At 38.2% G+C, this 72,089-nt stretch overlaps 2 protein-coding genes across 3 annotated transcripts; one reads left to right on the top strand and one right to left on the bottom strand.

Annotated features, from left to right (window-relative positions):
• Positions 1–15,306: 15,306 nt before the first annotated feature.
• LOC128782283 (translation initiation factor IF-2-like) lies at positions 15,307–16,107 on the bottom strand. The gene has a single exon (XM_053932540.1). The coding sequence runs from the start codon at positions 16,105–16,107 to the stop codon at positions 15,307–15,309; it is 801 nt and encodes a 266-aa protein (XP_053788515.1).
• On the top strand, positions 15,855–69,651 carry SLC12A2 (solute carrier family 12 member 2). Of its 2 annotated transcripts, XM_053931926.1 has the most exons (27): positions 15,855–16,606; positions 32,108–32,227; positions 33,247–33,322; positions 33,845–33,940; positions 35,537–35,676; positions 36,437–36,547; positions 39,448–39,556; positions 39,963–40,090; positions 40,179–40,263; positions 44,247–44,407; positions 49,029–49,136; positions 49,757–49,880; positions 50,863–50,964; positions 52,074–52,229; positions 52,979–53,078; positions 53,885–53,996; positions 56,222–56,362; positions 56,566–56,672; positions 58,457–58,536; positions 59,794–59,931; positions 60,638–60,685; positions 62,161–62,283; positions 62,446–62,557; positions 63,029–63,115; positions 64,942–65,077; positions 65,640–65,707; positions 66,456–69,651. In XM_053931926.1, exons 1-27 carry the CDS (start codon positions 16,106–16,108, stop codon positions 66,589–66,591), a joined length of 3,405 nt encoding a protein of 1,134 aa, XP_053787901.1. In that variant the 5' UTR covers positions 15,855–16,105; the 3' UTR covers positions 66,592–69,651. The 2 variants fall into 2 exon arrangements, with proteins under 2 accessions (XP_053787901.1, XP_053787902.1); XM_053931927.1 differs by lacking the exon at positions 60,638–60,685.
• Positions 69,652–72,089: the final 2,438 nt, after the last annotated feature.

Here is a 72,089-nt window from a genome sequence, read left to right as displayed (position 1 = left end):
GTCAATTTTGACAGAGTTTAGATTTGTATAAAAATTGTAAGTTTAAGTGTGTGGCACAAACTGGCTGTCCTTCTGACAAAGAATTTTATGTCACATGAATGTAAATAACACAAATTAAACTGAAGCTGACATCTTTCACTTTTATCCTTACTCATGCAGTACTTAGTTTAAGGTTATTCTACTGAAATTAAGTTTTGTTATCATGAGGGTTGGATTTAAAATTTGACTTTAAGAAAATCCCAACCAACAACATATTTCAATCCACAGGGAATGGCAGTTTTGTCTAATGCATATTTCTAGCCTTTAACAATATAGAGGATACTGTTTAAATCTAAATTCCACCAAAACTTAGTAAGCAGCAAACTGCAAACAAAGGAAAATGTTGTATTCCTCAAAGTGCAAGTTGTCAAAGTACTTCATAGTTCTAATAATAGCTTTCTGGCATTAACAACCTAGAACACAAATGACATCCGCTGAATATTTGTTAATTGTGTTTTTGAATTGCTTATGGCTACACCAGAGGATATATTCCAGACTCTGATTTCTATTAATAGATGCCTGCTTTGGAAAGCACAAACCTCTGCATGGCTAAAGACAGCAAGTCCCCATCCTTTCGACCACGTACTGTCAATAAAATACAATAATCTGCTGCTTTCCCATAATATACAGGGAATATCCACGTGGATGCACAAGGTGCAGTTCTGTTGGTTCTGTGAAACCCTTTGTGAGCCCTTAAATGCAGAAGTTTAATTAATCTGAGCCAGCAGCTGTATTTAATGCTTTCACAGACTCCAGCATTCTGTAATCCTTCAGGAATAGGTGAGGTTCAGTTCAAAGGGATGTTTATCACAGTTATCTAATTGTATTGAGATTAGACTCCACTGTAAATAGAATAAAGTGAACTTTCTTACTAGGCATCTATTAATTTCTCTTTTGATCACTCGGAAACAATTCAAGTGCAATCAGAGCCTGAGCCAAATCCTGGAACTGTGGAGCTATGAAGTTTACACAATGTTTTGATAACAACTGTTGAATTTCAGAAAATTCTGACAAAAACTCGTGTCTGCATTTTAGCTCTTCAGCTTTATTGAACTGACTGAATCTAAAGAAGGGCCAAAGGTATGTAACTTTTCTCCCCAGTTTTGGGACCCTACAAATCTAACTGCTAGTCCATATTACAGGAGCACATCATTATCCCACCATCACTGTTAAGTCCCCCTCTGTTTCTACACCCATGAGGCAGAAGACACATAGTAAATTACCTGCTTCCACAGGAGTGCTTCATATAGAAAAGACAAGATTTATTTTTAAAAGTCAGAAGTTGTAAAGAGGGCAACATGATTTAATCCTGAAAATGCCATGGAATGACCTCAGGAGATATAATATTGCAGCAAAACCAGACATTCTAAAACTTTCAGTATTTATTAATAAAATATTATAATTATGGTGGCAGTAACTTAAATTTCTTTCTCTTTTTGTTTAACAAGGAGATAGTCTTTTAATAAATACTACCCTGTTTTTCCAAAAATGTCCCTGAAAAGTACATATTCACTACAGACACAAACATTTACATGTTGCAGCTTGTGGTACAGATAAAAAAAAAAAAATCCATGAAAACATATTACGTAGGTATTGACAAGTTGGATAAGAATGCAAAGACTGATCCAGGAACATGTATCTGCTACTTTTGGCATGGAATGAGCCTGACATTACACCTGCCCTGGCTAGGTGAAAGATTGCCTAGATATGAAAAGGCAGAACAAACACCAACAATGACGTCTTCATGTGAGAGGCTGGAGAACGTTGTGGTGGGAGGGTAGGGCAGATAGAAATGTCTGCTCAAAAGCTCTCCAAGGGCAGAGAATCAAAGCTACTCAAACACCAGATGAGAGAGAGGCATTGGGAAATCTACCGTTGCAGGTTTTATTGGACAAACATACATTCTGAATGTCATTGGGGCAGTCAATTTGTCTTATCCCAAAGCTACAGTTACACACCTGAAAAATCTGGTTTCCTTCCTCCTCACCCTGCCCATTATTGCTCTCTCATGATCTGAGTCCATTGCACATTCTTCTTGGTCAAATCTGCCTCTCTACATCACCTAGGGCTGTAATAACCCTACTGCTTTTCAAGAGAGGGGAAAAAAATCAAGGAGAATCATGCACACACTGGATGCAGAAACAAAGGTTTTACTGTCCAGTGGCAGAATCCTGTGTGAAACAGCTCCCTCCTCACAGAACAGGTGACAAAATCCTGCCCTCTCCTCTCTTCTCCTTGCCTGGCAGCGTCAGCAATCCTGAGTTTTGACGCAAGCACTGACTAAACCTTTTGGGTTGCATGCCAGCTGCCTAATTTTGCAAAGTTTAAGAACTTAGCTAGCCAATCTGCTCTGCACAGACAGCAGAAGGCATTAGGACCCTCTGGAGGAAGGGCTGGAACAGCCAAGTAGGCTGACTGCCTTCTAGAAGTTCTTCCCCACACCAGTTCCAGGCTGACTCTGGGAAGACGAAGTACCTCAGCTGAACAGAATAGTTCATTTCATATGAACTGAGGCTTCTGTGCAGTAAAATAAATTATTTTCCTCAGAGAATAGGATTGCAAAACTGAACGGCTCTCAGAGTTAACCTTTAACTGGAATGGCTAACCCAGTGCTTTGTCTGCTGAGGGCAGACAAGTTCCTAGTGTTCCCATCAGAAGAGGAGGACAAGGTGCTTTGGCACAGCCAGTTTGAAGAATGCTGGCACTAGGAGACAATTCTTGTGGTAGCTTTGGGCGAGGGTGTTCTATTGCTATATTTGGGCAATTCCCATCCAGGCCAGTCCTGCAAAAGAGAAATGAAGAATAAAAGCAGCAAATTTATTCACAGAGAGTGGATTTTTGCTGGCTAAAAGCCATGTTTATGGTGGTGGCTCTGTAAGGTGGGAAGCAAAAGAAGGACCTGGCTCTAAGTGACCATGGGGGGAGAGAGAGTGAAGGCAGAGGAAGAAAAAGAACAGCTTCATCCTGACAGGAAAAGAATGGTGAGAAGGAGAGGAAAGAATTTTCCCTGGATACTATCACAAGTAGGAACACCAGTGAGGAAGCATCTGATTTAGTTATCTGAAGTTTGTTTGCATCCTCAAATCTTTGGCAATAATTTGACATACAAAGTAGTTACTCCTATATTTACCAGCCAAGAAAAAAACAAAGTATAGGATTTCTTTTGCAAAATTAAGAAGACAACAAATGATTGAGACCAAATTAGTCACATGGCTTATAACATTTTTGGCAAATGTCTATGTGCACATATGGATTTTTTTTTAATATTATACTACCTAAATCAGACTTTCATCATTAATTTACATGTAATTAAAGAAGCCCTGTTTTCCTGTATAATAAATAAATAAATAAATAAGGGTTTGAGTTTTCATTTCCAATGAAGTTTTAATGCAAGGGGGGCAATGTTTAATCTTCCCTATGTATTAATACTTCCTGTGAATTACTGGGGTGCATTTCAGCTGGTGCATTGTGATGATGAACATGTAAAGCTTTTTCTGAAAATTCACTATTTTGAAGAAATACCACTTTACATTTAAAAAATAAGTGTTAGGAAAACACAACTGGCAGAAAGATATCAACTTACAGACCCATTGAAACTCAGAACAAGATAAAGGGGTATCCATTACCAAACCTGAAAAGAATTTGTATAAAGGTTACAATATTTCACAGACAGATAGCACTAAAACAGGTTGATAATGTATTTTGATCTGAGGGTTGCTTGGGGTTTTTTTTAATAATAAGAGTAAATTAGCAAGGCATTTAATCTAATTTACTCAATTGTTATCAATTAGATTTTAAAAAAGCAGCACAACATAAATGTAAGTTAAAGAAAATCTCACTGCAGAACAATGGAAAATTTATCCAGAAGAACCTAAGTTTTTTCTTAGTACTGTGTTTGGCCCTGATATCTGCAGAATAACTTGACTGGGAAAAAACAGGTCTTGAATTTGACCCATGTCCAAGTCAGAATGAAGGTGAAGAAACCAAGAGTGACTACAACTGTGTGTATGAAATGTTTAGTGTTCAATCTGACATTAGTCAGATTATAAACAAGAATTTTGGTACATCTGGATAGTACAGAAAGAGGGATGGCAACAGCTGCACAAATTTAAAACATACTATGTATCATAACTTTTTGACCTGGATTTCTAAACTTTCTGCCTTTAGCCCTGACCTTTCCTTCCTGTGCATAGTGGATAAACAGAAAACAAAATTTTTACTGTGGACTCTCAGGGAATCATATTTGACTTTATGAGTCAGTTATCTTAAAGGAATAGTCATTCTTCCACTAAAATATTATGCATGCCAGCTGCCTAATTTTGCAAAGCTTAAATATTATTTAAATTTAAATATTATTTATCAAACGAGTAATTCTTTTCCAGAACTGTAAGGACTGCATCATGTGAAGTACTCATAGCTAACATAGCAGTTTTAATGTAATTTTATTTTTAAATTTCATTGTTCTAGGTGGTAAAATGATTACATTACATCACATCATGGTTCCTTTGAGGAAAGTAATTCCTTCTCTTTGGGAACAAATTGGTTTATTGTAGTTTTTTAATTGAAAAAAATGTTACTGAAATATTATCAGAAATCTGACTGAAGAGAAGATGCAAAGACATGCAAAATTATTAGATTATGAAGTCAAAGTTGCAGTTTTCACAGAGCACTGGTATGTATAACGTTTCAGGTAATCTTATTACGGAAGGCCTTTCTGGTGTCTTAAATTATATTTAATAATGTCTATGCTTTAGTATGAAGATAAAATAGTAATATTTTGCAAATCAACAAGGCAATTTATTTGTATCTAGTTGCCAAATGCTTGAGATGTCAACACTTCATCATCCTGTTGACAGAGAATTAAGGAATGAGTGGAGTGACAAGACTTCCAAAATGCCCATTTCGGCATTTACCTATTTTACTAGTTAAAAAAGAGAACACCTGCTCTCCTGTTGGAACATGAAAGTACATATGTCACTATTCTACCTAGACAGACATAATTGTCATCTTAGCAAAGTAAAGGTGGCATCCATATTATAACAAAAGTAGGAACGTAGAAAAAATACCCACATTTTTCTGTCTACTATTACATTTCTGAAGTGTATACTTTGCTTCCCATTAAATATGCTTTGTGTTACTTCCTGCAAAAGTTTCCCCAACCAGTATGCAGAATTCTTGCTTATGTTTAACACAAGACCATGTTACAATGCTATGGATGGATGACAGTGTGTGCTCACCCAAGAAGCAGGTGTTGTAGGATCAAGTAGAAAAACACAATATGAACCATAAGAGAATCTTTTGTGGAGGTGACTGTCTGTGCCTCTCAACTGAGCTCAGTTGCTAGAAAACTAAATCCAGGTAAATTCAATGTAAGTATCATTACTCAGTTTTATTTCAAAATTTTATTAAGTATACTTCCTTAAAAAAAGAGAAAGAAAAAAAAGCAACCAAATAAATAACTTCAGTGACAATATTTAAATATATCTGATGAGAGGGGAAGTGTTCAATCTAGAACTCAAATCTTCTTGTGTCTATATTTTTTTACCTCTTTCCCCCCCCCCTATGCTCCAAACTGCAAAATGAAGGATTTCTTTCAGCAATCCTCCTTGGTTTGGCATGTCACTCAAACAAATGGTTGACCTTAGTGAGCTTCAGTAAGTTTAATGCTAAATTCATTCTTCACTGCTTTCCTGAATAGTACAGGAGACAAACACATGCTTACATAATTTGCTAAGTTGGGTGTCTAGCTGTGTACTGTGTATATAAACCAGCTACTCAACTGAATATTTGTTTCAATACAGCACAGGTCATTAAGAATTTTTTAAAATTCCGTGGCCTAGAGTACTGAAAACTTTAATTTGGGATCAGATACCTTTAAACCTGATAAAGCTCAAGATCTATTGCTGAAAAAGGCCAAGAGGAAAGACAGAACAGAGCAAGAAAAGGAATATAAAACAGAATATTAGCAATAGCTTTAGGAGAAACAAGAAGGTAGGGATTCAAAATTGCTCACATAAATGAGACAAGACAGTGGCAGAATGGAGGCAAATCCTTGTCTAAGGTGAATCTCTGCTGTGGAAGGTAGCTGGTCACACAAAGAGCAGGGTTTGTCTTCACAGGGCAAATAGAAGCACAAATGGAATGAAGAATCAGTTATCATTTCCATTACAAAACAGAACAAAAATATTCTTTGAAGGGATCATACCATAAAGGGACAGGAGGAAAAACTGCTGCTTGCTGACAGAGTAAAGAGATAAGAAAAAGCACTGCCAAAAGACAAAATTAGTTATTTTTGCATTTTGATGTTCTAGTTGAGGATAGAACAGATTTCAAAAGTAGAGGATTTTCAGAAGTAGTGGATGTGCAGAGACAGCTGCAGGACAGTATTCCTACTGCATTTTCTTCCAGTCCATTATGAAGATTAAGGAGTGCCTAGGATATTAATTCCCTTTGACATAAATAGGTGATGACAATAGAATGTGATGTGTGGGGGTGATGTTTGCCATATGTTTTTTGACACTGTTGAAGGAGTTATTTTTGAAACTGGATAAAACAGATTTTACAATATGACATGTGGGACAGGAATGAGCTATAGTTACAGCAGAAGTTCTCCCTCTTGGTCTGAATGAGCTGCCTACAGGACGTTTCGAAAATATAAACCAGTAAATGGATCAAAGCAGCAGCGAGTCAGCGTCTGTTTCAATGGTGCTTTAGGTACCTTTCATCAAGGGAAAAGCAAATGATAAAAGATGATTCTCTTTTGAACATTTCTACCAGGATTTGCATCATATTTTGTGTTGCCAGTTCAGTTTCCCAGGATCTATAAAGGTACCTGATGTCCACTTTCTCCACCAGAGGCCTCTGAATAGGGGTGTTTTCCTAGGAGCAGGAGCACTACATGAGGTAAGTTAATGCAAACATCATATGCAAATCCAGTCTCCGAAGACCAGTGCCAGATGCAAGCATGAAGAAATTCAGATAGCAACTTACAAACTGATTTTGAGGACGAATTCTGTCTAATCCTTGCTAAGAGTTCACATATATTTTGACAGAAAAAGGTTAAGAGCTCTAATATTTTCCTCTGCCTGAAAACTGCTGATGTTCTATTGGTCATTTGAATGGCTAGTCCCTTCTTCCCACCTAACTAAGTCTGGCATCTGCAAGCTTATTATGCTGCATGTCATAATTTTTTAACTTAATTGACAGTTCTATTTTCCCTCTTCCAGTGCCTTACAGCATTTTGCACACATGTATTAAGCTCCTTCCTATTTGACCCCTCATAAGAACCACAGCCTTTTTCAGTCTCTCATTTTTCCACTTCTAAGCACTTTTATTTCTATTTTCTGGAAAACTGGAAATTTTTGTCTATTGCATTTTTTTTTTTAATGCAGACTAATCAAACTGTATGATTTCAAATGGAGATGAGTGGCTGACTGAATAGTATTATAACAACTTAATAGAATCATAAAATAATATAATCATAAAATGGCTTCAGTTGAAAGGGACCTTTAGGATCACCTCATTCCAACACCCTGGCATGGACAGGGACAACTTCCACTATCCCAGGTTGCTCCAAGCTCTGTCCAACCTGGCCTTCCAGGGATGGGGCAGCCACAGCTTCTCTGGGCACCCTGCTCCAGGGCCTCACCACCCTCATACATTTCATCCCTTTTTCACTTTTTTGCACCATGATGGACTTTTCATATATATTTTTTTCCCCTTTGAAATAATCATGTTTACTTGGAAAAGCCATATACATGTTAGCTACATGCTATCTTTTTCAGTGAATTTTCACAAGCATTAAATTTCCTTAGCACACCCAGGGACCATTCATTCAGGTCACCCTGAACTTATCCTAGGGAAAGAGTTCAAAAACATTTTTAATTATAAGAAGAAAGACGTTTGGATTCTAGCCCTATATAAAGACATAGGGCTATTTTTTTTCTTCTTTCTCTTTTTTTAAAAATAAAACCTTGGTGTAATGATTTTCAGAGATTAGTGATAAACTCTTTGAAAGGATGCAGGTGAGTCACTATCTGAGCATTTAAAGACTTCAATGGCACATACAAAAATACCCCAAGAAAAAAGAACACTTGACCAAAATACTTAGTATTGTTCAGGAATACAATATACAGCAACTTATCCTGCCAACATATCTTTAAAAGTTACACAAAGGACCTACAACTAGTATCTGTAATGCAATCTGTACTTCTTAGCCTGAAAGCAAGGGAAAAGCAAGTGCATTGCTACAAAACTGCATTTTCAGCTTCCACTGCTTATAAGATTAAAATGGATTTGACTGCCTTCAGTATTAGCAATTTCCCCAATGAATCTGTGGGTGGAACAAAAATGTGGAAATGAAAACTGAGAGGGTATTGTGTGTTCAAAATAATCCACCTCCACTCTAACACAGTAGATTCAATTCGGGCTGTCATCTTTCTCTGCCTCAGTTTTCCCATCTGTGAAATGGTTCAAGTCAGAATATGTTCTTTTACCACTGTATCTTCTCACACCTTCGTTCCTTTGTGCTCCCACACTAATTTCCTGTTCTGGAGATGAAAGGAGAGAATAGGAGAGAATATTAAAACTGGTTATGAACAAGCTTCCTTGATTTGCTCTCAGTGGCTGCACTCCAGAGGCTGGACACATGCTGGGACACAAGTGCCCTGAGCAGACATCCTCAGGGATGTGGTAAAGGTTCATCTTCCCTGCTTGGTCTCCAAGATTCCCATCCTCTGACACCAAATATGTACCATACACATCATAATCATATACCATACTTTCTCAAAGATCTGAATAAGAATTAAAGTTAAGGAGTAAGAGATTACATTGGTGACGCACAATGGAAGTAGTACAATCCTCGTTTCCCATAATCTTAACTTCTTGAATGTGTAAACTCTACAAATTCATACATAAATGTGAAAAAAATTTATAATGACTGGATTAACAACACTTGGTGCTGATGGCATATAGGACACATTTTGTTCATCATATCAGAGGGGGATATCAAGATTTCCATTCAAACAATTGGACATTTCCCTCCACCCTGAACCACTATGTTTTAAGCTGTTATAAGGCAGGACAAAAACTAGAGTTTTCTAAAAGTGTTTAGAGCTGTCTAAACACTGAATTAACTAGGCAAAGTAAAAAAAACAATAACAAAGTGAGGGCTGTAGCATATATTATTGGTAACTTCCACTCAATTTTGATAATGAGTGTTAATAGAGTTGAAAAAATGTTAATGGGACTGACTGTCATAGTACGAGAAAAATTTTTTAAAAAGGACTGAAAATTAATTGTATGAGTAAAATGTGGTTGGCTGGCTTGAGCTTCTGGAAATATAGATATCTGTGGACACTGGTGGGCTGCTGGCCAACCTGCCTCCTTTGGCTTCTTTACAAAACGGGTATTTGCTCCAAAGGACATGCATTTCAGCAGATAATGAATGGAATACAAAGACCTAGAAGCTATTTTATCTTCTGGAAACATAAGTAACTAAACAAACAAACAAAAAACCACCAAAAACACAAACAACAAAACAAAACAAACCAACCAACCAAATAAACAAACAAAAAAAAAAACAAAAAACAAAAAAAAAAAAACAAAAAAAAAAAAACCAAAAAAACACCACCACAACAAAAACCCCAGCAACAGCTAAAAACTTTTAAAAGGAAAAATGAGAAACAGAAATCTTTTAGCTACACCCCTGAAGGGTAATGCATTTCCTTATCCCTGTGTTTTGGCTATTTCATGACTATAGGCTACAATCTCCGGAAGTTTTATGTCTGAGACAACTTCTTGCCTGTAGTTCTAGAGAGCAGACATGAACTGATGAAGGAACTGCAACATGCAAAATGGACTTTGTTCACACAGAGGTGTCAGAAAGAAACAATCAGAACAGGTTCCTAGATCACAGAGAAATGAAATAATAGGATCTCTGGTGAGATTGACTATCTGAGCAGCTGAGCAGCTCAGCTGCTTGGTTTGGAATCAAAATTAGTCCTCTGTAGTCTGGACTGAAGTTAACTAAGTATTCAGGCTGCCCACTTTACATTTCAGCAGCACCTCAGTGATAGCCTGCAGCTTAATCTTTGATAAAATTCCTTAGAGACTGAGACATAGAAAATACTAAAACTTTACAACACAAGAAACATAACAAAAACCCCAAAATCACAAAAGAGCATAATTTTGTTTTGAAAATACATTATACTGCACAAAAGGCCTGTTTGTTGTCTCATTTCCAGAATCATTGCAATAAGTTTATCTATATTCTCAAATCATTCTTGATGTATCTGCCTATAGCCACAGCACTTTAAAATAATTCCATCTCCCTTTTTTCTTCTTCCTAACGCATGTACATACACACTGCAATTTTCAAGTACTGGGCAAAAAGATGAGTGAGTCAGACAATAAGTGCTCTGAATGATATGTGGTAATTGAAGTTCATAATTATAAGGTCTGTCTTTGCATTTAATCTCCCTGTGTCACATGCACACCTTAGCAGTGGTTTCTAGAGCCTGTGGGCTTTGCTGGTTTCAACCAGACTGTTATGGGCATGGGATGAAAGGCAGTTTCTTGGGTACCAAGACAATCAGAACTTTAAAGATAAACCAGTACCCTAAAACTAGACATGGGAGCTCAAACTCAGGGCAGGGAGCAGGTGCTGAATATCCTTCCTCCAGCTACCAAAACCACACAGCATCTTGCAAAAACGTACATTTCTGGATGGCCATGAGATGTACCCTGCACCTCTCTCCTAAGCAATTCATTGGTGACAGAGTATTGAAGAAGCTATCTAAAATGTATCTTGCATGTCAGTCTTCAGAGAATGTTAGAAACACTAAAATTTTAGGACAAGTGTAATTATAGCGGTGGTCTCACTACCACCAGGTGCATAAAAACAAGGGCAGGGAAATAGTGAAGACACACAGGGACACCTCTAAGGCATGAAAAGAACAAGAGAGGCCCCCTGGAAGAGATTTTCTAGCACCACATCCGGCTGCCAGCAAACGGATTTCATTTCTAAGTGTCTTAATCATAGGATTTATCTGGCAGCCTTTCAAAAGTGTTGCTGCAATTACCTTTTTTTTCTTGTAAGCTAGGATTAGTGTAATACAAATACAGGTAAGTTACCACACGACATTACCATATTTGTTAAGACTTCATCCAGATTTCTTGGAAAATAAATTATTACTTAAACTTGATTTGGATAACACCTGTAATAATTAAAAAGGACACAATAAACAGCGCAGTAGGAGAATACAAATGTTAACTCTGCCCATTTTTTTTCTAAGGAGCAGGAAGAAAAAAATAGAAAGAAAGAAATAATATAAAAGGAAGTGAAGAAAGAAAAAAGCAGATCAAAGAATCAGGCTGTGTATGAGCTGAGGAAATGGGGGACAAGACGCACAAACAACATTTTTAGATCCTAATGATGACTGCATTAAGGAACAACTAGCTAGATGACAACCCAAGAGGGCAAATACTCTCATTATGGTTCAAGTCACACATGCAGAGACTGCTCTAAAATTTTAGCACTGAGGAACGGCATAGAAATAGTGACTTGAGCTTACTCTAGAGGAGCAAAAATCACACAAAATCACAAAATCCACCTATGCTCACCAAAAAAAAACCCAAAAAAACAAACCAAAAAAACCAAAACCAAAACCAAAAAAAACCAAAAAAAAACCAAAAAAAAAAAACCACACCAAAAAACCAACAAAATGAGGAAACTGATATAAGACAAAGCTTGTAAGAAGACTAAAAGGAGTTGAATATTCTTAGAGGTGCCAATTGCTGAAAAAAAATTACAGAGAGATGACAAATTTGTATCACCAATCAAGAATGTCTTGAGAAAGGCTGAGAGGAAGTTGGCAAAAACAAAGAGCAGGAATAAGGCAAGTTACTAGAGAAAATATTTTCCGTGCAAAAGCTGAAATGTATTAAAACCAAATCAAAACAGATCATGAGCATGCCTCAATACAGAAAAATATACCGAAAAAATTAAATTAGCACACAGATCTGGAACAGCAAGCCCATAAAGAGCCTAAGGCCAGTGGATGATGATGATGATGATATAAAGAGCCCTCACAGAAGAAAAGGCCCTATCTGATACGCAAAATGAGTTGTTGTCATCAGCTCGCACTTTGGAAGAGAAAGACTTAAAATTCCAGTTCTTCTGCTTGGCAAAGAGGCACACAGGAGGGAGATCTAGTCTAAATGACCAGAACAATCATAATGGCATAAAGTGTTTGCATTTTCCAGTGTTTCACATTTGTTATCAAATGAGCCCTATGAAGTATCTGGTGAGGCTGGCAAATGGCAAGTTCAAAGTAGAAAAAGTTTGTCAAAGGATTCTGAAAACCTCCACAGCTCCTGCCTCCTCCCTTTCTAAAGAAAAAAAACCCAATTACTAATGTTCTGTGGTAAACAATCTTGGCCAGAATAGGAGTAATTTATTACTGACTTTTATTTAATGTGTTATGCTATTTTCTTTACCACTAACACCCAAACTCTACTGCAGTGCTATTTTAAGCAGTGGCATCTAAGAAACCATTTAATTATGAGCTTAAAGTGAATATTCTTTTGGTTTTCCCCTCAAAATGTATTTCTTACTACTGATGACATTTTAATTGGCAGTTAATGGGAATGTGTGTGCCCTTTTTTCTCCCTTACAGCTACAGAATCGCTCACCCTTCTCAGGGTGAGAGAACTTCAGGGTTACATGAAGTCCCAGAACCCTGTTGAAATCTTGGTTCAATTTCCTCTTGCTGTTGTTGCCAGCTTCTCATACAGTGGCAATTCCTCATCTTTTTGATCCTTTTAATTCTGAGAGGCTTGTATTTTCCTCATCAATCTTTTTCTCCTGCCCTTCATTCCCTTGTCTTTCTTGAGGGCTGTGGTAGCATCCTCAACTTTTTGTTTTCTTCAAAGCCAGTATTTAGCGTTATCTCACATTCATACAACCATGGAATCACAGAATGTTAAGAACTGACACCAGGCAGGCCATGCAGTTGTAGCCAACACACATCCACTCATCCATGAAGACTCTCCTTTAAAATATCTAAATATTGCAATATTGTCCCATCATCATCAACTGTATAAAATCCATGGGATTTCACATGCTATTTCTCTCCTCTGCTTTCACTTATTTATACAGGGAACTGACAGAAATTGCCATTTCCAAGTCTAAACTGTTTCCAAACCTCTTATCATATGACATTTATGCAGATGTTGATCAAGAACTATTTATGTCTGCTTATGAAAAATGTAAGGTGGGTTTTCTTTGCATATCATCTGTTGTTTAGGTGCTGTTTACTTTCAGTTCTGAACAGAAATCATTTATTTTGACACATTCCCTTCATCATCTGCTGTTTTACAGGTCTTTGCACCCTGACAAAAGTAAAAATTTCACCATGGCCTAATTTTTTATTTTCCAGTTTGCACACAGATTTTATTTTCTTTACACTCTGAAAATCTGCCAAATGTTTCAAATATTTTCTCTTTTTTTTCTTTTTAAATTTATGAGTCTATCAAAGAATGTCTCAAACTATTTTGAAGCATATGATTTGTTCTGTTTTTCTAGAACAGTGTTTAAGCAAGGAAGGATCAGTGTATCCATCTTTTTAACCTACTGAGGCATCCTCAGCTCTTTTAGGCATGTACACATCCCTAGAATTGAAATACTTCTTCCTCTAATTGTTATGGAAAAGCAAGCTTTGTTTTATAGTTCCAGCCATTTTCTGTTGGATGACATCACCAGGTTTGTTGTTAATTGAAATAAAACAGTAGAGATGTGTTGAGCTAGAAAATGGATGTTGGCACTCAAGAGTTTGCTAGGCAGAGGAGGAAAATATACAGAACTTCACATCAGGGGAAAAAAAAATATTTGGAACTCAGAAGTACCATCGAAAATGTCACTGACATAAAGAAGTGGCATTGTTCAAGAGGCCTGACTGAAGTGAATGTTTGCTTGATTACTTTTAGCACCCTAAATAAGATAAAACTGTTTTGGAGATATAGCCCACCTCCCATGATATTCTGTGAGCTGCTACTTTCAAGTATAAAGACAACAAAAATGCACAATGAAAAATCATTGGTGAGTCTCTGTTTAAATTCGGACTATGGAAGCTGAAGTATTTTACTCCCATCTGAGGTTTCTTTTCACAAAGAGCCAGCTTCACATGCTTTAATGGATTATCCAGGCACTTATGTTCCAGTGCGAGCAAGGAGGCAGAACGACTTCACTTTTCAAATTAAAGAACTATGTATGCTTCTGGAGAAAAAATAAACTTGAAGAGAACAGGGACAAAAAGCTGCAGCAGAGGAGACTGAAAAAGGCATTACTGACATTAGATCTATTATGCAAGTGGTTTTTACAGGGCAATTGGCAGAGATCCAGAGGCTGGAAGGTAAAAAAGGGGGCATGTGGGGTGTAAAGGAGTCCAGGGGAGTGAGGGGTTGAGGAGTGTCTGAGGAACCAGGGGGTATGTGAAGGGGCCCAGGAGTGCGAGAGTGCAGGGGGTGTGTGAAGAACTGCGGAATATGTGAGCAGGTCTAGGGGCAATGAGCATGATGGGGCCACTGGTGCATCTCTCACGAGGACAGGTGAGGGAGTTTTGACCTGTTCAGCCTCGAGCAGAGGCAGCTGAGAAAAAACGTCATCCTTGTTTATAAATATCAAGAGGGGGGGTGCCAGGGAGATGGAGCAGGCTCAGTTTGGTGATGGTCAATCACCAGGGCGAGAGAAATGGCAGGAACTGATGCACAGGAACATTACACCTGAGCATGAAGAACTTCCCTGTGCAGTGACCGAGCACGGGAACAGATTGTCCAGGGAGGGTGTGGAGTCTGTCTCTGGAGTCATTCCAGAGTTGTCTGGTCACAACCTGGTGCCATGTGCTTTGGGATGACCCTACCAGAACGGGGAGATCAGACCAGATGATTCCCTGTGGTCCCTTCCAGCCTGACCCACTCTTGTGATTCTGTGGGGTGGCTGAGGAACTGGGGGGTGTGAAGGGGTTCGTGTGGTGTGTGAAGAACCGGCGGTTCTTCAAGAAGGGGATCTGGGGGTGTGTGTGAGCCTCACTGTGTGTGAGCAACAGGAGGGATGTGAGGGGATCTAGGGGTGTGCGAGGGGTCCGAGGGGCTGTGTGAGGCACCAAAGCATGCGAGAGCTCTGGGTGTGTTTGTCAGGGGAACTGGGGGTATCTATAAGGGGCCCAGGGGGTGTGTGAGAGGTCCGGGTATGGGGGTGTGTGTGATGGATCAGGGGGTGTCTGAAGAGATCTGGGGGTGCGTATGAGTCTGGTGGTGTGTGTGAGGGACTGTGAGGGGAACTGAGAGGATCTGGGGGCGTGTATGAGAGGTCCGTGGTGCATGAACGCTCCGGGGGTGTCTGAGGGGATCTAGGGGTGTGTATGGGAGGTCAAGGGTGCGTGAGGGCTCCGGGGGTGTGTGACGAGATCTGGGGTGTGTATGGAAGGTCCGGGGCTGTGTGTGAAGGCTCCGGGGGTGTGTGAGGGACCGGTGGGTGCCTGAGGGCTCTCGGGGGCTCCCGACGGGTCCGGGCTCTATGAAGCACCGCGCGGTTCCGAGCGCCCCAACGCTCCTCTCGCGAGAGGTGGCGGCGGCCGGCGGGGCCGTGCCGGGCGGGATCGCAGCGCGGCCCCCCCGCCCCTCCCAGCGCCGCCGCGGGGCGGATGCGGCGGGGCCGCCATAGTGCGGGCGGGAGGAGCCGCCGCCGCCCGGCCGGGGACGCGCTCCTGCCGCCCCCTCCGCCGCAGCCGGGAGCGGGCGGAGCCTGCGCGGCGCCGCCGGTTTTTTCCCCCCCGCATCCCTCCCGCCGCGCCAGCCGAGGAAGCGACCGCGCTCCTGCCCGGGCAGAGCGGGATCGGGCGGAGGCACCAGAGGCACCAGAGGCACCGTCACCTGGCGCTGCGGCGGGGGCGGGGCGCGGCGCTGTGTCTGCGGCAGCTCCGGGGCGCTGCTCGGCCGCTTAAAGCAGAGGAGCCGCCAGCCGGGAGGGGCGTTCGGAGCAGTGGCGGCCGCAGAGCGAGGGGAAGGCATGGAGGGCAAGGAGCTGGCGGCCGGGTCCGCGGGGGATGAGGGCTCCAAGGATGCGCTGGGCAAGCCGCTGGGTCCCACGCCGAGCCAGAGCCGCTTCCAGGTGGATCTGGTGGCCGAGGGGCCCCGCAAGTCGTGCGGGGACATCGGCGCGGTGGGTAAGGGAGGCGAGGAAGCCAAGGGCAGGTTTCGGGTGAACTTCGTGGACCCGTCGGCTGGCGGCGAGAGCCCCGGCGAGCCCGGGGGAGGCAGCTCGGAGGGCGGCAACGTGAGCGGCGTCCAGAACGGCGGCGACACGGTGATGAGCGAAGGGAGCCTGCACTCGGGCGGGCACCACCACTACTACTATGATACCCATACCAACACCTACTACCTACGCACCTTCGGCCACAACACCATGGACGCCGTGCCCCGCATCGACCACTACCGGCACACGGCTGCCGACCTGGGCGAGAAGCTGCTCCGGCCCAGCCTGGCCGAGCTGCACGATGAGCTGGACAAGGTGAGAGCGGCCCCCGGGCTCCCCCGGCGCCCGGGGTGCGGCGGCTCCTCGGAGCGTGTCGGCAGAAAAGCTTAAAAAAAAAAAAAACAAAAAGCGAAAGCTCGCCGAGCCCCCAGTAGGCGCAAATATCGCGCGTGCATAGCTTGCGTCTCAGTTCTGTTATATTTTTTTTTGTCTTTTCCTGACGCAGTGGTATCCATCCCCCCACACACACGTGCTTTTGGGAGGTGGTCCCCCAGTGCGAGAGGTATTTAGAGCCGTAGGTGTGTAGTCCTCGTCACCGAGCGGCGATCTCTTACAGGTTTTCCACTTCCAAATCGCCTCGAGCAGATAGGGTATTGATTCGGGGGCTCGCCTTGGGAATTAGTGTGGGAAGGGGAGTGAAAACATTTGGTAGAGACGCTAAAAAAAAAGAAGTAGATAAATAAGGATGCGCTTGCTTTGTAGCGGCTGGAGGTTTGTCTCTGCGTCTCCGAGGCAGAGCCCGCTGGATCCGATGGGATCTGGATCGGATGCTGCTGGATCCGCACAGGCACAGATCCTGAGCGAGGCTTCCCAAGGCTGCTCGGTGGCTCCTGTGCCGCGGTCAAGGCTTGAAAAATTTCGGAGCTGTGCGTCTCAGGCTTTTTCTATTTTGGACTAGGAGTCCAAAATGTGTTATTTGAGACGAGTTGACAGTGAGAGCCATCTTTGCATTGCAGGCTGGCTTGGCTAGAAGACCAGCTTTAGCTGAACGTAAAATTAATTTTCTAGACTTTTTTTTCTTTAACTATTGTCACTAAACTAACTCTAGATAAAGATTAAGCTCTTGCAGTGCTGTTTTCTCACAGTTTGAAAATCGGTGTATGGCTGTGCTCAGGAGCCAGTGTTTTAAGTGAGGTCTTTCTCCTGGGTTTAGGGAAATAAAGAAATGCATGAGCCACATTCCAAGGAAGTGAATATTTTGTTTCCAGAACTTTTTTTTTCATCCCACTTTTCACTCCTTTTAGGTGGAGTTCCATGAGGAAATGTGTGTTCTTTCCAGATTTACCTGTTTCACACCATTATTAGGCTGCTCAGTGCATCAGCACTGATGTGTGGGGTTTGGGGATTTTTTGGGGAGTGGTGGTGATTGTTTAAGTGTATTTTTGACACTGAGTGTGGAACTGTTCCAATAGAAATAACTGGTTGGTGTATTACAAAGATAGCTATTTGTGACATCTGAGATTAGATGTCAGATTTTAATTACTAACCATAGCTGCAAGTTACTCCTGCCTTCCAGGTTCCCTTTTGATGGACCTAAATGATGATATGTGGTCTGATTCTAAGTTACTATGAAATCAGAATTGGCAATTACTGCCATGTGTTTGGACTTGGGTAAACTATAAATAAAACACATATATGTGTGCTCATAGTACATGTGAAACCACAGTGGTTTTCTGTCCTGCTGCTCCCCCAGATTTGACTCCTGGTCCATGATGGGATGACCAGGTGTTGGATACTCAGCTTGTAAGCAGAACATTTCTCGAATTTCTGAGGTTGGCAGATAGCTTTTTCAGTGTGTTAATGTTGCAGCACTGTGGAAAGCTCTTTGATACCATTAAGATATTTCAGTGCAGAATATAACGTATTCTGGAAATACAATTTCTAAAATTGTAATTTCGTTATTAAGAAGAAATTAATGACCAGGAATTTTCTTTGTAGTCTGTGGCATAGAGGAGTGGTAGACAACCTAATTACAGGATCATTATCAAAACAGTTTCATAGCGAGTATTAATTAATTCAAATTATTAATTTCTTAAATGACATTAATTCGTTCTGCAGTGGGGATAGATGTACATGTGAAGATACTTCTTTTTTTAAAGCCATGCCCTGTCTGCTTGGGCCCCTCCTCCCATCAAATAAATATTGGGGTGGAATATGGAATTTTGGTTGCATTTGATATTAAGTATTAATTTTTAAAGAAGGTCACAGTGTCAGCTTCAGACTTTTAAGTTGAAGTTCAATGGAGTAACACAAGTGTTCTATCACAGGATGTTTAATGTACAAAGCAATTATGGTGTTAGCAGCTACTTAGGCTTATAAGAAGAAGGGAAGCCATTATTTTTGCTTCCAACTTAGCAGAATACTTTCCAGATAAAGCTGTGAACACAAAAGCTTTTAATAAGGGTGTGTTCTGCATGCTAATAGCATCAGATACCTACATTCCTGGCAATCTCATGTCAGTCTCATGAGAGTATGAAATACAACCCATCTCTGATTATGTACTTGGTTTGTGAACACAGAGCCCTGATAACTTTTAAATCAAGATGATGCTGTACTTTTATGTGGAAGATGTTCTCAAAGCTGTTGTTCTTTTTTTTACTGTTTCCAGGGGTCTTCCTGTCTCCATTCTCAAAGTGACTTCAGTTCCTGCTGACTAGCAGGTCTCTATTGTTGAATAATTCTGTGCTTTTGGGAAAGTAACTTGAAGAATTAACCTTGCTCTTTAGCTGTGGGTTTTGTACCAATTTGTCATGTACAGTATGTCTGAGCAAGGTAGCTGGTACGTCCTAGTACCCTTTACATAAAGTTTGCACAACCTATTGTTGTGCCTCTGCTCTTGACCCAGTGCATCAAGAATGGCAGATACTTTGTGTAAAGAATGATCCAAAGCTGTTTACCAGCAGTATGGTTCACTGCTTTGAATGCAGCTATTTTATCCAGCAGTTAGAGTTCGTGCTATTCCGTTCGCTTTTAATAGGTGAGGCAGCGTTGGAGCATTGTCGATGCCAGTGCCAATTATAGAACAGATTTTTTCCTTTAACTTTGTTTAGAAGCTTCATCTGTCTAACACTTCTACTGATTCTGTTCTCACAGAAAAGCAGTGTTGGAAGAAGAGTGACTGTTTTGAGGAAGACAGACACACATGTACTGGAGGGATCCCATTTCACAAGGGTTTGTCCTGCAGACCTAGTGGGATAGGTGTTTGTGTGGTCATTCAAGCAGTGTCTTTTCTCGCAGGAAAGGGATTGTTCTTGAAACTGGCTGTGGAAACACAGCTGAGTGATGCTGCAGTACTCTGAGGTGGATTAATTGCATAACACTGGTCCTGGCTGATCATACTAAACTCCAGGTGAGGGATATTGTCTTAGTATGTCATTGGCTGCAGATAACTAAGGTGATCAATCTGTTCCTTACCCAGTTGGTATGTATTGATTTCTCTCTGCTTTAGATAGATGAGAAAGAGAATTTGGTGATGCTGTTGCAGTTGCTGTCTTATAAAGGGAGTATGTTGGAGGAGCTCTGGTCTCCAGAGATGTTGAGGTGAGAGGATGTTTATTAGAAAAGAAGTGGGAGGGAAGTCAGCATACCATGGCATGCAGGTTTTTGTTGCAGTGGTGTCCCCTGCCCTCTTGAGGGGGATCTGTCTTCAGACCATGGGAGGATAAAAAGTGTTCTTTTCTTAATTTTTTTTCCTGTCTTACAGCTTTTCTTGGGTCAGCTACATCTGTACATAAAGATACAGCCCGTAGAAATCCTGGACATGCCTTTGTGCTCCTCAGTTTATCAATACTATGTCATAATATCACAGACCTTATTGTTCTGACAAATGTATACTGTTAGGGTATTCAGACCTGCACACTGTAACCCACTGAAATAGTTTTGTATTTTTCTGTATAGCATTGAGTAAATTGGGGAGGTGATGGTTTTTTCCCCTTAAGACTAGATCTCGCTGTATTTGAGTGGTTCTGATTTGATCTTTGTGCAGTCCCTCGCAGCTGTGGTGAGTGGATGTGGTGTGAGCCAAGCCCTCTGCTGGCAGCTCTGCTCTCCTGTTTGTTAAATACTCACCGGGAGCACTGACAGGGTAAGGTACTGATTTCAGAGGAAGATACATCACCTTACACCACCTCCACTCCATCCCCATCCGGATCAAATTATAAATCAAAACAAAAAGAAAAGCCAGAGTATTTAAAAACACAAGTGTGCTTTGCTTCCTGCCACACAAAAATCTGTGCACCTGTCATTTGAATTTGGAGATGGGTGTAAGAAAAAAGGTAATTACTGGTAGCTCTGATACAAATTAAATTTTTTTGTTTGTTTTTACTCAAGCTGGATGACTCTAATTGTTCTCAGTTGTCTTTCGGGCTTTGTTAATTATTTTCTCAAACACTGCAGTTTTTCCTCTGACCTGATGACTTCAAATGTTTAACATAAGCACAGTGAAAAGGTCTGTGAATGGCACTGCCTTTCTAAAGAAAATTTATTCTGTCTTGAGAATGTTGAACAGCTGCTGCATCTCTAATATTTGTTTGGTTGTATTTTCTTTCAGTTCGTGGTTTGTGTTTGCTTAGCCTCTAATGAAAGTAGAACTCGGGAGAAGATGCATAAAAGGGTAAAAGATGATTGTAGGATATCATGTTTAGTTGACCTTGTTATGTAAGGTCTGTCTTTAGGAGCTCCTTCCTTCCCTCTCACAGAAGATTGAGACCCTCTTGCTGATGGTTTTTATTGCACCACCTTGCTGAATCTTGTCTACAGTCTGGAGCTCTTTCTTTCTTCAGTTTCTGTTATTTTTAATTTAAATTACATTTCCTTCTTGCTGTCCTTCATATATGTGAGTAGAATTTGAAGTTCACTGTACTAAAATTAAACAAGAGAAGCTCTCTTAGTCTTGGTCTCGGTGCTGCTGTATGTCCCAGAAGCCTATAATTGGTAACTGTTCTTTCATCAGTTTTAAACAGCAGTGACCTTAATGCACCTGTACTCAGTGAGGCTTTACTTGCGTCATGCAGAGAAATGTTTTTATGCTTTTTCAGCCTGTGTTGAGAATCCTCAGTTTACTTACCCTGATACCCCATTTAAGCACAACTATCTTTATCAAGGAAAAAAAACAGTGTACTGCTCTCTTTGCAGCAGTAAATAATATTAATGTTCCAGGGGTTGTATTTTATAAAGACCTTGTAAAATTTGTATTTTTATGTTGCTTGATGCTTGTATCTCTTGAATCTTTGATAAGTCTTTAGTCCAGAATGGAATGCTAAAAAACATGACATATGTTCAGCAAACTGCTAATATTGTTTTTGCTACTTTTTTTTTTTTCCCCATGTCCCGGTGAAGCTGGAAATAACTGAACCTTTAGCAGCTTATATAGCTCACAGCACAAGTGTGAGCTATATAACTGAAAGGAGTCATCTTTGTGCTGTCACAGATCTTAGTTGGATCTGATACAGATCTGATCTGGTTTACAGAAAGCCAACACCCCCCTCAGCTGCAAAATCTTGCACTGCATGTGGTGATCCAGTTCCCTGATCCAATACTTAAGAGTTCTCCACAGTCTTTTCACTGCACACAGGCATCAATAAAAACACTTGAGTGTGCACTCCTAATATAAATGTATTAATTTACTTTAAAATGTTATATATATGTGCTACTGTACAAATAATGTGTATAGTGCAAAGTAAAACTTAGAGTGATATAAAGATGAAATTCAGACTTCCTTTTTTCTCTTTATTAACTTTACAAAAAAGGTGACACACCGCCAGTGGACTGTTTTAGAAATGGTTAAAAGGAAAGTGCTGCAGAATTCATCTTCAGATTAACTTTTTTCCCTTTTGGTACTGTACTTGATTAGCCCTCAAATGATTTTCATTCTTGAAGCACATTCTTGGAGGGGAGGAGCTTGGCAAGATCAGTATCTTGGAGTAATTTAAACCAATGTACTACATCTTCTGTTGGATTCTTCAGATTTTTTCCTAAAGCCTCATATAATACTCATTTATGAGCAGCCACAAACCCATTTTCCCCACTTCTTGGTATAAGTAATAACAGTCACACTATGGTCATTGGTTACTATTAAGAATTTTTTTAATTAGTTGGCTTCAAATTATTTGCCTTTCAGAGTTTTGGAAGCTATCCAGTTTTTGCAGTTCAGGTGCATGAACAGTCTTGGTTTTATTTCTGCACTTACCCTACCTGACAAACTTACTGACATTTCATTTATGTATAAAAAGTAATCTTGGAGGTATTATCTGTAAACTCGACTGATTTAAGGATAAGGTGATAAAAAGAGCAAAGAAATTCTAAAAAAATTAAGTTAAAGCTCAGTTTTAATAAGAGGGGTTATCTCTTGCATCTTCATTTCGCTAGTTAACTTCCCTTCTTTGAATCCACTGCTCCTACTTCAGATGATTCAGTTGTTTGGGTTTTTTTAAATTCAAAGAAAATAGCTCTGTCTGTTTCAGCTGTGAAGGAACTGTGATGCTAGTCAATTTGGTCTGTCAGTCTACATGGCAGAGACTCCTAAGACTATTCTGAGTAATACTGCCTTTGAACTGTAAGCAGTTTGGCAACTTTGGCTGAAATGTGGTGCTAATCTGTGTGAACATACCATCCCTGCTCACTGCTGGCTCAGGGGCTGTGTTGTAGCTGCATTCACTATTTCAGAAGATGACATTAAAAATTCAGGTGGTACTTAAATGATTTTTTTAGGATTACTTCAATGGGCTTTTTAGTCTGTCGTAAGCCAACAGGTAAAATGTAATTTTTCAGGAACTTATTACGTTGGAGCTAGACTTCTAATAGAAATGGGATATTTTATTAGGGTTTTGCTATTGCTGCATTTGCTCCTGTCTCCTACTTCTTGAATAGAAAGTGCACCATGTTTTGCAGAAGTAGATGAAAACCAAAAGCTGTTAAAAGCAAGAATGCCTCAAGTTAACCTTCATTTTTGGGTGGAGGATAGATGACTTGTGTACTGGTTTTGGCTGAGGTGGAGTTTATTTCCTTCCCAGTAGCTGGTGTGGGGTTCTGTTTTGGATCTGTGCTGGACACAGGGTTGGTAATTGAATTTTTCTTTTTGTTTTTGCTGGGCATGACTTGCACAGAGCCAAGGTCTTTCCTGTTCCTCCTGTGGCCACACTGGTGAGGAGTCTGGGGATGCATGTGAGGCTGGGAGGGGACACAACCAGGACAGATGACCCAGATTGACCCAAGGAATGTTCCAGGCAATGTGACATCATTCTCTGTATAAAAACTGGGGGGGAGAAGAAGGAAGGGGAGTGATGCTGTTTGTCTTCCCAAGTCACTGTGATGTGATGAGACCCTACTCTCCTGGAGGGGGCTGAACAGCCCTGCCCAGCCATAGGAAGCAGGGCATTAATTCCTTGTTTTGCTTTGCTTGTGTATCTGGCTTTCCCTGGTGAGCTGTCTTCACCCCAACCTGTGAATTTTTTACCCTTCAGTTCTCTCCCCAGTCCCACTGGTGGGGCAACGAGCAAGTGCCTGCTTGGGGCTGGGCTGCTGGGATTGAACTGTGATGACTTGGAAATCTGATGTGTCCAAAACAGCTTCTTGACAAGACTGAAATGGATTCTCCTTTGTACTTAATAGCAGAACATTGTATTTCTTGGACTGCACTTGAGTATGCTAAACTTCTCTGCAGGAGGCTTCCTGATTGGATTTACTTCAGCTACTTCAGCTCTTATGCAATCACGTGCTGCATCTGTTTCATTCTGGAGTGTATCAGGCTTATGTGTTTCAGATACTCATGTGAAAACCACCTGTGTTCAGAGTCTGGATCCACTTTTCCTGTGAAGTGTGGTTTCTCCTTCCAGGACAATGGATATCCAAAGGAATATTGCATTCAGTACACAGTAAGGAGTAATTCTGTAGATCATTCAGAATGCAGCGGTGGTTCTGGGAAGAGTCATACACATCAGTGCAGAAATGAAGGTGCATTCTTGAGGTGTGAAGTAGACTCCATGTATTTCTTTCCCTTAAATTGAAGGGATTGGTTGCCCCTACCCTTGTGCAGGAAGTCATGCCTCCTGAAACTTTCTGTTAACCGTAACTGGAGAGACTGGAAAAGGAAGTTTGGGCTTTTTTTGGGGGAGAAGTTTGATTTTTTGGGGGTTTGTTATGTTTTGTTTTTGCAGTGGCAAACCATGTTGACTATTCCTTGGCAGGAAGGCCTTATTTTAGGTACAAAATTTCTGGGAGTGCAGGCCATAATCCTTGTGAGTCTTCCCCACTGCAGTTACTGACCAAAGGCCTTTTCTTGTTTGTTTCTAATTTTCATGATCAGTTTGCCCATAATTATCATACCATCCTGTGCTTGGGAGGGATGTATGAATCAAGATGTAAAGATGTGGGGAAGTTTTCTTTATTTTGCAAAGTGCTCTCATTCTTGAATTAATGTTTTTTTCTGGACGGAAAAGCAAATATTTATATTTCTGATGGGATACTGGTCTTGCATACATCTGTAGATGACATCTGTAGATGCCAGCAAAACTTTGCTGCTTTATCACATGTCAAAACTGCTTCAGAGGGATGTAGCATTCATGCAGTAAGCTTGAGAGATTTGTCAAGAAAACTGTGTTCATGTAAGACATTAAAGTAGTCCTAATCTTCATAAACAAATCTCCTGTTTATCCTTTGGTAAGTATACCACCTTGAAAGAAAGGATTTATAACTAAGCTGCAACCAATTGCCTGAGTAAGTTTCCTGATTGTCTTGCTAACTTATTTAATACATCATACTACATGTAAAGAGTTGGGGGAGTGAGTGGATGATAATCTCTTTAAAGTAATTAAAGTAAAAATGGCTTTTAAAATCATTGTATATACAATATATATATGCACATACATAAAAAAACACACTTTAATGTTTCTCTATTAAAAGCAGTGTGCAAGACAGAAATACAAGCTGATGGCAGAGACACACAGCTAATCCTTCAGTTGACATGTTAATTGCAACTATAAATTTCTTCTGTTTAAAATTGCTCTGCTGCAATCACAGTACAACACTCTTTAATTTCATCTTAAGATAACATTCAGTGTTTGATGCAATCTCTTTTAAAATCTCTGGAAGTGGATGCCAAAGGCATTTGCTACTATTTTTCAAATGTATAATTGTAGAGAAGGTAATATAGTCAAAGCACTTAAGTTTTGGTCTCTTGGCTGCAAACCTACAAAGAATTTCCATTGATTGAGGTGAGTAACCAATGATTATAGGTGTTCATGTTTGATTTCAAGGAATCCCAGGTTTTAAGAACTGACTGTGTTTTATTGGGCCATTTATCTCCTGCTGTTCTAGGTAACTTCTGGATGCCATTTAATGGCTTAGTGGGCTTTTTTTAAGTTATGACTGTAAAGACCCTGGAGTGGGAATTATGGCAAATTTGCTAATAGAATTTATAATTAATTCCTGTTTGTACCTAATATGACTGCTGAAATTTCTGAACTGCTGTCAACAGCAATGACTAGTCTTTGTTCCCTGATAGTAGTAATTTTTTTTTAGTTAGTTCTTTAAAGGAAATGCTAAGAAGGTGTTAGGCAGTCTGAGGTGTCTTGATCATGTCTTTGTGCCGTGGTCTTTTTTTCTGTGTGCTGCCTGACTGGGTTTTTTCCCCCACTGGGAGCAGTGCTGATCAGTCAAGTTTCCCATATAACTCCTGAAAAACCAGAGTATCTGAATCTGTTTCGTTAGCTTGGTAAACTATTTTTAACTAATAAATAATCAGAAATCTGTCAATTACTCCAGGTGTTTTGTGGAAGATACTGTCTTTCTGAGTAGCGGTTTCTAAGTGAGGGGTAACCCTGTCTTGAGTACCAAAGATTCAGACTCTTACATCTGTTTTAGAGCTTACACTTTCATTCCTCTTTCATCAATATGAGGCCAGTTACAAAGCATTAGTTGAGAGTTGTGCCTGCTTGTTCTTAGTTTCCATATATGTCACCATCGTTATTCCAGCAGAGCACGACTAGTTTACAAAATACTGACCAGTCAGATTCATCTTTAAGAGAATGTTACATAGAGTAAGATATTTTAAAAGTCATTACCTGCGATGCTTCCTCCCTTTGGAGTTGCTTGTTTCCCTTACAGGAAACAAAACCACTTGAAAACTGTCAGACTTGGCAGAGGTGTTTTCCAAGTTTGGTGTTAAAAACTCACGGTGATTTGTAGTTTATGAGCAAAGTTAGAAGTAGTATCCCAGCCTCTCTTGAGAAGTGATTTCCTGAAAAAATGGTTACAAACAGTAGTAGGTGTCACCAGCTTGAGTCAAAGATTGGTGAAAACTTCTATTTCCTCCTGCATATTTAAGTACTGAAATATTCTGGACTCTCAGGCAACCAAACTCAAGGCTTTTCTTGATAAAGGACTTACCATAAGACTGTCTGCTGTCCCTGGACAACAATATGCTTAAAGCCATTCAGTGGAGATTTAGGTGTTTTGGAAGGGAAGCTCAGTCCTCTTGATCTCTTTCACAACTATGTGGATAAAAACATTAAAAGACAAAAACAGCTTATCAAACTCACCCATATACAAAAGCTGGGAATTTTATGACTACAATCATCAGCATGCTGCAAAAGTAACATTTAAAGAACAGATTCATTTGATATGGCTTGGTGTCCTTCAAACAACATTTAATACCTAGCTTATTATTTGTTCTTTATCAGACAGCATCACACTTGTACTAGTACACACTGTTTTCAAAAGTTCTGTTTTATCAGAGGTAAACACCATAGCAGCAGGATTATTCTGTGCAGTTAACTCTATGCGTGAAATATATCTAGAACTTCTAAAATCTTTTATTCAGCTCCTTGGAAGTGTCACAAGTGGTGGGAGCTAGAGTCCAAAAGTTCATTTGCTCGTTCAAGAAAAAGATTTTTGGTAGTGTTTAAAAATCCTTTGAAGTGTTACCATCATTGGAGGCAAAATGTCTAGTAATTCTTACATAAATTGATAGCTTTCTTTATTCTGTCATTTTTACTATATCTATGTGCTGGCTATCCTTTAATTAGAAAAGAAAAAAAAACAAATGTTTATAAGCTCTTTTTTTCATATATGTTTTGAACTGTGTTAATTCTGAAAAGAATAGGTTTTGTAGCCATAGTCTTAATAGTGTGCAGGTCTGGAGTTGGGATATTTGGGATTATAATCTCTCCAAATGATTCTTCTTCTGTTGAGATAGATGGCATGCTGCATCTGGATCAATACATTTTACTGCTTCTTCTCTTCCACAAAATAAGAAGCATCTTAAAATGTCAATGCCTGCATGTTTGGGAGATGGAAACAAGAAATTGTGGTTGTAAGGGCTACTGAACAGGTTGGTAGTAGAGCTGTGAGCCACAGTGAAGGACTGCAGATGTGTGAGAGAGCATAGAATTGTTCTGTCAGTACTCTCTGGGCAAAGATGGTTCTCTGGGTAGCTTCCTTTATTTTTTTTTTTTCTGTTCTCAGTAAGCTTGAGAGAGCTGTGCTCAGTATCAGAATACAGGTATGTAATCAGAATAAAAGTATGTATCAGGGTATAGTATCAGAATTTGGAAGGCAGGTACAAAGCAGTTTTAAGTGTAAGCATCTTGATTAGATGTAGTGGAAGGCCATTTTTATATTCTTTTCAGAAGCTGCAGCTTGAAAAGATTAGCCTCTTGATTTTTTAGCAGTATGATAATATAAACTATTGAAACCAGCTTCAGTACTGTATCCTGCCAAGATGAGAAGAAGCTGCTGTTGTGAAGCCTTTCTAGGGAGTTTGTGTGAGAAGAACCTCATATTACATGGCATATGTTAAACCTGTAATTGGCCAAACTTGAGGAATGGGAAAAGCAGTTAAACGCTGTAGTCTGAGGTGCTTCTCTGGCCTCCTGTTTTTGCACAGGACTAATAGCAATGGGAGGGATTAGCTAAAGAAGTCAGTGACTACATGGAACACACCAAGTCAGGCAGTTCACAGTGACAGAAAATAGAGTTACATACAAACTTGCTGGTGGTCCTTCCCTTTACTTGTGGCTTCCAAGTTGTGATTCTTGAAAATACTTCATGTGTGTTTATTCTGGTATTACCTCATACGGTGCAACATAGCCCAAGTATGTTGGGATTTAGATAAGTTTACCACAAAAAAAATTATGCTGCATGACATACACCACTATCAAGAATTCTTAAATAAAGCAATTTTTATTGAACTTTTTGATGTGCCAGTGTATTACAGGCTGTGTGTGAAAAATCTCAGATCTCTTCTACCAAAATACCAAGTATTTTCTCGTTACTAATCTACTTCTAATAGATGTGGAGGCTATTCACAGATGTCACAAATAACTTACTGTTATGATCCAGCACTGGAGATGAAATAGTAGATTATCTGTGTAGGAGCAGAAATTAACTGTTTCTTGTCTGAAGTCCTCTCAGTGTGTGATAGAATTGTCAGCTTGTAAATATACGTTATTTTCCTTTAACAGCGCAAATTAACACCATGACTATTTCTGGACTGATTATTTTGTTTTAAGAATTGCGTTAATAAGACTGTTTCTGATCTGAAATTCTAAACCCGCTTTTCTTTCCCCTTTTGTTACACCCCCACCAAATCCACAGTGTGTTAGTGTTTTTTACTGTTTATGAAGATCTTATCGTACATGTATTGGCTGTTCTAAAATAGTGCTAGGGCAGTTTTTTCCATTCAGTGTCTGACTTTAGTAGAAGCATTGTTTCCTCATGAACATGAGCATGAAAAATACTACGCCTGCTTGATTTACAGCTGGGACCACAGTGGTGCTTTCTTAAAATCGCCTTACAGGGCTGAACTTCAAGCCTTCTGGAGTGAAATTCTTTTGTGCCCACACTCTGTAATATCTGTTCTCAGTGCTGCTTTATTGGGCACCCACCAGCACTGATAACCAGGAATAACCTTTCAGTTATTACATTTTGCTTGTGCCTCAAAATATTTTCCTAAGAAATATTGCACGGTGTGGAGAGACAAGACACACAGAACAAAACTTTCCTGTGTTCACAGTGTGCAGTATCTTGGAGCTGATCTGGTAACTGATAACTCAGAATACCAGTTGTGACCCATTATCTCCTCCCCAGAGCACAACAGGCTGAGCTATGGGCTTGTTTGAGCAGTACAGTAAAATGTGTAGCTGCCACATGGTGGTTGAGGTTTTGGGGTGACCGTTGGGGGTCATGTTGGCAACATGTGTAGGTTTTACCAGTACTTGGCCCACGATGCTCACATGATGAAGTATGTGATCCTTTCTTAGACTAGATACAAAGGTATTTCTCCACCTTCTTACCAAACCTGAACTTGCAGCAAACAAACTCCAAACTTGTTAAAAAAAAAAAAAAGGCATTAACCACTTTATTCACATTTCACTATTTTAAGACATGAAGATAAAAGATGCCTCCTCCTATTCCTTGATCCTCCCTGAGCAGTCTTCTGAGAGAACAATTTTGTTATTTCTTATTACAGACATGATGCATGTTGTTGTAATAGCAGATGTTATCTAATGTTGGCAAGTTTTTTTGGCCAAAGCTTAAAAATTGTTTAGATAATTTGAATGTAACTCCTTTTATGTAATGGCTTAAAATAGAGTTTGTTCCAAGTATAATGTGATGATTTTCTGTGAGGAATAAGAATGGGTTTTATATGAACAAGTAATAAGAGGTTTTACTGTCTCATGCTTGATTTGTGGTTTTGGCATAGTTATGAACATGTTTATAATCTGCCCCTTGTTTTAGTGCAGCTTTTTTTTTCCTGTTTGTTTCCTCCACACTTCTGAAAGAAGTCATAAAGGGATACATTAATGCTTATTAAATTAATTTTTACATTTTATTCTGCACTTCTAAGCTATTGGAGCAGGGTAGGTGGTTGGCTCATCCTCTTCTGGCATGAGCCTCAGGCTTGAGTAGGAGATGTTTTCTTAGTTCTGGTTCAGGCAGGTCAGCATTTCTGAAATGTAGCAGCATTGTAATTCTCTTTTTGGTCCTCACTGTTCTTACCACTCTAAATGATTATATGCCACTACTTGATTTGGCTTGAGTGCCTGAATACAAATAATCAGCAATCAATAGATTCATCTGGTGAAAGGCTACGCAAATCTCCCAAGAATTACAGCCATTAGTTCTATCCAGGAAAGCTGCAGTTCAGCAATCTGGATAACTCCTGGTTGGGTTTCTGTTTGTCCTCTGTTTAGTGTATGTAATACATACACACACATTCATGGAGGAATAAATATGTAACTCGTAAGATGGCATCTTTTTTTCTTTTTTTTTTTCTTTTTTTTTTTTTTTTTTTTAATTGTAATCCCTTCTGGAGCCAATATAATGTACTCTTTAAGAGAGTAAACTGTTAAAGGTAATGATCTGGAAACTGATCACGATTTTGCATAACAGTGGAAGGCTTGTGCCTTACGATCACCAGATGTGTTGCAGGTGTATCTGTTTCTGTGAGAATTTCATAAATCCACATCGGTGAAAGAAGCACTGGCATAAATCTGTGCTACTGACCTTTGGATAAGGTTGACATGATCTTTTTTTTTAAATCTGGTTTGTGTGTTTATTGCTGATTATAAGAGCATACGGATGACATCCTTCATAACTGACAGGGTTAGAAATATTTCGTCTGGACCCTGTGCTGAGGCTATAGTTGGTACTCATGTATCAAGAGTAGAAAGATTTTGGTAAAATACCTCACTCTAATCTTTATTAGTCTTTGCCTGCATACACTTAAAAGCCTTATTTGTGTCCACTCTATTTTGTGTCTTACTTAGCAAATATGGGTTTATCTCATTGGGATTGAACCTCTAATTGTTCAAATGTTTTCTAAGCTCTGGGATGCAGGCTGCTTCACAGTATGCTGCTTGAGCTGGTTTATTGAATATTGTTCAGGGTCTTTCTAGTGTATCCATTCTTAATACTCGTTGCCTTGGATAAACTAACAGCTTAGAGTGCTTCTTGCTTTCTTACAGCAAGTGTAGGAAATCCTTGAATTTAAATCTTCTGGTGTTTTCCTCGCTTGGCAAAACAAAATTGCCTTTTAAGCAAGCATATATGTGTGTGTATACACATATATTTTCAATTTGCACTTAAAGTTGAGATTTTCTGCATTTTTGAAGTTGAGAGTTGAATTGTAAATAAAAGACATAAATTGGCCTTTGTCCATGGGACTGATGTTTTCTCCATCTGTGGTCCTTCTCATTTAAATGGAGAGCAGTGTTGGGAAGAGACTTCTCTTCCCTCCTTTTCCCTGAAATGCCAATCTCCCATAATTCTTTCTGGCAGCATTAGCTTACAAAGAGTAGTAGAATAGTTTACAGCGAAATGAATAATTTATTTCCTGAAAAATTGATCAAATGACAGCTAAGTCTGAGCTACAGGAAATGCTACAGCAGAGACCGGCAACTTGAGGTAGAGCAGTCTGTGCTTTCAGATTAAGAAGTAAAATTTCTTGTGCATTTGAAATCTTCAGCTCTTTTTCTACAGACCAGGTGTTTGACTTTTTTAGGGATCTGGAAGTAATTCTTGAATATACTTCCCACACTGGCTGTTAATGGTTTGCTCTTGTAAGTTTGTTTTACATTCCTTTAAGTTGGAGATGTGCGTCATGCAAGGGACATAAAGGAGCAGCTCAAGACTTCTGCCATATAATTATTTTTATTTTTCTGTTTACACAATATGGGGGGTTTTTTACAAGATAAGTTTCACCTGCCCACTCTGCTCTGTCAGTCACACAAAATACAAACCTTTTTTGTGTTTTCCAAGGAGCCATTTGAGGATGGCTACGCAAATGGAGAGGAGGGCACACCAGCTGGGGATGCAGCTGCTGCTTACACACCTGACAGCAAAGGGGTGGTCAAGTTTGGCTGGATAAAAGGTGTGCTGGTAAGTTTGATATATGGTTCTTCAGTTTCTTACAGGTGCTAGTCTATTCTTACAAATTTTTCCAACCACCTTCTTTGTTGACAGGCATTGTGAGAGTGTAGTACAAAGATTATGTGTATGAGAGGTGTGATAAATGCCATAATTTTAGGAAGAGCTGCTCCTATTTCACCTGAATTTTAAGGCAATAAATACTTAATAGCTTTAAGTTCTTAAGGGTTTATGGTTTCTTAGCACAGGTTTTGAGAGTTTTTATGTTGCATGATTTCCAAGAAGGAAACAGATACTGTAGTAGAAAAATATATGCTGTACTTCTGTGGTTTGGAGAGGTTATCTCCTTTGTTTTTAGGGTTGATATATTACTCTTTAGGGAAGTGAGAAATCCAAGATCTGTTTTTAGTCTCCTGTCTAAATTCTGTGCAATGCAAACTCTGTTTTTACTCAGATCTAAGAGTTGCAAATACAAGAATTTGAAAAAAAAATGCACACCTCTCTATCCTGTTATTGTGGAGATGTGTTGTACAGAAATGGAAGGTTGCAGCAGGGTTTTTGTTCTTTTAAGAACAGTAAGTTATTTAGTAGGGTGTTGCTTTAGTGGTTTTTTTTTTTTTTTTTTGAGAGAGATTTGTGGGAGAGGCAAACTGGGGTTTTAGACCTCACAATCATCACAGACTTCTACCTTATTATAAGTCATATATTCTGTAGTGTGAATTTTGGATCCTAAAGGTTAGGGTCTAAAATTATTATTATTATTGTTTGCTTACAGCATACTACAAGTGTCAGATATTGAACTACTCTTAACTCTGTGTTTAAGATAATAACTTTTTAAACATATTTAAGTCCCCTTTTTTTTAACCAAACTTAAACTTGTATGATAACATCATATTCTTGTGAAGTAATTTGAAAAGTGGTGAGGAAATACAGCAAGATAATTTTAAGAACATTAAAACTGAATGGAAGAATTAGTGAAAATGACTGCAGATGCAAGAACTAATATATGTTAAATTTCTGTTTTATCCTAGGTACGATGTATGTTAAATATTTGGGGTGTGATGCTCTTCATCAGACTATCATGGATTGTAGGACAAGCTGGAATAGGTATGGGTACTAATGCTGTATTTTTATTTCAGTGACTTTTAAATGTCGTCCACAAGACATGTTGATCCTGAGCTTTTACTTCAAACAGGAATAGGAAGTTACCTTAATATTGCCAATCTTTATGGTAATTTATCTTACCAAAAACTTCAAGCAGTTACTTAGGCTTTTTCACTTAGGTACAAGGCAGGTATTTTAAAATCGACATTTGTAGTTCTTTAGTGAACTGTAGAAATAAACTTTTGATCTCTAGTTATTAAACCCTGCATATAGACTGTGTAGTATATAAGCAAATATGTTCAAAGTGTTGGATTGATCTCTAGAATTTAGCTCTTACCTTGCTGATTAAAGAGAATCTTTTCCCAGTTTTATTTATATCCTTACAGGGGAAAGAGGAAGTCTTCTGCTTGAAAGTAAATTTGTGTTGTATTTGCAAGACTTGAGTATTTAAATGAAATTAAGCTGACAGTTTGTACTCCTTAATACTGCAGGGCTTACAGTGTTTTTCATCTCTTTTCCCAAAAGGTCTGTCTGTCTTGGTTATTGGAATGGCCACTGTTGTGACAACTATTACAGGACTGTCTACTTCAGCAATAGCCACAAATGGGTTTGTAAGAGGAGGTAATGCTATTTTCTTGAAGCTTTTAAGCATTTCTCACTCTGGAGTACACACTTTAATGCTGCTGAGGAGCAAAGGTTTCCTTGTGTTCTGTGTGTGATTAACAGTCTCTTAATTAACAAAAAGTCCATAGCTAGCCTACTAATTAGATTTGAACTAGTACCTTGCTTTTATGCTGTAAAAGAAACTCTATTGGTGTAAATTTGTTATGCAAACGTTTTTAAGGATACATACCCAGCAATGTTTAGGGTCTTAATATTCTCCTGAGGCGCACTGGTTGGTTTAGAGTGTGCTTGTATGTGTTCATGTCCTGAAATAAACCTTCACACAAGTAACTTTCCAAAGTTAACTCCAGCTTTCCTGAGGCTGATGGTTTTCATTCTCTTCCATGGTTCATGTGGTGTTGTCAGCTATTTTTGGAAATGGTTGGTGCCTCTGATGTGATCAAACTGCTTCATGACATTACAAGACTGCTACTAGGGAAAAAAAAATACAGTGAAATTAAAGTAGGAGCTAATAAAACTATCTTCATTAAAATTAAGAATGAAGAGAAAAGCCTCACTATCACAAAATAAACAGACCCAAAGGGAAAAATCGGCTATGAGTGTTAGCATTATGTCAAGCTTAGTTTCTAAATGCCCTTCTGTTTTTTAATTCTATGATGTATATCAGGTTTTCCCATTTGTATAGGAGCTTTTTTTTTTTTTTTAAGTCACTCTTGAAAATTAATACTTCCTTAGAAAATTTGCAGTGCTGAATTGGAAGAACTGTAGAATTTCATAGGAACAATTGTTCCTATGAAAATGTTACATTGCAGTAAGATTTTTTAAATGTTACATAAGAAATACAGAGTATGGCCAGGCTGAGTACATATATAGGATTTCTACAAGAGCCTAATACAGTGAATTTAAGCATTTTCTGTTGCAGATTTTTAGCATGCACTCAGTTATTTGAGACTGGAGCTTTGGAGGATTTTGTTGCTTCTAAGCCTTAAGTTTGAGGAATAAGCCTTTGCTACATTTTCTAAACTTTACCTTCCTGTAATACTCCAGATACTGAGATTTTCATTTGTCATGTGGGATTTGTTGTTTTTGTCCAGCTCATACGTACAAAGAACAGGCTCTTGAGAATGCCATTGGAGGGCAGAAAATTCTTTTAACAACAGAGCTTTTAAGGAACAGGTCTTGGAAGTTTAGAACTTCAGTGGGTTTATTTCAGTCTGCTTTGCCAGTTCCTTGATCTTGGCTTCACAAGAGCTTTGAGCAGTTTGAAGTAAAAAGCTCAGTTATACTGCAAATTGTGTTCTGCAGTTTTTAAGCCATAGAACTGGTTGCATACCTAAGTACAGTAATATGATGTGGTGCATGAATTATGGTTATTTCCAACTGGTCTCTTTTCCTAAGAACTTGAAATGCATTCCTGAAACTTCAGCATGTCTGTCCCTAAAATACGGAGTTAAGGGTTATTTTCTAATACATCAAGGAATAAAGAGTGGGTAGATTCTGGCTTGTGTAAATGTTAAAGTGCTGGTGACTGTCTCTTATAAACTCTATCATGTAGAGGACTTTTTTGTCATTTATATTTTTTTTTCCTTTCAGGAGGAGCATATTACTTAATTTCCAGAAGTCTGGGGCCAGAGTTTGGTGGTGCCATAGGTCTGATTTTTGCGTTTGCCAATGCTGTGGCAGTGGCAATGTATGTTGTTGGTTTTGCAGAGACAGTTGTTGAGCTACTCAAGGTACATGGATGACAGTGCTAATATTGATTATACTATATATATAAAGTTTTATACTTCATATAGAAAGTTTGAGTATATAAAGTATGTATTTTTTATGTAAAGTTAATATCATACATGGGTTTTGATTCATCTAATCACAAAATAGTGTGGTTTGAAAGAGGCATTTTAAGGTCACCTAATCCATCCCCCATCCAGGTAGAACCACAGAATGGTTTGGGTTGAAAGGGACCCTAAAGACCACCCAGTGCCACCCCTGCCATGGGCAGGGACACCTTTCACTATCTCAGGGTGCTCCAAGCCGCATCCAGCTTGGCTTTGGACACTTCCAGGGATCCAGGGGCAGCCACAGCTGCTCTAGGCACCCTGTGCCAGGGCCTGCCCACCCTCACTGTAAAATATTTCTTTCTTACATCTAACCTAAATCTTCCATCTTTTAGTTTAAAACCATTATTCCTTGTTCTGTCACCACAAGCCCTATCCAAAAGTCTGTTCCCATTTTTATTGTAAGTCCCCTTTAAATATTAAATGATGGCAGTAAGGTCTCCCTGGAGCTCCCTTTTCTCCAGGCTGAACAGCCCTTATCATTTCCATTTGGAAGATTCATTGATCTAAAAACAAGGCAAACCCCAAATTACTTATATCCTTAAAGGGAATTTACAATCAGTAAATTTTTGGTGTGCAGATTAACCACTAATAAATTATAGTGAATAAAATGCTTGTTCTGAAGTAAAAGACTGTATTTTTTTGTTTGTTTTGTTAGGAAAATGGAACGTTGATGATTGATGAAATGAATGATATCAGAATCATAGGGGCTATCACAGTGGTTATACTGCTGGGCATTTCCATTGCAGGAATGGAGTGGGAAGCAAAAGTAAGGAACTCCTATCTTTTTTTTTTATTCTCTGCTTCATAATTTTGATTCCATTTTTGTACCTTAGCTGCCTGATTTATTTTTAGTATATTCAGTGTATTCAGTATTGCGTGATGGTGCGTTAGAAGTCAGTTGATTTTTATGCAGTAGCTCTTGGTCTGGCTAGTCTTGGTCTAGCATGTGCAGCTCTGAACAGCATTTCAGATCTCAAAACACTTCACTGGAAGCTTCAGCATCTATGAGAACCTAAACTCCAGCATAATCCACTCTTACTGACATTGTCAAGTAGCTTAATGGTATTTCCCTCTTCTGGGCAAGTATGCCACAAGAGAAGGTAAGACCTTCAGCATGGGAATTTTCCCTTACTGTGAGCTTTAGGCAAATTCTGAGGATGAAAAACACAGGACTGGCTTCCCTTCTCTTTCATTCTCTTCTGGTTTGATTTTCACCTGGAAACAGCCAGACATTGGGATGCATTCACTAGACCCAGCATAGAGAAGGGTTTTGAACATTGATGATGAATGTGTAGGAGAGAAATCCCTGTTCCCTCACCTTGTGGCTATACAGTCTTAGGCCAGCTCTGACTGAAGAGTTCTTAACAGAGAAGCTTTTCTGTCTTACCAGTTTCCTGCTTGGCATTATGAGGCAGTGTAGCTTGCTCTCTGTTTCCTGTACCTTGTAGGCTTTTTCTGAATATCTGTCCTTAATGTGCTCAAAAAAAAAAGAAAAATTGAGAAGAGCCTCTCACTGGGGCTTCCTTCCCAACTTATATTTATATTACAGTAGCTCCTATTTTCTTCACTGAGAGGCAGCTGAAGGAACCTCTTAATGAAGTGTAAGTTTCTTGTGCTCCCGCATCAAGAAGATGATGCCATTTATAATAAAATGAGAGAGGGTTTTTATCATTGTTGTTTCCAAAAAATAGAGATTCAAGAAGTGACTGAAGATTGAGTGCATTGCTTGGATCTTCTGGGGACAAAAGGAATTTACAGAAATTGACTTTGGCACGAGCTTCTAAACTGAACTTCTGTAAAAACTGTTTACCTTTCTGTAGTAGCCCTTCACTGTCTATAACTTGAATTTGTGATGCTCTCTGTGTACACCCAACTGCAAATAATGCTGACCTCCTTATTCTGAACTGTTTTGAAAGAATTATTTACTATTAATCTTCTGGCTGCTGCCACTTGAAGTCATAAGTATCTTCATTTTGCTGTGTAGCATGAGCAGTTATATAACAATAGTTTGCATGAAAATACCTCTGCTTAATGTTACTGCATCAAACCTGAATTGTGGTATTACTGCAGTGCCATCCTTATTTTAGGGGTAGCTTTCAAAAGTCCTGTCCTCAATGTAAAAGTCAAGACTCGGTTTCTCTGTCATTGATGAAGGCAAGTGGGAGCAATGATAGGCAACTTAGCCTGTCAAACAAGCATTTCATGTGGGCTAACATAGAACTCAGTATAGCAAAACACCAATGTCTCTGTCTTGATCTGTGGTGTTCTCCTATGCCTTACCCATGTCTTAGCGAATGCCTTGGAAAATGGAGCAGGGGAATCTATAATTATGCCTTTGAACCAGATCTAAAAGTGAAGAGAGGCTGGGACTGATTCCAGGGAAGTTTGCTTTAAAAAATGTCTTTTTTAGAGATTGTAGTGCTTACTACTCAGCTCCTTGTGTTGAAGTGTTAGAAGCCCATTCTTTCAGACTTCGGAATGTAAGTGTGATAGTCAGCAAACATCCCTAGCTTCAGGGAGAAGCCTGTGTTAGTTACTGGAAAAATCCACTTGTGGCAATTTTCTGTGACAACTTCATGTTTATGTTTCTGTCTTACTGAAGACTTCTGTAAGCACCCAGCTGTAACCTCACCCCTTTCACCTATTCTTGAGGCTTTACAAAGATTTAAATACAGGGCACAAACTGTTTTCTTCAGGTGGACTTCTAAATCTGCTCCAGGCTGTTTTGCTCTGTTTATCACTGTTCCACCCTGTTTTCCTGAGAGGCTGTGTGAACTGAAAACTTTTTTTTGTAGGTGTGAACAATGCCACAGTGATATTGCATATTAACTCCTGATCCTAGGCCTGAAAAATAGCTTCCCCCAAGGTACTGGCATTCCTTTCTAAGGAATCAAATAACTCAAAAGATACCAGCAATGTGATTGCTTATTTAAATGGAAGACCTGAACCATACTTACAATGCCTAGATTTATCTTTGTTCACACTTCTGAGGTATTGGATGATTTAAAATACTCTTGGTCATAGTACTTCTTGTAGGGCTCATAATAGTTCTGCTGAGAACTGACTAAAAATCTAGGTTGTAATAAGAGAAGTCTCAAAGTAGGAATTAAGAAAGAATTGTTGCAGTTCACAATTTAATTTCCTAAGTAAGGGTTGAGAACACGAGAATGTAGCAAAATAAACAATTTCCTTGCATAAAATAGGAAACAAAAGCTGTTTTATTCCGGATGTAATAAAATTACTAGAAACCACATACTAAAGCATAAGACAAAGGATGACCATGGCTAATAATGTAATAGTAACATTTGTGTTGCATTTGGCTATTTTCATGTAAATTTCTTGAATCTCCTCAAATGCATTCCTTCTGGAAGGCTTATATATAGAGAAATTAGTAATTTTAAGCATTTTGTCTTTAGAAGTATAATTTTGATGCATTTAGTAATAGTAAACATTTTTGATTAGGCATAAAACTTGAAAATTATTTGTGTTTCTTAATTAAGAATCCTTGTCCAAGTTCTCTCCAGCTATCCTCATTTTTTTGCAGAGAACATGCTGAAAAGGTGAAGCTGAATTTGGAATCAAGTAAACATTTACATTTTATAGCACAGCACTTGATACTGTGGAAAGAACAAGTTCTTCTGTCTGACAGCAGTCATTGTGTTTCAGGCACAGATAGTCCTGCTGGTGATCCTCATAATTGCTATTGGAGACTTTGTCATAGGAACCTTTATTCCTCTGGAGAGCAAGAAGCCCAAAGGTTTTTTTGGTTATAACGGTATGTTGGAACAGTTTACAGTATGGTAAACAATACCTTTTTTTGCAAAATAAGCTGCTATAATTAAATGAAACATCTAATATATCTTATAGTCCTGTTTAATTGTGGAGACTTTTTACTGATTTCTTCTAACTTCTGCAACTGGGTCAAAACTTAAATATTGCTTAATGCTGAATATAAAAGTTTTAAAAAAGCTAGATTATACTGTATTTTTTCTGCCTTTAAATCTGCTTAAGTTTACTGTGTTGAGTTTGACTTGAAGTGATGAATTAGGGCTTAAATGTTCTACATTTAGTTTTAAGAAGGTCTGTGACTGTCAGCTTTTTTACTGGTCTGATGGTGGCTGGAATGGGTTAATACTTAAGCTTCCGTGTGAATATTGACAGATTTAAATCTTCTCCTGCAGCTGACATATTCATGGAGAATTTTGGACCGGATTTCCGACAAGAAGAAACTTTCTTTTCTGTGTTTGCTATTTTCTTCCCTGCTGCAACTGGCATACTTGCTGGTGCAAATATCTCGGGGGACCTTGCGGTACGTAGTGAATTGTAAAACATTCTTCACGACCACTCAAGTGTGCATTGACCTCTGTCATCACTGTCCACTGACATTTTTCTTTCAGGATCCTCAGTCAGCCATACCTAAAGGAACGCTGTTGGCCATCTTAATCACTACATTGGTTTACGTAGGAATTGCAGTATCTGTAGGTAAATAGAGAATGTTTTTAACTTTATCCTTTCATGTTCGTTCCAAGGATGTATTTTGATATGGTTTTATGTAATTTTTTATGCAAAGTCGTTATGTAATTGACTTTCCTGCATGGGAAAGTAATAGCCAAAGGTTTCTGGCTTTCACTGTTGGGAGATCCAGTTTTCAACTGGTTTTATAATTTCGTGAAATAACTGATGCTTTTCTAAGAAAAGTGACTGCTTCAGACTAAAGATGACAGAAGACTTCTATCGGTGTTGCCTCATTGTTGCAGTTATTTACGTTAAAGGATTTGCAGTTTAGCAGTAGGATAATCCCTGGATTAGAAAAGCATGTTTTCAGGAAATACCTGCCGAAAAAATACTTGTATTGTTTTGAGGATTATGATCATCAGCCACATACCTGCAGTGAACTGTGGGATGATCAGACAGAACTGTGGTGAGGATGCTTGAGCAGTAATTCCCCAGCTGAGGGAAGAGACCAAGAAAGGCCTTCAGTTCTCATCAGCCCACTTTTGGAAGTGTCATGTTCTTGTGTAAAGAGGAGAAATAATCAGACTGATTGGAGTCTTCTCTTCCCAGTGTTTCCCACCCCACAGTTGTTTGAAATCCTCTGTAGAAGTTGCCCTGGGGTTGATACCAGTTTTGCTGTAGAGCACCAGTGGTTTACTGTGTTTTTCCCACGCATAAAATAATTCTAGTAACCTTAAGATTACAGGATTGTAATTGAATCATGCACATTTCTTGCCTGTGATTGGAAACATTTTTTACTCATGCGACATAAACTAGTCTCTGACAGCGATAATACTTTTTCTTGTATGAAAGACCTTGTTTCATAATACCTGGGGTGCCTTTTGAATGAAATTCTCATTTATTAGAGTACCATTGATCTTACCACTAATGATACTTCCTTTCCAAAGATACCAATCTTGCTAGTCTGCCTCTGTTGGCTAACGTGGGAGTGTAGCTCTCCCAAATAGCTGCTTTGTAGTGATTGTGCTTTATGCAGCATAATGAGCTGCACTCATTTCCTAATTAGATTGACTGCGTAGACCTCTTGCTACCAAATTTGAATCCTTTGGAACCTCAACCCACACAAGACTAAAATTATTGTTAATACTCGCTTATTAATGGAATACTTTGATCAGCTTCCAAACATGAAAAATACAGTATGAAAATTGACAAAAGAAGCAATTGGCAAAACCAACTGGACATTAAATTGATTCATCAGAAATGTTCTGCTGTGTAGTGACTTATGCTTTGAATTCTTCTGGTTAGAAAAAGGCAGCAGGAGTCAGAGATAATGAGTGAAATTTAGCTCCTTTTGAGCCATTGGATTAGGAATATTGGACAAATACTTTTATTCCTTTCCCAGAGGAGTTGTAAGCAAGTCACTGAAGATTTAAAGGGGCTAGTAAATGTTGCAGACTAGTCATATCTGAAGAGGAGGAAGATGTTCTGAATTTAACTCACTATTTTTATGCTCTGTAGTAAGTAAGAAGGCTAAACTGAGTAGAAAAGGAGAAAAGAAAATTACTGATCCTGTTGCTAGAGCAGTTATTTCAGAAACATAACTGAGATGTTGGTATACAGTTTCATAATTCAGCAAAGGACTAATGCAGACATGCAGCTGGCATGAGGAGGCAGATTTCACAGGCAAATTTGCTTAAAAAATGTTGGAAAATACATTTCAAAGAACTACATTTATTGCTTTAAGAACAAGGGGAGGTCTAACAAAAAAAAAAAAAAGCCAAAGTTCTGAGTAGCATTAAGACCTTCTTCCTGTAGTTAGGAAAGTAAAACTAATTAACAAGCGCCAAACTGTAGGTGTTTACAACACTGGTAAAATTATACACTCTGAACTGTAGTCTGAAGGGGTGTAGTACCTCTGGAATTCATATATTAAGGAGATAACTTGGTAGAGATGGCTGTAAACTTTCTCATGCTTAAAACGTGGCAAAGCTCTATTTCACTTTGGCAGGAACATGCTTATAAATGCCTGTGAAAAGCTGAAATCTTATTTTCACAGGAGGGAAGACCTAAAGACTTTTTTAGGGAAAATGCTGCCAGAATAATAGAAATAAATGAAACTTTTCTGAATGAGTCTTACAGAAAGTAACATTTATTATTGTTACTTTTATCTAATTGTTTTCTGCTGAGGACAGAGCCTGCCTGGCTGGCTCCTGTTCTACATTCTCTCTCAGTAAAGCCCACATTAAATTTGTTCCTACTGCCATGTCTCTTTCTGCCATATTTTGGTTACATGTCTAAAAGTCCTGCCAAAGCTTAGTTTAAACTTTGACAAAATGAGGAAGAGGAGGGCTGTGATAGTAGGTATTTAATGAGTTGTTCCGTATAATTGGCCTGCCACTGCAATCTTGTCACCAACAAAATGTTATTTACAAATAGTTCAGCTGAGAAGTTTGTTGTCAAATCCATTATGTACTGCTTGAATGGCTGGGACAAATACTTGTATAGTGAAGAAAGGGAAACATTTTCCTCTTAGAGAGCTTTTTACTTCTAGTTAAACAAGAAAACAGCAAAAAAACCTCAGCTCCTCCACATACTCATAAGAAAAGCATAGGACAGGTGTTTAGTGTAGGAAACTTACTGTAATTTAACCAATTAGACATAATAAGTAACTAAAAAAGAAATGAGGATTGGAAGGATTAATTAATGTCCACCTACTGGGACCAGGTGTTGCAGTGGGCTGTTAATCAAGTTCTGATGGCTCACAAGAATTTAAATATGGTATTGCTAATTAGGAATTTTCCCCATTTTCCCCATGGAAGAGAGACAACATACATAGATGCCTAGGAATATTACTGAATAAACTTAAACTCGCAGCAGATCTCTGCCTTTTTCCTTACTTTTTGCAAGTAATTAATTTAGGTCCTTAGCTGTCACAGGGTTCTGTTGTAAGGCAGTTCTTGTCATTCAGATGCCTAAAAGATTAAAGTATGGGAGTTCTATTGACTGTGTCAACTTTTCCCCACTCCTTGTTTAATTCTAGTCCCTGGAAGTATTTCCTGGTGTTAAACAGTTTGATTACCTCTACTATTAGACCACAGAATGTTGAATAATGCTTAGTCTGATCTACTTTTTGTCATATATGAGACAGAACTCCCATGAAATAGAAGACTTGATGGTCTTTTAGTACTCTTTAGTTTTTCTTAACAGTTACAGGCTGAAATGCTGTTTCTCCAGCATTTTCTTGATTAGCAAAAGTAAAAGCAATCATACATGAATCAAAGACAGTATTTAAGGTGATGATAATAAAAAAATGTGGGAGAAATTGTACTGTGTGTCTGTTTTTCATCAAAAAACCAACTGAAAAATACCATAGTCACATAGGAGATGGCATACTTAAACATTGGGAAGTGGCTTGCAACAGGCTTTCATGAAACTTATTTTTTAATGGCTGAGTCATAGTGACTGGAGAAAAAACAACTGTAGCAGAATGTATACCTGTCTGTAAACATCTGTACACACAAGACAAATCTGCACTCCTCTAGGAAAATTGACCAAAAGAGAAAGTATAAAGTCATAAAACTATAAAATGGCTTGGGTTGGTAGGGACCTTGAAGATCATCCAGTTCCCACCCCTGCCATGGCAGGGACACTTTCCACTGTCCCAGGCTGCTCCAAGCCCCAGTGTCCGTGGCCTTGGGCACTGCCAGAGATTGTGCTCTTAAACTTCTGTAAGTCTACTGACATGGTTTTCCTCTGTGTCAAAACTTTGTATTTCTTCCTACAGTCAGATATATATTAAAAAACAAGATTGTTTCAGCCAAGGGAGAAGTTGTTCTGTTTGTATTTGTTCTTCACAATGAAGATGGGCTTAGTACTACAGCATGTTAAAAAAACTGTGTTATTTTAATGTTGCTCTGTGAGATTATGCTTACATAAAAAGGAATAAACATATATCCTTAAATTCAGGTTCAGTTTGTTAATGCTTTTTTTTATTCTTGTGTCCATTGTAGGTTCCTGTGTAGTTCGAGATGCCACAGGGAATGTTAATGACACCATTATCACCGAGCTGGCAAATTGCACTACTGCAGCCTGCAAACTCAACTATGACTTCTCATCCTGTCAGTCTCAGGCAGGGGCAGGGTGTCACTATGGGCTGATGAACAATTTCCAGGTATATAACTTCCTCCTTAATGTATATATTGGGTTTTGTGTTTGGGTTCGTTTTTTTTGTTGTTGTTGTTGTTTATTTGTTGGGGGTTTTTTTGGGTTTTTTTTGGTTTTTTTTTGGTTTTTTTGTTTGGTGTTGTGGGTTTTTTTATTGGTTTTGGGTGATTTTTTTTGGCGGGAGTTTGTTGGTTTTTTGTTTGTTTTTGTTTGTTTTGTGTTTGGGTGGCTGTGTGGGTTTTTTGGTTTGGCTTTTTTGTTGCTTTTGGGTTTCTTGGTTTTTTTTGGGTTGGTTGGTTTGGATTTTTTGTTCTGGAATGTTTTGTTCTTTCCTTGGTTTTGTTGGCTTGTGTTTTTTTGATTGCTTCTTAGGAAAAGTCATAGGCTATATATGCTTACCTCCATAAATACAAGTTTTATCTGTAATAGATGTGTGGTACGCTCTAGCTGATACGCAAAAGAATGCTGAAAAACCTTAGGTGTTTATACACAGGTGGTATAAATATTTACTCTTTTTCTGAGAAAATTGCTTAGATTTAGGTGTTGGTGCTGCAGCTTTCTTTAGGTGCCTGAATGTCATAATTTGCTGGTGAGGGTAGATAATACTGATTTTTCAGTAGTGATGCTGAGTAATCTTAGGTAGCCTCTGTCAGTTATTTATTTGCTAAATTTTTACGTTTTTTAGAAAATACGCTGATTTTTTAAGTCTCTTTTAACGTATTTATCACAGCATCCTTTTTAATGGTAATAAGGTCATTAATTTTCTTTAAACATGATGTTACAATATGTAAAAATCCTCTACAAGTTAAGGGGTAATTCAGTCTTTCACCACAGCCAAACAAGTTCTTCATGAACTACTGGTAAGGGTTTGAAAGAATCCAAGGACAATGAACTTACTGCCCACTGATTCCAGCTTGGTTTATGGTAGTCCCATCTTTGCCCAAAGTTTTTCTAACGTGTACAAAAAGTTGGCTAGAGATTGAGCTGAAAGCCACTGATGAAGTTGTTATAGTGGAATAATATATCTTGTGTGGCATCAACTTCGTTCTTGTTCAGAGAACGTCAGAATTTCTCATGTGGGATTGACCAATTTGCAAAATCTGATGACTTTCATTGTTTGTTTTAAGCTCAAAAGAACCAACATATTGTCAGGTGTACAGCTATGAATAGTGTGTAACTGGATTCCTCTGATTGTGTCTTTAAGTCATGACTATTGTAAGGTTCTTAATATAAATGTTACTTGTACTTCAGAGTATTTCTGCCTCCCAAATTATTCTTGCCTCTCTGTGAAAAAAGAGTTGGTGTCAGGAAAAGTCACTTTTAAAGTCAAAGGCAGCACAGAGAATGCAGTGCCCCTCACACCCCCTTGCTTTGTTGTAGTTTGGAGAACCTTCTCTGTGAAATTTAATTTTTCTAATACCAGTGGGTATTAGAAAAATGCTGGGTTTTGTCTCACCCTCACAGCTTTTGTTGTGCATCTCTGAGAAGAGTCTGATTCTGTCTTCTCAGAAGGTGTCAGAAGGAAAATGTTTGTGTGAGAGGCTGTTGATCTCATGAGACACTTATCCATTTCATAACTGAACTGCTCACAACTTTGTATCTCTGATTGTTAGGTGTAAGGAGAGATTTTTTTTTTATATATGTGCAGAGAGTGGTGTGAGTGAGAAGGAGGGTGTCCATACTTGAGCGCTTCTCAAGTTCTTTTCTATATGGTAAATAACTGAGAAAAAATATTGCACAAACTAAAATTAATCCCTGAGGTGAGGGAAGATTCTTGTATTTCTCTTCCAGCTTGAAAATAGACAGGTTCTGGGGCAGAAAGTGCCAGTTTGTGTTCACAGTGTAATGACTTCATCCTGTCAGGACACTCTGCTGCAGTCAGTTCTTTTGGCAAAGAATTGATCTGAAGTTCTGCTGGGTCAGCTCAGGGCTTGGGTGTGTTTGGGCAGCCGATGGATGACTAGTAGTGTGATTTACTTCTGGAAATCTTAGATGAGGAGCTCTAAATGAGGACAGGAGGTGAGACAGACTTAGTCAGACCTGCCTAGGAAGACTGTCCTTAAGTTTCTGATATAGTCAGTGAATTACAGCTCCTCACAGGCTTCTGGTATTTCTGTTCAGTGGTTATTCTGTGCCCAGACTATCATCTGGTAGAAGAGTATTTTCAAAAATTTGGTCTGGGCTCTATAGCCTCAGCCTAGAGCTTCCCGTCAAAAAGTTACAACTTTGGGTAATTAAAATGCAGATATTTTTTTTTCAAATTTGAAAGTTGAAAGTAGAATGAAACTCAGTTGTTTTAATACAGCATTTTTGTTTTGCTCCAGAGTGCTGGACCAAGGAACTAAATAGTCAAAATACGGTATTTCATGATCCCAAATGTTTGAAATCTAGGAAACTGCCTTAACTGTAAATGCCAGGCAGACATAATGAGGCCCTTATCAGCAGGAGCTGTATCTTTGTCAACAAACCTGTGGTTGCAGGGCCACTCTGCCCTTTTCTGCATGATTTTGCAGGGGTGAAAATTTCAGTGCTGTGGGTAGGTGCCTTTGTGGGCTCCTTGGTTAATGGTCAAGAGGTCTGGATTGTATTGGGGATGGAGGGAGGGGAGTTTAACACCATGGTGTACTGATTCTTCTGGATCTGGTTCCCCTGTATTCTCTTAGCTTAGAGAAACTTCCTAAAGTCACTTATGTAACCTAAGGCATAACTTGCTACCTTTTAAAATGCCAAATATTAATTGCATAGGATTTGCCTGGATATCTCTCAAATTTATAAAACAATGTAATAGTCAAAAATAGTGTCAATAATTGGAGGCATTGGACAGAACCTAGAAAGAGAATGTAACATGAGTTAATTGCCAGAAGCAAATAGCAGGTTGAGGCAAGTGTAGTAAAGTGAAGGCATCAAAATAAAAGCATCTGACATATGGGAAGAAAAGAAATGGGCACTTGTTCACAGATTCCTTCTGTAATAAGGGAAGATTGATTAAGCTATCCTTGCAGGGAAAAATATTTACATACTGCTTCTGTAAAAATTATTCTGCATTTATTAATTATGTTGCTATAGCAAAAGTTTCTTTCTACAATAGTAGTAAAACATTTATAACTTTAAGTTTTATTCTGTAACATAATGTAAACTACATTTAAAACTGTAACTTTTTCTGTTGCTTACAAAATTAAACTGGGGTATAGGAGAGATAATAGATGTGCTTAATAGATGTGTTGTTAGTTGTACTCCTTTATGATTATAGGCCTAGCAGGTCTTTTTTTATTTCTGGTTATAAACTTGCAAGTAGGCTTTAGGAAGTTCTCTCCTTCTTTTGTTACACTACTCTGACAGATACTTTACTCTCATTTTTTGCAGCCTCCATTTACTAAATTTCTCTTTTCAAGCAAGGCGTGCCTTGAACTGACTGACCTGTGAAACCTGATGTAGTGCACAGATTCTGCTGACTGAGAGGCCCAGCTGTCATTGTCAGTCTGGTCTGGAGAAATCCACTAAATTTTACCATGAATTTAGCCCTAGTGAACAAAACTTCATCAGTCATCTATACATTATGTGTGAGAATGTCTGATTTATTTAGACAGCAAGATTTTATAATTTCAGGTGACAATAACTTTAAAATGGGAGACTTCTGCATGTTTTTCTTGCTTTCCTTCAGCCGCTCTTCTGATAAATTCAATGAGATTGCCAGGGTGAAAAAGGCAAGAAAGCAGTGCAAATGATGTGGAACCACATTGTGCTTGAAAAGCACCCTGCTTAGTTTGGTTTGTTGACTAAAATTCTTCAGCACTGGCTGTCTTACAGTAACTTCAGCTTTTTTTTTTTCTGTAAAGAAAAGTATTCTATTAAACCATGAACATTTTCTAATTACACAGTTGTGTATCTTAATTCACGTGACAGATGCAAGGCTGATTGCAGCTATGGTACAGAAATAATCTGTAGAAGAGTAGAGTCATAGAGTGGTTTAGGTTGAAAGGGATCTTAAAGATGATCTTCTAATATACATGCCATGGACAGGGATGGCACTCACTTTTTATAAGCTCCCTCTTTTTTTAAGGCCCCTTGAGGTACTGGAAGGGAGCAGCTCATTACTCATCCAGCTTACATTTGACTTCTGTCACTGACGTTACAGAGATGTGCTGGGATTTGATCTTGGGGAGATAGGAAGCAAGTTTGTCTTGACTTTCTGGTTTTGACGGGGGGGGGAAAAAAGCCTAACTTAAAATGATGGAGATTCTGAGAAAAGTGTTTTTCACATATTTTATCACCTGGGGTTTCTGAGGCCACGTTAGTCAGTAGTAGGTTAGTTGGAATATGAAACACCTTCCAAAGTATTCCTTCTTCCATTACTTCCTTCTAATCTTCTTATGAGCCCATGAAGACTTCTGCCCTTGATAATTTGAGCTTCAAATTATTTTGTGTGAAAAGCCACCACCTCTTGTCCTGAAATCAGGATGCATTTATACTGCCTGATCTATCTCATTAATTTATATGAATACCTGATATTCAGACAGCTTTTAATGAAGAGTGTGTAGTATTTTTTTTTCTGTTTGTGTAGTCAATGGTGCCATCCGTTTGTGTAGTGTACTTTTTTACATATTAAAAAAAAAAAATTTGTTTTTCAGGTCATGAGCATGGTATCAGGATTTGCACCGCTGATTTCTGCAGGTATTTTCTCAGCCACACTGTCATCTGCATTAGCATCTCTTGTGAGTGCCCCTAAGATCTTCCAGGTAAGTAAGGGAAGAAAATGGTAATATTTTGAAGAATAATTAATTTTGAGTCATGATTTTTGGAAGTGGACTCTGGCATACTGCCATCATGTTCCATATCAGATGACGTCAGTAGATTGTTCTAATTACCTGTTGTTTAGAATGGGAGAAGAATTTGTTACTGTTTCTTCAGGTTCTTGAGTGTATTTTGCTCTTTGTTCTTTTTAACTATTGAATCTCCTTCTCTGTCTTTAACTGGGTTAATAAAAGTTAAGTGGGGAGTCAGTTGTATTGATGCAGAGAACTAGTGCATATATTGGGCAAACCTTCCACTTCCTGAGAAAATACAGTCTGTAAAAAAAGACTTGTGATTGTAAGGCAGTAGTAAAATAGACAGTCAAGTAAGATAGACGGTTACTTACAGAAAAGCAAATCTGCTTCTTGCAGGAGGACGTTACTTATGTACAGAATAGTGGAAATGCAAAATGTCAAGATGCAAAGACAGTTGAGAATACAACCATTAGTCCATGATGGTTATAAACTATGAGGAAGTGGTCAGAAAGATAGTGTGCAATGGAAGATGGCATGAGCAAAATGCATGTTGACTCTTGATTTTTTTTTTTTTTTAATTTTTCCCTCAGGCTTTGTGCAAGGACAACATTTATCCAGGATTTCAGATGTTTGCTAAAGGCTATGGAAAGAACAATGAACCTCTGAGAGGATATATTCTAACATTTTTAATTGCTCTTGGATTCATACTAATTGGTCAGTTTGAAATTTTAGTAAATCTCAATCCCCTTTTGTCCTTTAGAAAGCATTCCAGTGCATGTTGTGGACTTGATGGCAGGGTCCTAGAGATCTAATGCACAGGTTAATTCTAAGGCAGCATTCCAAATCTGGTTATTTTGAGACTTACTTTCTCCTGTCTCCTAGATATAATTCTGTCAAAAGCTGCAGTGAATTTTAACTGCACTTCTCTTTTTAATCATAGGTATCTGTCTTTAGGTGCTATCAGTCAATAGAAATGCATCCTTTGCCTGAGACAGTATTAACATCTTGTAAATATGAAAGTTTATTATATTATTTATTTCTGTTTGAGGCAGAGATACACCCATGAGATCCCTACTGAGCTTCCATGCTGACCAGAAGCTTGATTGCAACGAGAAACTTGCAGACTAGGATGGCACATTCTGCATTTTGATCACTGTTTTTTTTGGCGGGGGGGTTGTTTTTTTTTTTTTTTTTAATGATGGTGACAGTACACATGGAAATGTTTTGTACCATGCTGCCTCAAGGAAAGGAGAGAGCATCGGGTTTTTCCCTCTCACTGAAGGGGATGTAAGCATCACTATTGTGATGGTGTTGGTTTATAATACTAAAATCTCCTGGCATTCTTCAGAACCCAGTGTACTAGTGCACTGTTTGATACAAGCCCTTCTGGGAATGAAATTTTCTCAATTAATGATCTTGAGAAAGTATGTTGTGCTTCCAGAGTGCTTCTAGAACACTTGGTAGTGCTTATATTTTGGAAGCTGAAAGCTACACTTCCTAACTGTTAAAAAGATAACTTAGTAAATAGGAGATCATTGACATAAAAGTTCTGTCAGCAAAAAAGGTAAACTGCATTTCTTTAGAGTATATAAAAAACAAGATTCTTAGTAGCAGAATTATTTCTCTGTAATCTTCAAATCCATTGGGTGATACCTTTGATAATGGCTTTCTTTTTTTTTTTTGTTTCATTTTACAGCCGAACTGAATGTCATTGCTCCAATTATTTCTAATTTCTTCTTGGCCTCATATGCCTTGATTAACTTCTCTGTATTCCATGCTTCTCTTGCAAAATCTCCAGGTAGGAACTACTCATGGTGTTAAAAGCTTAATTTGTTGGGTCTTCTGAAATGTTGAGAACTGGGTGATCCAGTAGGGATTGGGGGCTGCTAATTTTTTCATCTTTGCTGAGGGAACACAAGATAATTCAGAGTTTATTCAGAAACTTGGGAAGAAAGTTTTTTTGCTAATTCAGTAGCTGGTGCTGGCAAACCACCCTTTTTGTTGTCTTCAGTTTCTGTTAATGTGTTTCATCTTCCAGACAAGAACAAACAGGAATTGCTGGTGATATTGCCCCATTTTTATAGTCTTCAGTGTGGGTTAAACTACAGGAATAAGCCAAAACCTGGTACCTGCAGAACAGATGTACCTTATACCCAGTCTGTGTGCAGTTGTACTGGAATAACTCCCCTAAAAGCTTCTTAAGTTACTGAATGGGTAGATTTATTATTTTTCTTCTCAGAGGATGGGTATAACAGTTTGCGCAACAGTTCTAACTTTAGGAACTCTATATTTAATACACTTGTTAATCTTGGATGTGTTCTTGGAGGTGTGTATACCTGATTTTGGATAAACTTTAGCAAATAATGTAAAAGACTGGCAGTCCAGTACTACGATGTACCCAAGTTCTGTTTGGATATACCTGTCCTTTTCATGTAGTGAGAACTTCTGTGTGAAAACAGTAAAAATGTGCAACTAAAAACAGTAGTATGTAAGAAAATGAGGTGTGAGATGATGATTAATGCTTTTGTAACTTTGAAAGGAAAAATCGAATGTCAGGCAAAGCTATTGCCAAAAGTTCCCTGAGCCTGGTTCAATGGATATATTGGCACAAGCATCCTCAGACTTCCCTTCTGAGCTGTGCTTTTAGGGGTAGAATTAGGATCATTTACATATCTGCATGAGAAAGGTGCAAATTCATTTGAAAGGTGTTGGAAAATGGAAAGCATAAATGTGCCAGTCTGCATTTTGTACATCACTGAAACTCAGATGTTTGCATGTAATGGATGCAGAATACCAGGGAAGGGAAAAAAAAGTGCAATTTTTGCACTGTTGTTTAAGTTTTTGTACTGTTGTTTAAATGAATTTTCTCCCTATTTTTTCTACCCTCCAAAATTTTATTTTGACTAGGTTGGCGCCCTGCTTTCAAATACTACAATATGTGGATTTCTCTCATTGGAGCTATTCTGTGCTGCATTGTAATGTTTGTCATTAATTGGTGGGCAGCACTTCTAACCTATGTCATAGTTCTTGGGCTTTACATCTATGTCACTTACAAGAAACCAGGTATGTACAGGGGCTTCTTTTGGTTGTGGAGGGGAGAAAGAAGGGAAAAAGTGATGGCCTTGGCACAGAAAAACCCCAGCTACTTTTTTCTGTTTGGACCACTAGATTAAATTTCTGTTTTCAGCCTTTTTAGTTGTAATTAAATGGATTTTTCCCTGCATAGTCACTGCTGTTCCCCCTCTTCCCAAATTATGAAGATGCCACTTAGGCATAAATGTCTGAATGATAGTTGGAGGAAAAGGTGCATATGGAAAATGATAAATTCATTGCAGCTATCAAGAAATGTGTATGGGAGGAAAAAGATTATAGTGGAGTCTTCCTTTTCCTCATAAGAATAACAGTCTTAAAGGATCTGATTAATCCAGAAGTTTTCCACTGAAAGTATCTGACTTTGTTAAGGCAGTGTTTTGAGATTCAGTTTTTTCTTTGCTGTGGTATAAAATAATTCAGCACAGCATTTTTTCCTCAGGTGCTATTCTCTTGACTGTGAAGTTGTTGTGGTCTTTGAAATGTGGAGATAAAATCAGTTACTCCCTTCCTTAAATTTTGCTTAAACTTCTACAGAAATGTTATCTTCAAATATAATTGCCTCTTAAGCTGTAGGGTTTGTTGATTAATATTGTATAAAATATAATAAAGGTGTAGCTTATCTGTGGGTTTAGTCAGTGTCCAGCATTCATTTTTGTGATCATGATGCTTTACAACAGACAACTGTAAATAACACATTGGAACCTCAAATCTTTGAACAGATGTGAACTGGGGGTCCTCAACTCAAGCCTTGACTTACCTGAATGCACTGCAGCATTCCATTCGGCTCTCAGGAGTGGAAGATCACGTGAAAAACTTCAGGTAACACTCAAAGACGGCAAATTCTGTGTTCACTAGGCTGCTGTCACGAGGCTTGCTGTCAAGGTTTCCATTAAGGCCACGTTCATCTCCTGTGATTCATCCAAGTAAATGGAATTACAGATTGAGTGGGATTCTTAGTACAGGTGCCATCCTCTGAGGTTATGAAGAACCTGGCGGCAGCAGAGTTTTCAACAAAGCACCCATGAAAATGAAATGGAGCAGCTAAAGAGATTGAGAGAGATTACTTCAGGGGATTCATATGGTACCATATATTAATTATGATGGTGATGAAAAGTGATCACTTGTAATGACTTCTGAAGTTTGGAAAAGTTTCCTCTTTTAAAATTGATTTAAAAGATGCCTTTGACTTACTTGCACTAGGTTGGCTCTTCCTTCTGAAGGAGAATAATGTAAAAATGAGCAGATGATTTCAGTATTTCTGCTGGACACAGAAGAATATAAGCTACAAAATGCAAGGGATGTGACCAGTGGGGAAGAAAAACTTAATCCTTCTGACCTAGTCTTATCTAAAATCTGTTCTTGAACTTTTTAAATGTGTAGATTTTCAGATTTAATGGGATTACTGAATTTTTATGCGATTAGTCATAAATCAGCTGACAGTTGGGTAACAACTGATCTCTTCTTAATTTAACATAGTCTTATCAAAGTGGATGAGGTTATTACATTTGCAATGATGAATATGTTGTTATGGCTAATATTTGGAAGAAACTTTTCTGTTAATAAAGAAGCCCCAGAACTCCAGATTAATTCTAATTCCAATCTTCTTTTTTCCCTCTTAATTCTAGACCTCAGTGCTTAATTATGACAGGTGCTCCAAATGCACGTCCAGCTTTGCTTCACCTTGTCCATGCTTTCACCAAGAATGTGGGCTTGATGATCTGTGGCCACGTACATATGGTAAATTTATTCTGTCTTTACTTTATAAAAGTTACCTTGGTGGTTTCTTTCTTCTGTCTTCTTTGGGGTTTGGTTTGGTTTTTTTAACCTGTTTGACTTTGTTTCTGGCTAATGTTTAAGTTTTGGGTTGTTTATTTGTTCATTTTTTTTCTTTAAATGAAAGCATCATTAGACATTAAGAAGTGTACAAAGAGATTTACACTGGTAAGTTTTGCTAAAATATGGGTTATCAGTATGCCAGTTAGGTGTACTACAGGGGAAAATTTGTAAAAAATCAGTACCTTTGATAATTTGATGCTTAAATGCTGAAGGACCTTTTTCTTATAATTGAGTGAACATTGTGAGATTGATTCCCTTGTAGAGTTCCTAAAAAGTCTGGGAGAAAAGAAACCTTCTTGATAAGGGAAGTCAATATCAGTTTAGCCAATAGCTAAAAATTGCTTTTAAACTTCCAAGTAGCTTTTTATTCCTTCAGTTATCAGATTAATTTAATTGTCAAGTGTTTCTTCTTCCCTTTCTAACCAGCCCCAGATATTTCACTAAGTAAACTTGGGTTGTTCTTGTCAGAATATCAAGTGAGGATGTTTTTGCAGAGGTGGTGGTTCTTCAAGGATATAATTCTAACAGTTCTTAATAATTAGTGTCTTATGTGGCAAACTTAAAAGTGGTTTTGTGATGGTGAGAAGGAAGCAATTTTCGAGTAACTTTTCTTCAGAATCAGCTTGTCATGACTTGTGTTGATTGAGATATAGGGTTGCTGTCATACAGTGATCTGTACCAGAACTTCCATTTAGCTACAGAGAGGCTGTGGCATCTCTGATAAACTTAGATAAATGCATTTTACCACACTGGAATTGGGAAGTTTTGCTTCAAATATTAAAGCTATGTCACGTCACATCACATCACATCACTAAGAACATTTAAGCAAGTGTGTGACTAAGAGATGTAATCCAGGACTGACACGTGTCACCTACCCAGACTTCTGCAAGGCCTTCATCACAGTCCCATGTGACATTGACATCTCCAAACTGAAGAGACCTGGGTTTAAATGGTGTAGGATTGAGTGGAGGAGGAGTTGGCTGGATGGACACAGACAGGGAGTTGTGGTCAATGGTTCCATGTCCAGCTGAAGGCTGGTGATGAGTGGTGTCCCTCAGGGCTGTGTCCTGGGACTGGGGGTCTTCAATACCTTCAGAAGTGACACAGACAGAAAGAGTAACTCCTCAACAGGTTTCCAGCTGAGGGTGCGGGTGACACACCTGAAAGACTTTGAATAAAAACATGGAATTACTCTTAAATGTGTTTAAGTTTATTACACTTACCAAGTATTATTTTCTTCTGGTCTAATGAACAGATTAGAGCAAATCAAGTTAATGCAGTTGACATATAGATACTCTGTCTTAAAGAGCTTTTAATTTCTGTCTATATAAACTTAATATTTCAGTGAATATGAAAAGACAAACAGAGTAGTGGTAGGGAGATAAGATATTACAGGTGTGATCACTACCTTTTAAAAGTAGGGCTATACAGAAAAGAATGAGGTTGTATTATCCTTCTTGTAGGAAAGCAACTCTGAAGATTTTTTGGGAGCATATATCCTTTCCCTATTTAAAATTACTTTCTTACAGGAAGGGTGGCACTGCCTCATTCTTCAGTAGCTTTGACCATTTGGTTGAGTCTGTATCCTTCTGCAGAAACTGGGCTGCTGTGTTCTTGGTCATTCCTCATCCTGTATTCTGCATTTGATGTCTAGGACGAAGACAAAAGATTCACCCCAACAGAAATGACATAAAGGAAGTATTTAAAGAGGAGGTGACTTTGACTGCAGGATACAAAGACTGTCATAAAGTGTAATATTAAGTCATCCTGCATCTGTGTATATTTTTTTACAAAGCCCTTTTCTTTGAAAACTATGTTAATGCTTTGGAGGACAAGGTGATGCCCACCCCCTGGGGAAGAGGGTTGTGCGCTGCAGGAACACGATTGCTAAAGTTTGAGCAACCCTCTTCCTAAAGATGATAAAAGTTTTTCAGTTTTTGCTGCTGATAATGCCTGGTATTTTGTGGTTTGGGGTGTTTTTGATAGTGTGCAAGCATGTTTTGAGGATCTCTGAATTTGAATTCATTTCTGGCAGTGACTAAAAAATAGGGAGGGACTTTTTACTCCCATTATTCATATTCCTAATTCTTGTTCCCTCCCCTCTTATTACTTCCTTCTCTTGAAAGGGTCCTCGGCGGCAAGCCATGAAGGAGCTATCAACTGATTTGGCTAAATATCAGCGATGGTTAATTAAAAACAAGATGAAAGCTTTCTATGCACCAGTGCATGCAGAGGACTTGAGGGATGGAGGACAATACTTAATGCAGGTATTTAAAAAAATAAAAGTTAAAGTGCTCAAGATGCACATCAAAATCAGAAGAGGCTTTATGCTTTGAAATATATTCCTTTAGCAAAATTATCTTAAAGCTTTGATGAAAAGTACTTTATTATTCTCTGAAGCAGAAAAAAGAACCTTTAGTTATGTCAGTAACACATTATTATTTTATAAAATGCTTCTTGTTCTTCTTAGGCTGCTGGTTTGGGTAGAATGAGACCTAATACCCTTGTTGTTGGATTTAAGAAAAACTGGAGACAAGGTGATATGAGAGATGTTGAAACCTATATCAATTTATTCCAGTAAGTAGAAAATGCAACGTTTTAGCTGCTATGTTCCATTTTAGTATGTTTGGTGGTAAGAAAGATCTTAGTTACATGAAGTCTCTTCCAAGTGGACCTAGATTTTCCATTCAGCAGTCCTGGACTCCTTGGGATTTTTCTGATATGGAAATTAATAATCAAGTCTGTATAGTTTAACCAGAGTAGAAATCTCCATAATAACTTTCTGTATCAAAAAAGAGTTGTGGCAGAGGTCTGAGGTTTCAGAGCTCCTGTCTGAGAAGGAGGAGAAATACTTTACTGACAAGATACGCAGCACTGATACCCAGGCTAGTAGAGAAAGGAGAAGAGCAGAGAAATCCCAGAGTAACTTAACAGTACTGACAGGCAGACCAGTTGTGGCTAAAAAATTAATAAGCGTAATTTGTGCTGCTACCCAAACACTTAAGGAAAAAAACAATGCTTATTTTACTTACAGAGGGGTTTTTGTGTTCAGCTGAAGTGCTGGTTAACCCTTTCTTTGTGCTTCATATTTCTCATTTTCTTTTAAAATGCTTCTAAAAGAGAGAGAGGATGGGGCTTTAGGCTTTACAGGCAGATACTAGTAAAGGACCACAAAAAGTCATCTCACTTCAGTCTTTAAGAGAAAAGAAGGTGCACCAAGTACAGTGGAAAAATAAGGAAACATGTTGGTTAGTTTTTCTTTTTTTTTCCTATTTTATTTTGGGATGGTTTTTGCAGGAAGATCTGTCAAGGTCAGCAAGTCATGTGGTTCTCCACATCCCTAAAGAAACCTCAGGAGGTAATAACTGCAGGTCAAATGTATTTCTGGAAAACTAAAAGTTTCTGAAGTACACATTAGAAACATATCTAATCTCTGCAAATCTAACACATTAAATAATGAAATTAAAATGCGCACTAATAGATAAAACAAATCTTAAATCAACCTCAATTTTTCTTGCACTTATTATAGAATGCATTGATACTTCAAACATTTCTAATCAAGTCTTAGTTCTTCTAAAGGAAAGTGTTTAATTAGTGAAATCCTGAGAAATTCTTCTGTGGAAATTATATGGGAGGGAGTTCTCTGATTTGTGGTTGTTTGTACTGAACAAGGTATTTATGTGTAAAGGGTTGTGATTAATGACTAATGCAAACTGTATGATACGGTTAAGTTCATCTTTCTCTTGCCTTATATTTTGGAGCTGGGGTTGTTACTAATTTTACTCCACTTTTATTCAGCAATTTATTCAGGGTTTTTGCTCTTTTCTACAGTAATGAAGTTCTGCCTCTTTATTTTTGACTGGAGTAAGTTTCACCTTTATCAGACGTAATGGAACTAGGCACATTATAGCTAACTTACAGCTAATTTGATATTAAATTGCATCAGCTTACGTGTTTTTAATACCCAAACATTTTGGAAAGATGTCAAAAATCTTTAGTTCTCAGATCAAAAAGATTTACTCAAATCCCTTTTTTGATGGATGAAGATAAAAATCTAAATTTCTTGGTGGATCTTACTGTTTGTGCAGAACTTGAGTGACCTGTTCATGTAGATTTTATTTAATCACTGTTTACATAGCAGAGAGAGGGAGGAGAAGGAATAGATATCCTTTCTAAATATTATTTTTCCTAAAATTATGTTCAGTTAAATTTTGGAATTGAAACTGACGTTCTAAAGGAAATTTATAATTTGGGACTTTCAACAGCAGTGCTTAATCACTGGAATTTGTTCAGGGAGGGTGCATTTTTCATTTGGAAAAGAAAAAGGTTTAAAATACTTTATTTTTGTCCCTTTTGTTTAGTGATGCCTTTGATGTTCAGTATGGTGTAGTTGTCATTCGCCTCAAGGAGGGCCTGGACATTTCTCACCTTCAGGGCCAAGGTATGACTTTGTTCCACCTTGTGAATTTGCTGTTCTAATTCCCTTCTAAAACTGCGTTCTGAAAATATTAAAGCTCAGTAAAAAATCATCAAAACACCATTGCTGTGATACAGTAAAATTCAGTGAAATTAGTAAGTCTGAACTGTAAGATAGTAACTCAGGGTCAGCAGCAGAACTTGGATTTTCTGTGTTTCATATTTTTATATTTACAAATTGTATACAGCTGCTTCCAGAAGATCTGCTATTTTTCTGAAACTTAATTAGTGATGCTGGCAAGTTGGCATCAAATATTTGGGGCTCAAGCCCAGAAATCGTAAAATCACAACAAACACTGCAATATGCAGGAATGCCATTGAGTTTGGTGTGGGTTGCCAACCCCCTCACAGACTAGTTTAGGGACTCTTGAGTAGTCTGATTCAAACTTGGAAAGGTTTTCTGTGTAGAAGACTTGGTTAACACTTAGTAGATTTTTTAGGTGGAATGGTATAATTTTAGTTAAATTCCAAGCCTGTGAGTTTTGGTGCAGCTGTCCTAATTTGATAATGTGCAATTTGTTTGTGGCTCGCTCCATACAATGCTGCTACCATGAGGAGAAATGACACAAGGAGGGGCATCCCCCTGATAAAGGAGGTTCCTTCACTGGAAAAGATGAGTGTTTTAGTATTTTGAGAGAGTCAGGGAGCCTATCACCATGTGCAAGAGGGCAGAGGAGTGGGAGAACCTTCAGTGTGGAAATAACACTGCTGAAAAAAAGGGGAATGTAACACCAAGGTGTCAGAAGGATCTTGGTACCCACTGAGGAATCTGTGAGTTTGCTTCTGCTCTGACAGCTGCTCCACAGAAGCCAAACCTGGAAAAAAAGGCTTGGCAGTGAGACAGACACTTGGTCTGTGCTGTGCCTAAGGCTTATCTTCCTCTTGGAGATAAAAGCAGAAATGGAAAACATTTCACAAAGTGATTGGTTTTTTTTCCTCTTCTAGTAGTATTTCCACAGTGTTACCTAGTCCTGTTTTTAGACTCTGGGCATGCAATCAGCTACCACAGCCTGGGAAAGTGACAGAAAATGACAGCTGTGCTCAAGGAAGGAGCCCCTTTGTGCTCTGAAGGAGTTTACAGAATATTTTAGTGTTGTTTTTCCCCCCTCCTGCCCTCCCAGGGTTGATATGACTCCCCCCAGTATAGTCATATCAACGTACCTCTGTTGATGCTATTTGTAACAATTCAGTGGTTTCTAATAGGTTTTTTGCTTTCACAAAGATTTGCTGTCATCCCAAGAGAAATCTCCCTGCGCCAAGGATGTCATAGTAAAAGTGGATTACAGCAAGAAGTCTGAGACAGACACTTCGATAGCTTTTGCTCCATCATCCAGTGAAAGAACTCCCACTCCGCGCAAAGGTAACTGCTAGTTAGCAATGAACCTTAAATTCACTCTCTCTCTCTCATTCCTCTCTCTCTTTGCCCAGAGGTTATTTAGGGGATTTTTTTGTCTGTGGAATAGAAGTATTACACTTTTATAGATGTTGATGTCTAATCTTTTAAGTACTTTGGGTCAGATATTACCAGTGTGTAAAATAAATACTTGTCCCCTACATAAACCAGGTGGTAGGCAATGACTTACAATGGATTTTTTTTTTGTTACTGAGTTTGAGAGACAGTAAAAAGTGCTTGAGGATTGTGCCCCACATCTTACAAGTGATGGGAAGGCTGCTAAAGTTATGGAGGTTTTTTAATCTCCAACTAGAATATTATTTGCATATTAACAGATTAAAATCATTCAAGATACTTTGACATGACAATACTTTAAACTCTTTAAAAATTTACTCTTTTCTTCATAAAGAAAAGAGTCTTTATAAAACTTTTTTCTTATAAAGCAAAAACCTTAATAGTTAGATGGGTAGTGGAGGTATATACAATTTTTTTTGAAGTACAAATGAATCTTAGGATTTGGTAGACTGCATTTGTGTGATTTTCTCTGTGCAAAAACACCTGCTTCATTTTGCACTTTGTTTTCTAATAATTTTAAAATTTACATTTGTATTGTGTTCATTTATATCATGAAGGAGATTAACCTTTTTATTTTGTATTTTTAAAAACCTTCCAGATGAGGATGAGGATGGAAAGACTCCAACACAACCACTGTTGAATAAAGGCAGGCATTTTCCATCATTTTGTGTTAAATCATTCTTTCTCATTGTTGATTTTAGTTTTCCTTTTGTAATTCTTTCTACACCTAAGTACCATAGAGGAAAATACCAACCATGCAATGTTTATTTGTTTCTTCATATCTGCTTTAGAATGTGCTTCATCCTTGGGCACCAGGCTATGGAAAAAAAAATAAAACAACATTGTAGAAATTCCCAGAAGAACTTGCTACTGAGAAGGGATTGTGCATTAAGTGTAGGAATTGAAAAAAAATAAAAATTGAAAAGCTCTTTTCATAAAGTTACATTTGAAATGTATTCATGACCTTTCGGCTTTCTCAGTTCTGTGACTCAGGTGTCTGTCTGGGTCCTTGATTGGTTCAGGAAATACCATCTGATGGTGTAGTGGAAGTGCTCTCAGTTTATTCAGCGTACCTTCCAAACTCCTGGCTATAGCTCTGTTATTTGGAAATAGTTCAAAATCCTCAAAATTAAGGCTTAGTACAGCTACCCAGTGAGGTGAACATGTTGAAATAATGCAAAGAAGTCTTTCAAATCAGCATTTTGAGAAATTACCTAAGCAGTTTTCACTTACTTGTTCTGAGTTAATCAGGTATTTTTGCCTTAACTGCAATTCATCTGAACTGGTTTGACATTTTCTTCGTAATTTCAGCAGCTAGAAGTTTTTGTGTTTTAATAATGGAAACTGCACTGAATTGGCAGTTTGGAAGAAGTCCCAGTATGCAATAAAGTAGTATATTAATGTAAATCAGTCACAGATATGCCCTAAATTAAAAAAATCCTAATAAAATAAGGACAGAGACAAATGTCAGACTCCTGGCTCTTGCTCAGACTGAGGTTTTAATTAAGATAAAGAGGTTAGGGGTTTTTTCCCTCCAGTTCAAAAAAAGGGATCTGTATTGTTCTAACTGAAAATGCTATTATTGGCTTGTTCTCAGTAAATCAAATAACTTTGTTATGCAAAACAGTACTTTTTGCAAAAGGGCCCAATATGCATAAGTAGCTTTTAATTTCACCACATGCTTAAAGGAAATCTGGATTTAAGGAGAGAATTGCTTAGGACATGACATTTAGTTGTGAAATCAGTTACCTACATATTTTTAGGGGAATTCTGTCATTTGCAAGAGGTAGAGTGCATGGCCTAAAGCTCTGGAGCAAAGTTAATTAAATTGTCCAGGCAAATATCTGCCTCAGTCTGCGTAGGGACTTCACACATCCTTTATTTCTCAGATGCCTGCTAAATGACTTCAGCTGCTGAAATTAGGAGTCTCTAGACATCCTAAATACAGCCAGTTAAGTTTATATTCAGTCAATCAAACTTTGGAGTTGGCTTGGGAGGGTGTAAATGAAAATTTCAATTTAAAAGTAGGTATATCGCAAAATGTTAAGTTGCATTTGATGATTTTCAAAGTGATTAAGCAAAACACTTCAAAACCAAAATTTTACCATTTATTTTTTCCAGATTCAAAGAGCTCATCCTCTCCTTTAAATGTGGCTGACCAAAGACTTCTTGATGCCAGTTCTCAGTTCCAGAAGAAACAAGGCAAGAGCAATATTGATGTCTGGTGGCTCTTTGATGATGGAGGTAATGTGTTTTATAACTTAAAACCTTTAAATGTTGATTAAAAAATATATCGGAGTAATTCTGGATTAGTTGTTAATAGCTATCTGTCAGTTAATACAAAATCTGTACTATTTAACGAAGTGCAATTTTCTAAATTTGTCTGAAATTCTGTTCAAATAACAGGTTTGACACTGTTGATTCCTTACCTTATCACAACCAAGAAGAAGTGGAAGGACTGCAAGATCAGGGTGTTCATTGGTGGAAAAATAAACAGGATTGATCATGACAGAAGGGCGTAAGTTTGCCTTAAAAATTCCATTTCAATTGCTAATACAGCATGTTACACATTGGATTACTTCTCTTCCTACTTGCCTTTTTTCAGTTGTTCTTTGCTGGAGGTGTGATCATATTCTATTGCCTTTCTGAAAAAAAGGTTTTGTTTCCCCCAGATCGTTTTTAGATGAGTTACCTCAAACTAATTTTCCTGCACTATCTGACACTATTTCCAAATATTTTCTGAGATCATCTTCGAGGGAGAGCTCTTCTGTTATTTTAAAGCCATAAAACTGTTTGGGTTTTTTTTTTTTCCCCAAAGCATGTTGTTGATTTATAGTCATATGCCAAGTCAGTTTGATTTTTGTCCTTGTTACATTTGTCTTTTTTCTGTTTCTTAAACCAGTGGTTTTTATTACCAAACAACTATCTGTTTAACCTGTGAAATAATTAAAACTATGATCATGTATAAAGGCTTGTTTTTCTGATGCAGAATGGCTACTTTGCTCAGCAAATTTCGGATAGACTTCTCAGATATTATGGTCCTTGGGGATATTAATACTAAGCCAAAGAAAGAAAAGTAAGTCTCGAAACACATCTTGTTCATTGAATTTGTGATGTCTTTAATTTAGAACACTTCATTCTTTCATACATAGGTTATGGTACAGAAGATCCTGTGTTATTCAGTGTTTCACAGAAATGTGGGAAATTAATTAACAATAACTCTTCCAAGAATATAGAAATCTGTATTTTTTTTTAAATATTTGGCCCTTAGATTTTAATAATAAATTCAGAAAAATGAAGTTTAAAAAAAAAAAAACCCTGAATTTCTGGAGTAATCTTTAAGAAGAGAGATGTTTACCAAAATTTAAATTATCTGAATCTCATAATGTCTTTGTTTAGTGTAACAAAGCTTGGTCTTGAAATAGCCTGATTTGAGGTTTTTTTTTTCTTTCTCTTTTTTTAACTTGGTTGGACATTCAGTGTACACAGGAATGATCATACATATGATATTTCTTACTTTCAACTTCAAAAAAGCATAGATGGCTTTCAGCACAAATTTAGAACAGAATGTGTATGATCTAAAAATATCCTCCTTTGCCATTATCCTCCTTTCCCTTCAGGCCTTCTTGAGTATGCTGAAGTTGTAAAAATATCTTTTATATGGGCATGCATTTATCTGAGAGTCTTGATACACCATGAAAATTGGGAAGTATTACTTTAGAACTTGGCTAAATGCTTAAGTTAATGTGAGTTCTTTTGTACCCTTTTTAGTATTTTTTTTTCTTAAATGTATAGAATACACTGAGCAGCTGAAACAAAGGAAAACAAAATATTTCTGGCACTCTAGTGCTTTTGGGTATCCAGTTTCCAGGATCCTGCTGCTGTGAAAGGTGCAAATTCTGATGGAGTAGAACCCATTTATGCATCACATCTGAGATCCTAGAATCATGTGGAATTACTTTTGCTTAATAGAAATGATCCATGGATTACTTCTGAGAGCATTTTTCTTTCTGTCTCTGTGGATACATCCCCACAACATATCCAAAATATTTTGAAATACCATTTAGGTATTAACAACAGCTGCAAACCAAGTGGAGGAAGATTAATTTTCAACAGGTGCTGTGCTGTAAAATAATGTTATTATTAGATCTCCTTTTTGCTCAGCCAAAGAATAGCAGATCACATTTGTTTTTTCTTTTGATTAAGGTGAAGACCATTGTCCATTGTACAGTACAGACCACCAAGGGTAGATATAAAGATGTTTTGTTTGTGATATGGGTATTTCCTTGAGGAAATGTAGGTAAAAAAGTAGGGTAACATGAGTTCTTCTTTCCAGCAGAAATTAATTCCTCCTTGATCTTCAGAAGGTTTTATTCTGAAGTTCTTGCTCTAAAGTCCTGATAAATTCAAAGTATTCATATTCTTACAAGCGCAACAGGAAGACTAAGTTAGATATCTGTGTTTTTTTCATTTGAATGTGGCTCCTGGACTGTACTGGAAAGAGATAAAAGAAACAAAGTAAAAAGATCAAAGCCAGAATCCTAACAGCAGTGGCATACTTGAGACTTGATAGCTGATTTTTACTGTAATATGTAAATTCCTTCTTCAAAGTTAGTTCTCCTAGTTATTGTCCCTTTTTTTAAGGATAGTACTGTTTCAGCTTTTAAAATTAGAGGTAAATTTCTGAACTGAGTAAAGCGTTAATTGTATGGTGAATTGTTTGCTGAATCATGACATCTGCGTGTGCAAAAAGCTGATTGGATGTTCTAACTGCAAGAGGCAGGGGAGAAAACTTCAGTTCATCTTTACATAACAATAAAACTTAATTTCTGTTACCATGAAAATAATCTCTGACGTAAAAACTCCTATCTGCTCTAATGTTTGTTCATTTAATCCTTCCAGTATTGCAGCTTTTGAGGAAATGATAGAGCCCTTCCGACTTCATGAGGATGATAAAGAACAAGAAGTTGCAGATAAAATGAAGGAAGATGAACCATGGAGGATAACAGATAATGAGCTTGAGCTTTACAAAACAAAGGTTCTGGCATTTTTTGGAATGTTACATCTCTTAAATCTTCTTTCTCCTACTTCAGTTGTGGTTGTGATAACAATGAGTTAATTCCTGTTATTCTCTCTTACGTAGTAGTTATTATGAATAGCAGATAAAAAGTAGCATCTGGAACTATTTAGATGGTTCACAAAGGCAAAAAGGTTCTGCATTTGAGAATAAGCAGGGACCAGAATGGTTTCTTACAGTATGTAAAGGTTTGACGTCTTTACCAAGCTATTGTGCATCTTAGAGACAGAAAAGTATTTCTTCTCAGGTGTTTTCTCTTTGCGTGAGAAAATAAATGGCATCCTCAAATAGGGTAGCAGTTGGCTTACTTGCACATTCTGAGCTTGCTGCTTGCTTTTTTCCCAACCTTACAACCATAGGTTTTTTGATAACGAGGAGTTTCCACACTGAGTTGGAAGTACCTGCTTTTTATTAATTACTTATTCCAATTTGTCACACTGTTTTCCTTTTCTTTATATTTTTAAAGATTTTTTGCTAGTTTTTAAAGAAAAGCTGTTCCTAACAAGTTTAATTTTATTTACAGACTTACCGACAGATCAGGTTAAACGAGTTGCTGAAAGAACATTCAAGTACAGCTAACATAATTGTCATGTAAGTAAATTATTTTAATTTGTGGTGTTACCTGAATTGATATGGAGCTGTAAATCGAAATATAAGTGTAAATATTGATCAGGAGCAAGTCTTTGCCTTGGCATATTCAAGATTTTAGTGCTGACTGTATTTATTTATTAGAAGTATGGAGCTGCCATTCTGCTGAAGAAAAAAATGTCCTTTTTAGTGTTGTGCTTTTGATTATGCTGCTTTAGTTGATCACCCCCACATTTGTGGTGCAGCTCAGAATTCTCACATTCTTTCTATTCCTGTGTGCAGTTACTCCCCTCTTGCTTAAGTCCTTCCTTTGATTTCCTTTTCTAGAGGATCTCTCTAGGTAAAATTGTCATTATCCTGCTCACAGATTTTTGGGGGATTGCTTTTAGTGTGAACAAGCAAGAAGCAGATTTTTTTGTAGGTTGTAGATTTCTTACTGCTGTATTTTAAAATGCTGAAGATGAGGAAAATGTCCTCAGCTTAGGGGAATTCTGCATGAAGCTGCCTGAATATCAAATGGGTTAACTGGCCAAAACTGAGGGGGAAATAGATGTAAATGCCTGTGATGTTTCAGACACAAACTTTCAACTCATTAATTCTGAGGAGGGAAAAAAAGTAAAATTAAAAATATTAGGAAATTTGACTTAACATTTAGATCTTTCTAGAATCATCTGTCATACTTATTACAATCTGACTTGTACCTGGCCAGGTTTTTCTGCTTAATGAAAGTTGTTTCCCTTGTGGCTTGCAGGAGCTTGCCAGTGGCACGGAAAGGGGCAGTTTCCAGTGCACTGTACATGGCCTGGCTGGAAGTTCTCTCTAAAGACCTGCCACCAATCCTCCTCGTTCGTGGGAACCATCAGAGTGTCCTCACCTTCTATTCCTAAGAGTGCTGCACGTGGCACATCCGTGATGAAATGGTACTTGCAGTGCCCAGGGGAGAGTGACTGCCGTGGTCTAGAGCTCATTAACATCACAAAGGCAAAAAGTAAAAAGTGACTCTTCTTTCACTATTTCACTGACTTGAAAGCACACAAGGAAAGTCACTGTATTTCTAAAGTTGTGACATCTTCAGTTTTATTCTATATTTTCTGTAATTTAATCTTGCTTAATGGGGGAGGATTCCTTGTTAGACTGAAGAACAAGATGAGCTCTTTGTTTGCTATTTGAATAGCAGCAATAAAATGTTGTATTTTTGATCAATGAAAGGATTATAGATTTATAAAAGCCTTTTAGCCTTGAGGTGCCTTCTGAAATTAACCAAATCTCACCCATACATCCTATTTTGTAAATTTATATAGAATGTCAAAATCTGCCTTCAACTAAGAGTTTCGATCAGACTTCCTTTAGTTCTTAGTCTATTCCATATTACAATAAAAATGAATGCTGCTTTTCAGTCTTCCATTGAGCTATTAGTTCTTAGTACTGTATGTTTTTTATCATCAGAAAGTTTTTGGGTTTTTTTTTTGGTTTTTTTTTTTTTTTTTTTTTTTTTTTTGTTTGTTTTTTTTTTAAATTATTATATCTGTTAGATTTAAAGGTGGGAATTGGGGCAGGTCAATTGAACTAAAGCAAATCCCTGATGTTACTGCCACTAAGTTTTGTAACAGTTAAAATAAAACTAGTTCTGCTTGTAGAGAGGGTCCTTTTTCTCAAATTTGACAGTGTGTCCAACTTTGGCAGTAGTCTGAGACAGACAGCTGATTTTATCTACCTTGGCAGAGGGTAGTATCCTTAATCTTAGCTCTGCTGTGGAATCAAGCTCATCTTGCTGGCTGAGGCTGCTTATCTTAATACAAATTGGAAGAAAATAAAAGACCTGTCCTAGTTCTTGGCCTCTTACGTTTTAGTGTCACTTTCAACTTATTTCTGAAATAAAACTCGACTTAAGGCTTGAATGGGGATAATAAAAGCAATGTGATGCTATCTAACAGAAAATAGTAAACACTATGTGGAATTGTACTATCCAGTATGAAATGTAAAAGCTGCAGTTCTCCCGCATTTTTCAACAAATGGTTAAACGGACCACTGAAGTTCTTAGGGGAGATGTTTTTAGGTCAATTCATTCAGTTGTCAGAAAATGAATTTAGTCTTATTAAATAATACTCAGGTTTTATTGTCTACCAATTTTTATCTATTCCATACATCCTACTTTATACATTTTCCATGTTAAATAAACTGCCAGTCTTGTGTCCCCTTTCATTGTATATTTTGGAAACTTCATCATTTAGTCTACTGCAAACACCTGCAAAAAGAAATTTCACTTGAGCCTTTGTATAAAGGTTAGTAATGTGAACTGTTTTTTAAATTCCTAATATTTTTTGGATAGAAAGGATTGCCTAAAAACATTTCACAAGCTTTTGATATTAGCATTGGACATGCTACTGGATCAGTTTACCAGTGGGTGAGTGACTTTCATTTAAGGATGCACAGAAAATGTTTTTTGGGTTGTTTTTTTGTTTTTTTTTTTTTTTTGTTTGTTTTTTTGGTTTTTTTTTGTTTTTTTTTTTTTTTGTGTTTTGGGTTGGTTTTTTTTTTTTATTTTTTTTTTTGTTTGGTTTTTGGGGTTTTTTTTTGTTTGTTTTTTTTGTATTTTTTTTTTTTAAATACCGGATCAAATTGAAATGCAACTGTTCCTTTTGAAGGACAAAGTATAATCATTGCGTGGCAAGGTAGACCTTCAGCTTCTTGTGATTAAAGATAAAAATATACTGTGCAGTGTAGACTCATGTCAAGTTCTTGGTAAACTGCAAAAAATCCTTTCTTTTTTTTTCTCTTTTTTTTTTTTTTTTTTTTTTTTTTCTCTTCTGTCAATTGGATTTGAGATTATGGAATCATTTCACTTTTTCAAAACTTCTAAAGGAAAACAAACATGCATGTCTTGATGCTAAGTGTGAGATAACTGATGCCAGCATGAACACAGCTTGTTATGATAAAACATTGTAAGACAAGACAGACAGTGTGGGGTCGAAGCGATGTTTCCTTCCAGGTGAGGGGACGTGGATCAAACTTACCAACATAAATATCACAGGTTTTACAGTGTTTTGTAGGGGATAAGGTGGTCACATTGTGCATATGGAATCATTGCCACATTTCTCTTTGTTTTGTGGGTAACATTCTTTTGAGCAGATGGACAGTTTGGCATGGACTTATGCTGCTATCTTAAAAAAATACAAAAAAACAAAATGTGCACAGGTACACTTATTTAAAAAGGTTTATTTGCCCATTCAGGAAACCATTGCTTGTGATCTGTAACACAACACAGAAACCAAATGAAGTGTGTGTATACATGCATATATGTGTGTAAAATTATATAAAGTATATCTAAATATGCATAATGGGGATAGTTAAGGTCATGTCTGTGAAATACCATAGGATGCTTTTCACATGCACTCTCAGGAGTCCACTAATGCTAGAAATGAGGGCAAGCTCCAAGATTATTTGCTCACTTAAATTTGAACAGTTAATGGTAATTGTCTGCAACAGATGTCAGTTAGTGGCAGTCACTCCAGCTCATGCTTTGATTTTTGAAGCCAAATTTACTTACGTTCCAATCATCATTAATTACTTGGAAAATTAAATCACTTACACATGGCAATTCATACCTTCTTAGAGATTAGGTTCCTTCGTATGGGTTTAGAAAGACAATAATAGCTGGTGAAAATCAATTATTTATTTGTTCACTTGTATTTAGGTTTCCTTTTACATACATTCTTTTTGTATGCTTTTTTCTGACATTTTACATATTTAAAAAAAAATAACTGAAAATAATTTAAAAGATTTGAGCGTTAGTGGGTCGTGGCCCGCTTGGTTTGAGGATGTAAGATTTGACACTGTACTGTAACTGTCCCACACAAATGCTTTTCTAATGTTTTAACGTAATTATTGCAGTTAATACTTTGTACCAGGGGGATGTCACTGCAATAAAGGAAGTGAATTCAGTACAACTCTCTTGTCTAACAAAGTTTTTGGTTGTTTTTTTTTTTTTAATGGGATGGGAATAATGTTCGTAATTCAACAGGTTAATGCTGAATTTGAGATTCATGCTGAATTTGATTCCTGATGTGAATATGCTTATTGCATCCATCTAAAAATTACCTTTGTATGGCAATTTGCACAGGACCAGTGGAGCTTAAAGCAGTTTGTGTGTCTGGTGTAAGACCGAAACCATCTTGTGTTTTTGGGGAGGAATGTTTGCTTCTCATAGGTCTACAAACAGCAGTCGTTGTATAAGAAATTAACTGTGTAAAATTGTAAAACCTTGTAAAATTTGCCATGGCTTGCCAGACAGCACAGACCCATCCTCAGCCCCTGGTGTGGCTCAGCTGCAATGGTGGTATCTGAAAATCTGTTCCAATTCATTTTGCCCCTGAATACACAGAAGGACTCTCTTATCTCGTCCTTCTCCCATTAAAATAGAAGTCCACTGGGACATGAAGTGTATTGGGAAAAAACCTTCTTAGACTCTTGCAGAGTTGCTTTGTAAGTAAGACATGTTTGTCCATAACTTCAGTACACTCCACTAAAAAGTATTGTAAGTTTGAAGTTTAAAAGCATAAAGGAAGGGTGAGTTCTGTTGTTAAAATCCTACAGAACACTGACAAACTTCATAATCTCATCAGTTTTGGTATTTGATCCCTGTTGCATTCAGAGCTCTTCTGCATATCCATTGTTAGTAGTGTTTAAACCTCAGGAGTGAGTTTGGAGGCCACTGGGAAGGCAAAACTTGTTAAAAATGCCCTGCCAGCTCGCATGGCATTGGCTCTACCCTGGTTTATTCTGTGAAGAGGCAGGGAAGGCTTGTAGCAGCTTTTTCTAGATCCTCCTGTTTGCTTGGAGCAGGGTGAAGAGGTGGATCTGAATAATGACATTACCTTATGCTGAATTCATACCTTAGTGACCTCAAGCATGCATTTGAAGGTAAAAAATGAGGATTTGATCACGGTCAATCCCATCACTTTGCAAGAGAGTGAAGGCTCACACTACAGAGAATGAGTGCTGTGATTTTGTTTTAAAACAGGGAACCAGGACGCCCCTCACCTTGGTGTTTGTTCTTCACCAGACCCGTTAAAATTCCCACACAGCCCCTGTGGGGTCCAGTACATCCCAAAACCTGGTTTGTGTTCAGCTGGGCTGGGAGCCATGCTTCAGGCCAGTGCAACCACACAGGCAGCAAGTGGAGCACCTCAAATCCTTCCTGCTGTCCTGCCTTTGTGTGCTGCAAAGGTTTCCAGAGTTTCAGAGTTAACTCTGGGTTAGGTTGATAGAGGCCACTGCCGGTGTTTAGGACAGAGAGAGCTGGTCCAAAGCTTTGAGGGTTAACATGGAAGGAGAAAATGGTGACACAGTGGAAGGGAAGATGTTTCTCTTGAAGTACAGGAGGCTTCCTACGCCCTGAGGTGCATGTGGAGCTGACAGACTGTGCTCCATCCTTGGGGCTCCTCTGGACTTGCTGACAGCTGCACCAACAGAAGTTCCCAAGGGAGCCTGTGCTGACTCTTACACCCCTGTCCTTACTGATCTGAGAGCAGAAGGAACCTGAGAGCAATTTCTTTGTCCTGTGGTCTACCTGCTGTCTCTTCCAGAAAACACTGGCTTTCTCTCTCCAGGAGCCCTCTCTGCACCCTGCCTGCACAGCCAGCTTTAATTGCACCTCACAACACAACAGGGAGCGGGGAAAGGGAATCCCTCAGGATTTAAACTGTCAGGCTGTGTTAAGTTAAACTTTTCAACACATCTTCCTCTAAAGATCTCTCAGTAGTAAGCCAGTCTACAGAGAGAAAGCAGCGAAGGCCTGCAGGGAAATGTCAGCCTGCTCTGCCTTGCTGATAGTGATGTAAAAATAAAAGTAAAGCAGCCTGTCTTGTGGCCCTCACAGCCCTCTCACCCCCGCTGACAGCAATTAATGGCAATAGCCCCTGGCTCTGAGAGATTTGCCTCACAATCCTGCTCCCTGGGATCTGGGGAAAACTGACCCTGCTGAGCTGCAGCCAAAACAAACTCCAGCGTGAGGTTCCATGTCCAGGTGCATCCCCTGGTAGCCCCTCAGATCCACGCACAGCAATACTAAAACTCCTGCTAACGAACATCATTTTTAGTGAGGGAAAGCCTATTCCTGTGCAGTTTGTAGGAGTTCCAACTAAAATAGTATCACCAGGTGGCACCACTGCCTTTCAGCATTTCATGTAAAGCCTAAAGCTGCACTGTCAAATGCACTCTTCCTACACTGTTCCATTGTTTTCATGCATTAAACAACTTAGTACTTTGAATAAACAGCAAATATTGGCATAATAACATTGTTTTCAATTTTTTTAAATAATTTTGACTGGATTGGTGAAGAGTTTAATATTAATTCTGCCAGGCCCTGTGGGCAAAAATACTGGGG

Source organism: Vidua chalybeata, chromosome Z (genome assembly GCF_026979565.1).
Source record: "Vidua chalybeata isolate OUT-0048 chromosome Z, bVidCha1 merged haplotype, whole genome shotgun sequence".
Classification (NCBI taxonomy): domain Eukaryota; kingdom Metazoa; phylum Chordata; class Aves; order Passeriformes; family Viduidae; genus Vidua; species Vidua chalybeata.
The sequence above is the reverse complement of the archived record's forward strand: the minus strand, read 5'-3'. Positions and strand labels throughout refer to the sequence as shown.

Coding starts and splice junctions, on each gene's coding strand:
- SLC12A2 (XM_053931926.1), top strand. CDS start 16,106: ATGGAGGGCAAGGAGCTGGCGGCCGGGTCCGCGGGGGATGAGGGCTCC. Junction 36,548..39,447: donor GAATGGAGTGGGAAGCAAAA/GTAAGGAACTCC, acceptor ATTGTGTTTCAG/GCACAGATAGTCCTGCTGGT. Junction 52,230..52,978: donor TGTCACTTACAAGAAACCAG/GTATGTACAGGG, acceptor ATCTTTGAACAG/ATGTGAACTGGGGGTCCTCA.
- LOC128782283 (XM_053932540.1), bottom strand. CDS start 16,107: ATGCCTTCCCCTCGCTCTGCGGCCGCCACTGCTCCGAACGCCCCTCCC.